General features: G+C 36.8%; 2 protein-coding genes and 1 non-coding gene across 3 annotated transcripts; 2 read left to right on the plus strand and 1 right to left on the minus strand.

Moving 5' to 3' along the window:
- The first annotated feature begins 32,185 nt into the window (after window positions 1-32,185).
- On the plus strand, window positions 32,186-40,247 carry LOC143584694 (putative acyl-activating enzyme 19). Its single transcript, XM_077066691.1, has 14 exons — window positions 32,186-32,353; window positions 33,376-33,804; window positions 33,997-34,193; window positions 35,008-35,211; window positions 35,657-36,373; window positions 36,924-37,486; window positions 37,570-37,645; window positions 37,987-38,117; window positions 38,216-38,324; window positions 38,624-38,683; window positions 38,766-38,850; window positions 38,940-39,004; window positions 39,689-39,748; window positions 39,945-40,247. The coding sequence occupies exons 1-14, from the start codon at window positions 32,197-32,199 to the stop codon at window positions 40,245-40,247; spliced, it is 3,156 nt and encodes a 1,051-aa protein (XP_076922806.1). The 5' UTR covers window positions 32,186-32,196.
- Window positions 40,248-41,195: 948 nt separating this feature from the next.
- LOC143584699 (DNA-directed RNA polymerases II and V subunit 8A-like) lies at window positions 41,196-43,011 on the minus strand. The gene is made up of 5 exons (XM_077066694.1): window positions 42,907-43,011; window positions 41,997-42,074; window positions 41,763-41,917; window positions 41,537-41,634; window positions 41,196-41,451 (listed from the first exon to the last, which is right to left on the minus strand). Exons 2-5 carry the CDS (start codon window positions 42,067-42,069, stop codon window positions 41,340-41,342), a joined length of 438 nt encoding a protein of 145 aa, XP_076922809.1. The 5' UTR covers window positions 42,070-42,074; window positions 42,907-43,011; the 3' UTR covers window positions 41,196-41,339.
- Window positions 43,012-43,485: 474 nt separating this feature from the next.
- Window positions 43,486-43,702, plus strand: LOC143584703 (small nucleolar RNA U3). Its single transcript, XR_013144402.1, has one exon. It is a non-coding gene; the product is annotated as a small nucleolar RNA U3 (small nucleolar RNA).
- Window positions 43,703-61,755: the final 18,053 nt, after the last annotated feature.

A 61,755-nucleotide genomic window follows, 5' to 3' on the forward strand; every position in this document is an offset into this window, starting at 1 on the left:
TAAACAATAAAATTCACGAAATAATTTACCCGCGTTCCGATCTTGGGATATTTCAATCCAAGCTTTCGCCAACGCAAGTGACTCTTCTTTAGACCACGAAGTAAACTTCCGCTTCTCCGGTGCCGAAGGACCATCCGCTTCGCCGGTTTTCTTCCCCCTTTTTGTGAGATCGTTTTGCCGGCTTCTCCGGTGCCGGATCCGGTTGTTTTTCCGGGACTGAATAACCGGGTTGTGACATCTCACTGAACTCTTGAAACGATTCGTCGTCCATGTAGTTCAATCCCTCAGGAAATTGAGTGTCGTTGATGTTCATATTACCGTAACCTCAACCCGACATGGTTTGTAACTTGAGAGATTCTTAAATTATTAGAGAGAAATGTAGTGAGAATAGTGTGTTATTGTTATAAAATAGGGTAGTTATTTATAATGGGTTTGTAAAAAAACATATTAAAATAGCCAACGACTATTTTTTTAAAAACCAAAGATTAGCCCCGCGGTCCCAGCCACGAGGGCCAACCGCGCCCCGGCTCACCTGAGGGGTGTAGCGGTGTTCGCGAGCCACATCAGCCCCCCCCCCCCCCCCCCCGCGTTCACCCCCCATTAACCTCAGCCCAATCAAATTTACCAAACAACTTCTCCTACCTCTTTTCTTTTATGACGGTGACTTTCTTGTGTTTAGACCAACGCACTTTCAAATTAAAGAGTCATGTTTTGTTGCAGTGTTGCTTGATTAGACTTACGCTGGATTCAGAGTTTGGCTTGGGCGTTCTGCTGAAAAACCATACTACCTACTGTCACTTGGCACTCATTGTTCCAACACAAAAAGCGAAACTTTCTGACATAATACACGTGGAGACGAAAACACAGGTGGACTCAGGATTTAAACTGACACACACGGTATAGATCAAATCCCTCATTGTTATGATTCACCAAAATAAAACAAGTATGGATCAAACTTATACCACAACTTGGCCTACCTAGCCATCAAATTATTTTAACAACAAATTTTTTCATCAAAATTAATCCCATAACTTAATGTTCTAGTGTTATGGTGTCCTATTTGACAAAAGTGAGTTGATGAGTTTAAATCATTATATAAGATTTGAAGGATTTTAGATGAACAAATTCATTATTCAAAACAAATGTATACATGCAAACAAATATAAATATACACACACATACATATAGAGACATGTTCGAAAGGGATCTCAAAAATAATGAAGAAATGGGAATATCATTCTCATCTCTTAAATGAATGATCAAGATTTAGTTCCCTACTTTTTTAGCTCACTTTTTAACGGCTACACCTACTTTCTTACATAGACCACTTCATAAACTAGGAGTGTTTATCGATTTGGTTTTCAATTTACTTGAGTTGAAAGAAAACGTTAGTTTAATTAGCTAAATTGATTTTATGTCTCTTAGCTTCTCTCTTTATAATTAAGTACATTGTATGGATAAACTGAACTAAATAACCCGATGAACCTTAACCCAGGGTGTCTCAAAAGGTCGTGTTTAATCATACATCATAGTTTTGAAAATTTGAATAGACAATATTTTACAACGAAAAACATACATAAATATCATAGCCAAAAGTGACAAATACATTCAACAAGAGTGTAAATTTCCTTAGCATAACAAAATCATAAAACATTGAAAGTTCAGGATGCCAGTGTCAGCCGGATAATCCTGCTTCAGTGTCAGCCATTCCTTGTCCAACCAATAAACCATACCCATACCTGTTTGTTGGAACTCATGTACGATTTTTAAATAAAATCGCATTTTATAATAATGTCAAATATTAGTGGAATGTGTACACGAACTCGAATCTAATTCGATCCCGAAATTAATCAAGCTATAGCTCGAATAAATAGTTATAAAACATAGGGTGTCAGATTAAGTACCTTTGACGAATAGCCAAAATCCGTGTCACACCCCGTCCAAAGGCGGCGGAACATGTCGGGGCGTAACGTATTGATTGGACAGTAGCTCAAAAGACACTAATTAAAGCGACAATAAATATTTAATTTCATTAACATTAAACACGTACACAAATTCAGTAATCATAATAATTACATCATGTTTATTATTTGAATAAAATATCCTATGGTCAAACTATTGTCTTCAATCTTGAATAATATCAACTACTTGTATCTGTAACATGTATGAAAATAGAGTTTGTCAACACGGATGTTGGTGAGAATACATAAGTTTTAGTTATATATATATATAGAGAGAGAGATATCACAATTCATATGTAAATGATGAGTATTACAATTCTTATGAAAATGTAAACAACTAAATAGATGTGGACCCGTTCTTATTGATACGAAATCAATAGTACTTGGGTAAATGTATGATCATACTAGATGATGATATATGAGGATGGGATACCAACCACCAAACATAAAATAAACAATTAAGCACATAGAGGATTATCATAGAGCATGCAATAATCATACACAAACATATATTGAATTGTGTTTTGTGGAAATAAAACATAAGTAAACTTGAATAAGGTATACATGCTTCTCCCAAAATATAAAAGATAGAAAAAGGGGTATGTAAACTCACATGGAAAGGAAGGTGAAAATGACTTGGGCGGAAAATGAAGTACGGGAGGCGGAGAAACCTCTACTTGGTGTTCAAATCAGTTACGGCCGCTTGGCCGGAGAACGTGACAACGGCGCCGGCAAGGTTCAATAACAAAGACCAAAATTTCAAATGAGGAGGTGGTAATGAGTGTAGTGAGGTGCCTCGTAAACGATTATGAGGTCGGTTTATATAGGAAAAAAAATAACGCGTATTTCATTTGTGGAAACTTTGTGATTTTGGTCGTTGATAAATGCTCTAAATAAACGATTTTCGACAGCTAACTAACGCATACATCTTGGTCAGAGATTGCGAGTCAATTTGGGGGGAAAACATATCAATTTTTTGGCATAAAATTTCGTGATAAATGCTCACCGGAAAAGACGGGGCGGCTAAAAATAAGGAGGAAAGGATTTGCGAGTTGGGTGTGTTTGGGAAGCCAGCGGACTCGGCTAAATATATACAGTTACCAAGGCGGTTTGCAATTTCGGTAAGTCCGTGATTTCAGGACGGATTAATTTGAGGTTTTAAATGCGAATTAAGTTTCAATATTGGCGGCGAAATGTTTGGTGATAGATTCTCGAGTTGCACGGTTAATCAATGGTTGGATCCTATCATTAATTTGGTGTTAAATATTCTCCGGAAAATACAACGGAGCGTCCGATGAGTACGTGAAGGTGAAGAAGAGGAGTTCAAAATAAGTTTTCTAATTTGGCAAAAATGATCCTTCCATTTTAAAGAAATAAATAATCCACCCATTAACTAAAAAATGTTCTTTCTAAACAAATTATAAAACTACAATAGATAAAATAAATTCACCGATGTATTAATAATTACGGTAAAAAATTAACAGGCCGGTTCTTCGGATTTGAAATAACGAATGTTACAAGATTAATGTATTCACTAAAGCAATAACTTCTACCATTACCTAACGAGCTATAATCACTAGTTAATCAATCGGGTTATGACTTAAAAATCAGGCAAAACCTCTACGCTTATCACGACACGAGGATCGGATTTCTTGAAAATGACAAGCACCTAAGAGGAGGTTCTAGTTTATGAGAGTGGAAAGAAATTCAAGTTTGGATGAATCAAAATCAAAATGAGCTCTCAAGTTTGAAATATTAGATAGATTACACTTGAACTTGACATGTATCATCTCACCTCCACCACTAGTTTAATTAAAGTTTAACATGTTAATTCACGTGTTTCTTTTAATTGCTATACATTTTGTACACTATGGGGTTTGAACCATTGGCTTCCTATGTAACATCTCAGATTTTTCGTATATGTATTTGTGTATGTTTAACCTGATTCGGGAATGTAATTCGGATCTTTCGTATTAATAAAAACTTAATTAGTATTTAACTTAATTTATATCTTCATAACTTTCAAACTCCTCAAACAACTCTTAGAAACCGTTAAAATCGCTTAAAATGGCTAAAAACGCATTTATAGAAGTACACAGACTAAAGATGACAATTTTGAAAATATTTTTTTTTGGTCCTTGGAGTAGCGCGAAGGGGAAACCCGTTCCTTCTTAGTGTAGCTCTAAGAAACTGTCATATTAGTAAAACTGGGTTGATTTTGTTTTCAATGCTAAATTATATCTATTATAACCCAAATCCCAAAAATTAAGCCCCAAGTTAAGTCATATGATATTATAAAATGTCCTAGTTCGTTTTCTTGTTATTATAACCGAAATATTTGAGTTGTTAGGCCCGATTTCATCATCATTTCATTATTTTGTTTCCTAATCGAGTTGTTTACCAGATAATCAAGTTTTAGCCCTTAATATTTAATCAAACATTTCATAAACCCTAAAAGCTACCGTAACATCAGTCACCATCTCTTTAAAACAAGAATTCATCTCCATTATTGACGAATTCTTCAAGTTCCTTAACCTTTCGTTTGACTTTGATGTTCAAGACTCTTTGACTCGCATTTTTCTCATTGTTCGGGTAAGTTTTTTTTCTGTGATTTCATGTCTTTTTATTTACTAAACAAAATCCCTCAATTAATTTCACCGATTGAAGGAGTTTTGATGGTCAATTTGATCTCGACCCGTTTAATGGAAATAAAGTCACTTTTTATGATTTTTCAATTATTATATCTTATGGTCAAAACTAGCTTTCGGGCCAGATGAAATTTTCGTTGGGCATGAGATTTTGAATGTACAGGTCAGGACCCAACTCCAGAAAATGTTTGTGTTTCTTGTTCCTATGAATTAGTTTGATAAATTCATTGAGCTCACTTAAAACTTAATTAAATCCTTGAAAGACATAAAAATCACTTCATATATTTATTTATCATATATTTGTATAGTGGAGGGATATTTTGAGAACTTGATGAGTTGTAAGAACTTTAAGAACTCAATTTTGGACCACACATTTATTTAAATGAATTTGAATATGTGGCTGAGATTAAATTTGATTAAAAAATGAATCAGGAGAGAATGAGTATTTTTGATAATTACACAAGTTTAAATGTTAGTTACATATGTGTAAAAAGTCGATTCGGTGTGTAAAAAATTACGGTAATTTTTTGTACATTACTTACACTTACGTGTTACACATGTGTAAAAAAAATTCAAAAAAAAAAATATTGTTACGTTGAGTTCTTTCGAGTTCTTAAAGCTCAAAGCGGTTCTCAAAAGAAATCAATCCTATTTATATATGTGTATGGAGAAGGCAAGTTCAATACAAAATGAAATTTAAATAGAGAATTATATTGAAGAGACGTTTAAGATATGTAGTTATTTAAATTTAGTATCTAAGACGGTTATACAACCTCATACTTTACTCACTCTCATTGTCCCTCTAGCTAAATAACAATACATTATTATATTGTTATTATTATTATTATTAACCAAAAAGTTTGTAGTGTACACCTTATTTTGTTTGTCCACTTGTTAAGGTCGACTCAACATTTTAGGATGCCTAAATAGATACAAGAATTCATAACTTTTTTCAAACTTTATTGTTAAAAAAGCAAAATAGCTAACACGAATATGTTTATCTTTTCAAATAATTTAAGAGTTATTTTTATCATTTAGTATGTTTTTTTGTTTAACTTTGATCTAAACTAGAGGCTCTAGTTAAGTAAGGGGTTAAAGTTATAGTCAGAGTTTACTCATAAAGTCGTCAGCCCTTCACTCCTTTTTTTCACCATCCAAATACTTTTAACTTGTTTTAAATAAATATAATAATGAATGAATGCTTAATTTAATACTCCCTGTCCTATTAAAAGTGTTCACATTTCTTTTTTTATTTGTCTCATTACAAATGTCCACTTTCAAAATTTATTAGCCAATTTTCAAGTTTACCCTTAAACACACACAACTAACATTAATATACAATATTTATGGACCCAATTTCCAAGGTCTTTATTGTCATTTAGTAAAAAATAATAATAATTTAATCTACCTTAAATCTTGTGTTGGGACTTATATTTTAGACCGACGCATTGAATTAATCGTTGGGTGAAAAATGTATTATTTGGTCTCAACCAAGGGTGGATGGCTTGAAGACCAAGTCATGCTAGGCTAGTATAAATAGATTTTTTTATTCATTTTCTAGTATGAGTGACTGTATTGTGTATGCGTGAGATTTAGGGTTTTATCCCTTTGAGAGAGTCTCTGCCGCCAGGATGAGCTCTCCTGGTGGCGGCTGAGATATTTCTTAATTGATTGTATGTATGAATGTATGTATGAGTGTTTCATCTTAATGAGAATCATTCGGCTAATATTTCATACTACCTTTTCTATCTTGTTTGTGTTTTGATTACAATTGGTCATCCTACTTTATTGTTGATTGTTAATCAAATCAGGCTCTCTCCCAATACACCTCATCCGTCCAACTGATATCATCATTCAAGAGTGAATACGAGTAAGATTCGATCCTAACCCTAGACCCGAGCTCCACACCGTTGATTGGTATTGACAATATTTTTCATGCTTCCGCACCGGGGCTCGGTTCTCACAATTGCTTAATTTAATACTCCCTGTCCTATTAAAAGTGTTCACATTTCTTTTTTTATTTGTCTCATTACAAATGTCCACTTTCAAAATTTATTAGCCAATTTTCAAGTTTACCCTTAAACACACACAACTAACATTAATATACAATATTTATGGACCCAATTTCCAAGGTCTTTATTGTCATTTAGTAAAAAATAATAATAATTTAATCTACCTTAAATCTTGTGTTGGGACTTATATTTTAGACCGACGCATTGAATTAATCGTTGGGTGAAAAATGTATTATTTGGTCTCAACCAAGGGTGGATGGCTTGAAGACCAAGTCATGCTAGGCTAGTATAAATAGATTTTTTTATTCATTTTCTAGTATGAGTGACTGTATTGTGTATGTGTGAGATTTAGGGTTTTATCCCTTTGAGAGAGTCTCTGCCGCCAGGATGAGCTCTCCTGGTGGCGGCTGAGATATTTCTTAATTGATTGTATGTATGAATGTATGTATGAGTGTTTCATCTTAATGAGAATCATTCGGCTAATATTTCATACTACCTTTTCTATCTTGTTTGTGTTTTGATTACAATTGTTCATCCTACTTTATTGTTGATTGTTACTCAAATCAGGCTCTCTCCCAATACACCTCATCCGTCCAACTGATATCATCATTCAAGAGTGAATACGAGTAAGATTCGATCCTAACCCTAGACTCGAGCTCCACACCGTTGATTGGTATTGACAATATTTTTCATGCTTCCGCACCGGGGCTCGGTTCTCACAATTGGTATCAGAGCCTGGGTTACCGAATCGTTCAGACTAACCGCTGAACAGATTCATTTCGCTCTTGAATCCACCATGGACGTTAAATGATGAAGTTCGTTGAAATTATTTTTGGGGGTTTTGAAATTATTTGATGATTCGGAGAAAAGTATATGGATTGATGTTTGGGTTGATGACTCGTTTGGAGATCCAACATCAATTTCATGTTTATTGGGTCAAAACGGTCCAGATCTGATGTAACAGTGTTATTTGGCTCGTTTTGGGGCAACACTATTCATCTGATTATTTCTAGATCTGAAAAGGTTGATTATGATATGAAGATAGGTTTCTTTGATTTCGAGATGACTTGGATAGGGCTATAGTGATTAATTTCAGATTACGAAATTTGATTTTTGGATTTGAAAAATTAGGGTTTTGTGTGCTCGTGCTGCACAAACAGTAGATGTTTGTTGAAAAATATTGCTGATGGTACAAACTGATAAGGAGAATGTACAAGTCAAGAATGAACAAGTACTGAAGGCAATTTCATCATTGTTTGTTGCAGCAGATGCAAAGTGAATATTCGAGCAGGTTCTGCAAGGGCAAATTAGTGACTGATGACGCAGAAATGAAGTTTTGATGTCTCGAGCACACTATGAAAAAAATAAGATTGGACTCGAGTATGGAAAATGACTAAGTGCTGCTTCGAGCACAGGAGGTGTTTTGCCCAAGCACATCTTTATTTGGCTCGAGCACAGGTTATTTCGAGCACATCTTATATCGAGCACATCAAATTCGAGCACACTTTGTGAAACCCAGAGCATGTCCTTTGTCTTCTCAAGAAAACTATCTTTAAGTCTCGAGCACACTTTGTTATTTATTCGAGCAGACTCTTTCTCGAGCATACTTTGTTTGGCCATGAACAATTATGCTTGTGAAGAGAAAACTCAAGTTTGTGTCGAGCACACCCTTGCTCCCGAGCACACTTTTGTTCCCGAGCATGCTTGGTGTTAAGTGAGAAAATGAAAAATCACAAGTACTCCCGAGCACACCCTTGCTCCCGAGCACACTTTTGCTCCCGAGCATGCTTGGTGGAAAATGAAAAAGCACTAAGTATTCCCGAGCACACTTGTACTTCCGAGCACACTTTTGCTCCCGAGCACACTTTGTGCTCGGTGAAAAATTGAAAAATACAAGTGTTTTGCTTTCCGAGTACACTTTGCTTTCCGAGTACACTTTGCTTCCGGGTACACTTTGTGCTAAAAAAAAAATCACAAGTGTTTTTGCTTTTCGGTACACTTTGTACTGGGAAAGTTCTTCCGAGTACGCTTTGTGTTAGGAATGTACTAGGAGTATACTTTGTGCTAGGAAAAGTGCTCCCAAGCACATTTTGTGCTAGGAAACAGAGTTTGTGAAATATTTCAAAGTTTTGAAGAAACTTTTGAGATTTTTGGTACCGTTGACCGTTTGACCAAGTTGTTCTCTACGGAAGATATATACCAGGGGTATTTTGGTAATTTTTCTCCAATCATCAACAAGCTTATGGAATTCAAACCTCATCCAATTTCACGACTTCATCAAAAGGCTTTACAAGAACAAGTGTTGACTAAGCTTAAGGATTTAATCATTTTTAGTGTCAACCAACTTTTGAATATGTTTATCTGAGATTTTTACAATCTTGATGAGGATGATCAAGATTGTTTCACCCACACTTGATTTGAAGACACATTTATTAAAGACAATTGCAACGAAATTGGGGGAGTAAAAATCTTTGAATTTCATTGCAAATGGCTAGCTTCAAATCAAGTAAAAGACTCGAGTTAAGGAAAAGTTGATCAAGATTAATAATCCAAGGCTTTTCAAAGATGTTTCATCGTTTGTAAGTTTTCAGATTTCCTAGTACGGATGAGAAGATAGAGTCATCACGAGTAACAATGTTGAAAGGATGATCAGTAGAGTTCAACCTCCTATGAAATAGTCACTTGAACAGTCAAGAACGGGTTATGGTTGACTTGAATTCTATCTTAATTCAGGGAATGGTTTGAAGATGATTTACAGGGGAAGACACAAATTTGAAGAATTAAAGATTATTTGATGATCACATTGAGTTTATTTCTTTTTGTGATGGCCTTGTTACTTGAAGTTGATCTTTGAAGTTCAAAGCCTCGTTCATATGCCCATACAACTATATCCAGAAGTGGTATAAGAGTGATGATTTGAAATGGACATTGGGAGAAGCTTAACGTGAGGGGGAGAATTTCAATGAAAGACAACGAGTTATGAGGTGATCATGAAAGAAATTCGATGGCATCGGTCTAAGGGGGAGATTGTTGGGACTTATATTTTAGACCGACGCATCGAATTAATCGTTGGGTGAAAAATGTATTATTTGGTCTCAACCAAGGGTGGATGGCTTGAAGACCAAGTCATGCTAGGCTAGTATAAATAGATGTTTTTATTCATTTGTCTAGTATGAGTGACTGTATTGTGTATGTGTGAGATTTAGGGTTTTATCCATTTAAGAGAGTCTCTGCCGCCAGGATGAGCTCTCCTGGTGGCGGCTGAGATATTTCTTAATTGATTGTATGTATGAATGTATGTATGAGTGTTTCATCTTAATGAGAATCATTCGGCTAATATTTCATACTACCTTTTCTATCTTGTTTGTGTTTTGATTACAATTGTTCATCCTACTTTATTGTTGATTGTTAATCAAATCAGGCTCTCTCCCAATACACCTCATCCGTCCAACTGATATCATCATTAAAGAGTGAATACGAGTAAGATTCGATCCTAACCCTAGACACGAGCTCCACACCGTTGATTGGTATTGACAATATTTTTCACGCTTTCGCACCGGGACCCGGTTCTCACATCTTGTGTTTTTCAAACTAAGACACTTTTATCAGGACAGATGGACTAAATAACAGTAGAAAATAGAAGTCTTTATCTATGACCGCAATTAACTTAATAAATAATTGCAATTGGTTGTATCATCAATCAACGCATCAAACTTTCTACGGGCACAAGATTAACATTTAATTGTCCATTAAATTATCCTCAAATCCGGTGGTCCCATTTAATAGGTACCTACCAGATAATTTATATTAAATATTGTAAAAAAGTATTACTGGTGTGTTGAAGCAAGGAATTATTCTTCTTGGGGCTACAAACTGTGACGTTTTACGCCGTACGGCGCCCAGTCTGCAAGGGGTGAAAATTTGTTTTTGGGATGTAATGGTATAGAGGCTACAATAGTAATATAATAATATATACATATATGTATATAACACACACATATTAATATAATAATAATATTTTTTTCTTCTTCTTGGGCGACATCTTCTCCTCTCCCCCGCCCAATTTTGTCCAAATATCGCCCAGGGGGGCGGTGTGCTCTCCCTTTGTCGCCCTTTCTCGCCCAAACTCGCGCCCCATTACGCATAGCCTAACAGATAATTTGATAACTGGTGAGCCAATAACTTATTTATTCATCTCTATTTCTCGAGTATCGTAGGCAACTTGTAAGAGAGGATGAGACACTAGTGTGTGTATGGTGCATGACTTTCAAACCATATGACAACACTGTCGCCACCCTATTAGGATATGATGCATGGCTTCATTTCATGGCAAAGGGTTGTCATATAAAATTGATTTATTTGTGACATTTATTGTAATTTTTTTTTAAACAATCGAAGTTTTATATAATTTACTATAAAACGATTACAATAAAGTGGTAGGCAAACGGGCAACAAGCTGCGCCGCAACCCCCTTTTGAACAGCAAAGCCAATCCTGCTAAAAATGAAGCTTTGGGACCTAGAAGCTGAAGAGGTTCCGTGTACGACGCGCTGAACCCTACTCAAAAATTTCACAGCCTCTGGAGCCAGAAAACCAAATGTATCAAAGGCAAATGGTAGAAAGACATGTTGATTATCTAAACAAGCTTTCTCGTGTTTAACAACTTTGCCCGATTCAGCCTTCAACGCAGCCTGACCCACAACAAACCCACGGTCCCTGAGCCCAACAAGAGGAGACACTCCTGTAAGATCCACACAGGCGTGTTTCCCCCCCTGCCCACCCGAACACAAGAATATCAGCTGGTCGTAAAGTAGACCTCCCTTCAATAGGATCCGTGAGAAAGTTAACAGGGGCCTCCTTTTTAGCAGAAATCCCTGCCTGTTTAAGAACATCACACAGAACATCCCTAACTAGATCATGTCTGTATTTAAAGCCAGGCAATTCTTTGCAATGCACCGCATGGTCACCAAAAGAATCCAAACAGAACTTGCGACAAATTGGGCAAGGTTCATCCGTCGGGAACATAGGGATCATTAACCGGTACTTAAGGATAGCCCGATACTCCAAACCCGACATACGTTGGCCTAATCCTTCAATGGGGATAGCCGTTAGAAAATCCTGAGCCCGAGGAGCCCGAAGGCATTCAAACACCGCCTTTTGGCGAGGGGATAGATCAAACTTCACTTCTAAACTCTTGACGATTCCACTAAATAAGGCACTCGCCACAACATGTTGGGCTTTAGGGGGGGCGGTGTCCTTATTAGAGAACCCGCTAAGATCAAAATCTGGAAGTGAAGTATGTAAACGATTCATCGCACACCCATAATCAGAGTCCAACCCATAAATATCACAACCCCGAAGAATATGGTCTTGCAAACACCACGACTGTGCTCTCGAAGCCACAAAAGCATATGTAGATACATCCTCGGCCGAACAGAGACCCAACCCCCCATAACGGATCGGAAGTGACGCCAACCTCCATTGGAGATCCCCAAAGAACGGACCTCCACAAACCACGATGTCCTCAATCGCCCTTCGAAGACCATTGTCAAATATAGAAACAGCTTCCCCCACATACATAGGTTAGCATGTTCTCAAACCGAACAAAAGCTTGGCGACTCCCATACATGAGCGAAGCAAAAGAAGCTCGCATTGAGGATCCCGAAGTCTTGGGAGACAGCTCATCAGTTCCACAGCGCTAGATGCCCTTTTCAAAGCCAAACTGCTGATAAACCCCGCATCCTGGCTTACAGCACCACCAAGGAGTTTCACGCCAAGCACCGGCCTTCCAATCCCGCAAGGGAACAACCCCTTGCGGGATGTTAGTGATTTTGTGGTTTGTGAGTACTTGGGGATAGAAATGAGGTGCAAATACAGGATTGGGTGATACACGGATAGTACCCATGAGTGTCCTTCCCCCTAAGAGGAAACTAATCATAGGTGAGAAAACTTAGTAGCCCAACTAAATCCCCTTAATTTTTTTATCACATGTGATACTTAAACCCAAAACCTTTCATTTTTAAATTGAAGTCTTTGGATGACTCATTTCAATCACTTTGACATATAGATCATTGACGAAACAATGATTATCGGTCATCTCTTTATTTATTGTTTATTTATTTATCTTAAACGATTAAATGCTGCCATTTATAAGAATTAAATAGTTGATCTCTTATTTTACATCCCACAAAAGTAGGAATAACATGGGCCATCTATGAAAAAAAAAGACTAAATTCTATACCATCAAACTTTATGCCATAAAGAAAACATTTTTATCAACTGTAATTATATCAAAACAAATGGTATTGGCCCCTATTATATAAAAGAATGGCTTTTTAATTATTTTATTAAAAGTAAGTTAGAAACTCGACCCTATCCACTAACTTTTATGAAACTACATTAAATAGAATCCAATTCAACAAGTTCCAATACCTAATATAAGGTTAAATGATGAGACTGCTCTAGGGATTTTTTAAATAAATATACTCTAGGATTACATAAAAAAGCATATGAGCATTCAATGTTAAGTAATTTATATTTATGTGAATGGTTTTTCAGAGAGGACGGGGCACCCATATGAGTAGGGTGTATGGTTTTTAAATCACATGGCAACACCACCTTATCTCATGTGGGTAAGACTAAGGGGTATACACCAATAGGCAACCCCTACTGATCCAACGTGATATCCACTTGACAACCCATTCCTTACCGGCCTCATGCAAACACCGTCATCCCTATATATGGTCACGCGTGACCTGACCTTACTGAGCATGGTCACTCGCGTAAGTGAAAAATTAAGGCAGGGCCTATATGACCGTTGCCAACGGTTAAATATAAGAAATGATTTTATTATATTTTAAATACCATTTAAACCATTTCAAACCATTCCAACCAATCTCAAACCATTTCAACCATTCTCCAACCATTTCTACATATTATAGTCAAAACCACATCAAAATGAATTATTCTTCTTCGTCCGACGATATAGATTTTATTCTACATGCAATGGAATTTACGATCGAAAATGTTTTATTTGGTGACAACCAAACATCGCCTCATCTCACAAGAAAAGCTCGGTTGAATCGAGATTGTAAAGGTGCACACGACCATTTGTGTAACACCGTGAAAATATCGGATTAAAAATACCAAGTTTCCAAAGTCAACGGACCAAAAATGTCAAAATCTAAACCTTAGGGTTAAAAATAAAAAATTCTGGTTTCCTGACCCATCACGATACGCGATGGATCAGAAGAGAAACCCATCGCGTATCGCGATGGGTTGTCTGACACGCAAACACGTGGCGTGCCACGTGTCCACGTGTGGCATAATGTTCACCACGTGCCAAAACTTGGCACAACGCATGCCACGTGGCAGGTCTAGATGGTGATGATGCTCAGTTACGTCGCTGACGTGAGGTCGAAGACTCAGTCAATAATAAACCGATTACAACTATTAGATAGCGGTAAGCGGGTATCTAACACAGAGAGTTTGTGGAAAATGTGTTACCAAGTAGTTATGTAATTTATCTAAATTAAACTAAGTGCAAAAAGTAAATTCAGTGATTCGGTTGTTTGATTCGAATAACAAAAAGAACTAAAGCAATTAAACGAGTTTTAATCAATATGAGACAATATGTCTTCCCTCGGTTTCAGGTTTCCATGAATGTTACAGTTAATGTTTAACTGAGATGAACAATAGATAAAGTTCGTGTTTATGTAAACGATTGTGATAATTGAAGATCAAGTACTTGGATTATACAACGCAAGGTAATCACTCAAAACCAATTAGTTTATCCAACCCTGAATCCCTCCCGATTAATCTCGATTACTTAAAGCACCAAGAATTGACAGTTTAGAACACAAAATCAATAAACTAACAATCTATCAACCAATACATAAACACCATAATAATGAAATCAATAAGATCAAATATTATCTCAGGAATTGTCTAAACTTTCAACCAAACAAACATAATAAACCTTACAATCCGAGGGAAAACACAAAGGGATTTAGCCGAGCATGATTCGGTTCGTTATCCCTTCGATTATAGTTTGCATATGAATCAAAATAGAGTTTCTAATGATTACCACACTCAAAATGAAGCTATGGCACCTCCAAATCGCCCTTAGGTCGTCCTTAGATGAAAGATAATGATCCAAATGTGAAAAGCCGACACAATTATAAACAATATGGCAGTTACAAAAGTGAAGCGTAGCCTCCACCGTAAGCTACGGTGGCCACCGTAGCTTACGGTGGCTTCCAAAAACCGACGGTAGCTTGAATCTGCCTTACGGCAGCTAAATTCCTTCAACGCCCACCGTAAGCTACGGTGGTCTTCACACCAACTTATTATTTTCTTCGTTCCAAGTCCATTTTCGCCACCATTTTCGCCTACGTTCTCGTAGTTCCATCATCTAGCTTCTCATACCTGCCATTACACGAGTAAACGTAGTTATCTTATTCAACAAAATAAACCAACTAAGCGCATGATTATTAACGAACTTAAACCACTTAAGGGTTGTCCCATGGACCACCCGTCACATTCCCACACTTAAACGTTGCTTGCCCTCAAGCAACATCTCAAAACAAAATATTTATTATTTTCAACTTGTATCCACCAATCTTACCACAAAACCGGTTCAGTTAAGGTCCTAAGTCATACCCTATTCCCTTGTTTTTATCGGGTGCACTAGTTCAAAGTTGATAACCCACCAAAAAATTTGATGTTACAATTTAAAATTATGGAACCGCCCAAACGAGTGTACTTTGTTTCCAGTTAGGACACACATGATCACACCCCTCATAATATAACATCTCTCCTCTCGGTTTAATATCTGGACCAGCATAAAATGTGCTAGTATCTCTCTGCCCTCAATACCAAGTATGAACACAATGTAATAAGCTTGGAAGCAAGTCATATCTCCACCCATTACCCACTGGTTGCATAGAGAATAGAACTAAGGGTTTTTTTGTGGCTTAGATTAGGGTGTGGAAGCGGATTTATTTAGTGACTTATGGTGGATGAAACCCAATTTATTCAACAACAAACCACTCACTCACAATTATTTACAAACGATACTAACTCAAACATTGACTCTTTTTGAGCTTTTCTTTGATTTTCCAACTTTTTTTTATTGATACTAACATTAATATATATAAACAACTGACCCGAGACATACGTACATTGTGTACTATGCTCGACAAACAACTTATATACAACTCTTAACATACCGGGTTTCATCCAAAGGGTTAAAACAAAAGGCCAAGGCTAACACGGCTTGTAATGTGGTTAAACAAACGAAAGGGAAAATGCAGCAACTTGGCTCCTAAGGAATAATGTAGGATAGAGAGTATTTTTTTTTTTATTTTTTTGTAAGGCCAATATAAAATGGGTTTTCTAAAGTCCTATTTCTCCATACAGGTGGTGGTATTAAGATCTCTAAATGCATGAGACAACCAAGTTCTAGATATCATGAGCATACCGGTTACTCTCTATAATGGCACTCATATGACATGTGTATATACTATATATTATATGTGTATTATATATAAAGAAAATCTCACACACGTACCGGAGGAATTAGGCTGCCGATATGAAACATGTGTACTCGTCCCCATGACTCATTATCCCATCTAAACGGTCCATTTTAATTTTCCCTTTTTTTAAGAAAAAAACAACTAGGCACATGTTATTTAAGGAATTGTGACCATGAAAAGGGACCCAAAACTTCACCCCGCCGTCTTACCGCTTTCTGGTTTCATTAAAACATTTTTAAAATTTTTGTTTAGTTTTCTGCTTTTTTAATTTTTTTTCTGATTTTTTTTTCAATTTTTCAAAACAAACAAAAACAAACGAAAATTTTTCCTCATCCCCACACTTGGGATACATTGTCCCCAATGTACGGTTTTGAGAAAAATAAAACAAACTACTTAAAATAACACACAACCCTCTTTTCAACACAACCCATAATACTTAATCAAAAGTATTTTGTCCACCACCCATCCACCCAAACAGATAAAAACACAAAAGATAACTTATACAAAACTATACAAAATTGTGTTCACCTGATAACACGAGATTCCATCAGAAGAAGGGCGGTCGGGCCGGCCCGAAAATGGACGTCATCACATCGTTGAACTCACCAAATCCAAATGCATCTTGACCATCACCACCTTGCTCACCTCCTTGTTGTTGCGAGGTGCTTTGACTTGAACCTTGATTGTGATCCACCCACATGGAATGATGCAATGGTGGTGTAGGGTATGACACACTACCATCATACGGTGGCAAAGTGGTGTAATCCACATATGGCGGGTCGGCCACAACCGGCTGTCCCGCATGCCACGCGTCATGCATCCGTCGCTGACGATCATCACGGTATCGGCTGTTGATGTCATTCTCAAAGGAATAAGCATGGGTGCGGTTCCACTGCTCTTGTCGATCAGAATTCGGCTTTAACGCTCTTTCCATACTCGCACCCATGAAGGTTTGTTGATCAAAAATAGTTTGGGAATATTCGGGCCAATTCCCAAACATAGGCGGTCTTTGGCTTTCGACCACCTCTTGCATCGTTCCTTGGTGAGCCCAGTTTGAATCATACGGCCTTCGTGCATAGTCAAATGAACTTCCTACATAACCGGATTGCATCCCCGGTTGCCTTCCATCCAAACTCGGTCCCGCTTGATCCACATTCATATGAGCTACATTTGGATCATCTTGATACGCCTCATCACCACTCACCTCGTCTTCACTTTCCGGGTCATTCGCTTCACCCGCACTCAATGGTCTTGCATCCTCCTTCAAAACTCTCCATCTTCTTCCATCATTCTTCAATTTATGGTACCGTTCGGATTGGGAATATACCCAACCGGACCCCAAATGTGAAATGTCAAATGGCTTGAATTTCTTATAAGAACCCCTATCACCCACTCGAATAGCACCATATGTCTTTAACAATGCCATTATTAATCGACATTGCGGTATGATCTTCCGGTCTACGCTATTTCAGATTATCCATACGTTACTCATTACCAAGAATCGATATGAAATAAGCAGCGAGCCATGTAGCAACGTGTATAATATTGGAACTTCGGGATATCTTACCTCGATCCTATCACCCCGACGCGGGATGACGTTATTTATGCTTATCATTAACATCAATTTTGCTTCCATCTTCAAATTTTTTCGGTACAATTTCCCGGTGTATGTCCCGGGCAAAAACAGATCATCCAACATTATGTTCCACATCGGGTGCTTCTCGGGTGCCAAATACAAATCATCCAAATTCGGGTACTTATACTGATTTTGCGGTTTACTATCAAACTTTGCTAACCGTCTCAAACTATCAAACGACATTTCCACTTTAACCCCATTCACAGTACCAATCAACCTGTCCTTTGATGGATGGTTACCTGCAACCTTTCGTAGAGTGGCCATCCATTCTTGAATTTCCGAATCGAACAGGTTAGTTAAATCCTTGTCATGACATTTCAGAGCTGCTTCCCAACCTAATGCTCTGAATTTATTGGTAACCCCAAATGGCCCGAAATCCTCTTGTCAAACTTCTTTTTCGCAAATAAACGCATCAGTTCGCTGCCTCAACGCGTTCATTTGATCATGGAAGAGCTCTGCTTGCCATTCTTGAGGTTGATCTGCTAAATACCCTGACCTCCAAATTGGCTTTTCCCTTATTTGATCCTCTTCCTCCTCACTTTCCGGGTCATCTCTTTGAAGTACCAGTCTTCTTCTCTTTGGTTGTTTAGCCGGATTGCTTGACGAGCCAACCGGTTCTTTCCCTTTTCTACCCATTCTGAACACATAAACAACAAAAAAAGAGCAAGTTATTCACTTTTCAACCTTACACATCCCCACACTTGCTTAACATTATGATTGAAGATGTTACTTAGACATATTATTCAACTTTTCAAACAATTTCACAAAATTTTGACATTATGTCCACTAAATGACCAATAATATGCCCATAATTATGTTTCAAATCATACTAATCATCTTCAACCATAACCCATTCAAACTCATTATTCAACAATTCAAGCAAATGTGGCAGTAGCAACAATTATGAACAACTTACAATTTCCTTGCAATATGCCATCAAGAATGATAATAAATTACATACCTTGTTGTAGAAGATGAAGATGAACAAAGCTTCAAAATACACAAAAACCCAACAAAATTTCGGACTTTGTTGTCCAAAATCGACCACCAAGACGAGAGTTTCTCACAAATACATTGGTATAATTGAAACCCTTGTGAGATTCTAGCCAATTTGGACCCAAAAATCACTTGATTTGGTTGAGAGATGAGAAAGTTATGAATGTATGAAGTGGGAGTTAGGGTTTGAAGGTTTTGAGATGATGAATATGAGTTTGGTGAAATATGTGGTGAATGAGGTAGAAATCTCGTGTGTGGTGAAGGTTAATTGTGAAATTAATTTTTTTTTTTATAACAAAACAAATCCCGTCGCCCAGCTCCCAAGGTCCACCGTAAGCTACGGTGGCCTTGGGTCACAAATTCTACCGTACAATAGACTCGGGCCAGCGTAGCATTTTTTCTCCCCACCGTAGCCTACGATAGGTACCGTAGGTTACGGTAGACCTGTATTTTTTTTTAACGATATCTTACAAAAACCAACAAAAATAAAAACAATAATAAAAACTTAATTACCAAATTCAGATATAAATAAAAATTACCCTACCCACCATGAAAAACCCGAGTTGTCCTCAACACGGTATAAAAATCACAAGGACTTCCCCACACTTGATTTGGAGAACTCCAAAACGAAGAAGGTAATTTTTAAAACCAATTTTAAATAAAAACTAAATTAACCTATACTAAAATATACAACATACCTTGGCCTCTTAATTTGTTTCCTCATCCGGTGAGCGTAACAAGTAACTCACCCGGTCCACATCGAGCATATTGATGTCATTTCCTTCCAAGTAAGGTTTAAGCCTTTGACCGTTCACCACTTGTTTCGTTTGTTCTTGGACATCTTCAATCTCCACATCACCAAACTGACCCACTTTTGTGATGACATATGGGCCCTTCCACTTACTCTTTAACTTACACGGAAATAACTTTAGTCTTGAAATATACAACCACACCTTTCGACCCACTTCAAAAGTCCATTTTCTCAACTTTGCATCATGGACTTTCTTTAGTTTGTCTTTGTACGCGAAAGCACATTCATACGCTTCATCCCAGATTTCCTCGAACTCATTCAATTTCAATTTTCTCAACTCACCCGCTTCCTTATAATCCGCGTTAACATTCTTGATCGCCCAAAACGCCTTATGTGCCAACTCCATTGGTAAATGACACCCTTTCCCATAAACTAACCGATAAGGAGTTGTGCCAATAGGAGTTTTGTAGGCAGTCCGATACGCCCACAATGCATCATTCAACTTAGAAGACCAATCCTTCCTATCGACCCGCACCGTCTTCATCAAGATTTCTTTGATTTGGCGATTGGACACTTCAACTTGTCCACTTGTTTGTAGATGATAAGGAGTGGCAATTCGGTGATTCACATTGTACCTTTTTAGAAGCTTCCCATAGTTGAAATTCTTGAAATGTGACCCACCATCACTAATAATAACCCGCGGGATACCAAACCGAGCAAAAATGTTTGATTGGACAAATTTGCAAACTACCGAATGATCATTAGTTCTTGTTACTACAGCTTCTACCCACTTGGACACATAATCAACCGCAACCAACATATATAAAAATCCATTCGAGTTTGGAAACGGGCCCATAAAGTCAATTCCCCATACATTGAAAATCTCTAACACCAAAATCGGTTGTAATGGCATTTCATCCCGTTTCGAGATACTACCTAACTTTTGGCAATTTAAACAATGTCGGGCATACTCACTTGCATCTTTGAAAATCGTGGGCCAATAAAAATCACATTGAAGCACCCGGTAACCCGTCTTTTGACCGCTAAAATGACCTCCACACGCCGATGCATGTGCATGAGTCAAAATTTCCCACACCTCGGAATCGGAAATACACCTCCTTATCATTTGATCCGAACCAATCTTGAACAAATCCGGTTCATCCCAAATATATTGTTTCACTTGGGCCATGAACCGTTGTCTTCTTTTCTTCACCCAATGACTTGGAATTGACCCCGTTGCTAGATAATTCACAAAGTGGGCATACCACGGTGTGGTCGACACAGCTAACAATTGTTCGTCGGGAAACCGTTCGTTTATCTCCGTCGGGTCATCAACACCCTCTAACGGAATTCGGGATAGGTGATCCGCCATGACATTTTCACACCCCTTTTTATCCCGAACTTCTAAATCGAACTCTTGCAAAAGCAACACCCATCGAATTAAACGTGCTTTTGTATCCTTCTTCTCCATCAAATATCGAACCGCGCTATGGTCTGAATAAACAATCACCTTACTCCCCCAAATATACGAGCGAAACTTATCCAAAGCATACACCATCGCAAGCAATTATTTTTCGGTGGTTGTATAATTAAGTTGCGCTTCGGATAAAGTTTTAGTCGCATAATAAATTACCACCGGCTTTTTATCAATTCGTTGACCCAAAACCGCTCCGATAGTAGTATCACTAGCATCACACATAATCTCAAACGGCTTTGACCAATCCGGTGGTTGTAGAATGGGAGCTTCCACCAATTTTTCCTTCAAAACATTAAACGCTTGCAAACACTCATTAGTAAAATCAAAAAGAACATCTTTTAATAATAAATTACATAAAGGTTTTGTGATAACACTAAAGCCTTTAATAAATCTTCTATAAAAACCCGCATGCCCCAAAAATGACCTTACCCTTTTAATGTGTTTAGATGGTGGTAAAGATGATATTACCCGAACTTTTGCCTTATCCACTTCCATTCCCCTTTCCGAAATCACGTGACCCAACACGATACCCTCTTGCACCATGAAGTGACTTTTCTCCTAACTTAAAACTAAATTTGTCTCAACACACCTTTTTAAAACTTTTTCTAATTCATTGAGACAATTTTCATAAGTTGGACCAAAAATTGAAAAGTCATCCATAAATACCTCAAGTGACTCCCCGACCTATCCGAAAAAATACTCATCATACAACATTGGAATGTGGCCGGGGCATTACACAATCGGACATGTGAAAGTGGTCTTGTGTTGGTCATCCGGGTGAATGGCAATTTGGTTATAACCAGAGTATCTATCCAAAAAACAGTAATACTTTTGACCCGATAATTTTTCAATAATTTGGTTAATAAAAGGTAATGGAAAATGGTCTTTAGATATAGCGGCGTTTAATTTACGATAATCAATGCACACTCGCCACCCGGTGACCGGCCGGGTGGCTATTTGTTCACCGCTTTCATCTTTAATTACCTGTATACCTGGTTTTTTCGGTACCACCTGTGTAGGACTTACCCATGCGCTATCCGAGATGGGATAGATTATTCCCGCATCCAACCACTTGATTACCTCTTTCTTCACAACTTCTCTCAAATTGGGATTCAACCTTCTTTGAGTCTCTCGGGTTGGTTTTGCCTCCTCGTCGGTGATGATTTTGTGCATAACTATAGATGGACTAATGCCTTTTAAATCGGCAATTGTCCAACCTATGGCCGCTTTATTCGTCTTCAACACCTTCAACAATTGTTGTTCTTGGGCCTCTTCCAAATTAGATTCAATAATAATCGGTAATGTGTCATTATCCCCCAAAAATGCATACTTCAAATGGCTTGGTAAATCCTTCAATTCCAACTTTGGTGGACTTTCCAATGACGGTTTAGTACCCGAATCTATCACAGCCGGTAGACTTTCAATTTGATGAGTCCATGGTGGTCGTCCTTCTTTAACCGCCACCACGTCTTGATTTTTCTCTTCCATCCTCAATGCACAAAGATGTACCTGTTTAGAAAAATCTCAAACACATGCTTCCAAAGCATCGTCCTCATAATCGTGCGATTCACACGTGTTAACAATATCTGCCATGAAACACTCATCACCACATAAAGCATTAGATCCATTAGTGAACACATTTAATCTCATTTTTCTATTTCCAAAAGCCATATCAACTGTGCCCGATCGACAGTCAATAATAGCATGAGCGGTGTTTAAAAACGGTCGACCAATATAACATTTTGTTTTTGGGTCGAATCAACCGATGAGTAGTCCAAGACCAAAAAGTTAACCGGATAGTAAAATTCTTCAACTTTTACTATCACATCCCGCACAATTTTGTCTCAACTCGTTTTAAAGGAGCAAAATCATATTAGTCGTATAAACCCCCCGGAAGAATGCTTACTCCGGCCCCAAGATCTAGTAACGCCTTAGACATTTGAAAATCGCCTACTTGAATGTTAATTAAAGGTGTTCCCGGATCTTGAAGCTTAGGAGGAAGATCTTCTTTTAGAACAGCACTCACCCGCTCAGTTAAATCCACTCGTAGAGGCACTTTTTGTTGCCTCTTTTGAGTGCACAATTCTTTCAAAAATTTTGCATATGCGGGTACTTGCTTAATTGCCTCAAGTAGAGGTAAATTTACCTTTACTTGTTTAAAAACTTCCCACATCTCTTCTTTTTAAGGACCCCTTCTAGAAATGATGTTTTTCTTACCCGGGTCAAGTAAAGCCGAAGGTAATGGAACCACTTTTGGTTCTACTTCCTTATTTTTATCATTTAAATTTGAAGTTTGACCCCGATTTTGTAACGGTTTTTCAAAAAAGTGACATGTTTAGGGGGTTTATTTGTTACAATTTCATCATCACTTTCATTACCCGTAATATCCTCAACTTCCCCATCAACCACACCCGGTGATAAATCTTTTTTATATTCTTTACCACTCCTTAAAAAACACTAACGTGGTTAATAGGAACATTACGAGAAGAGTTATGAGAAGGATTTACCTTTGTGTCGCTTGGAAATTGACCCTTATTCTTCTTCAAGTCCGACACTTCAGTTGCGAGTTGACCCATTTGTGTGGTCAACGATTGGATGGCTTTATCTCTTACTTCATCCTTTTGTATGCGAATTTCATCGAGTTGATTTCTTCGTTGCATGTCTTGTTGCATCACTTTGAGCATCTCCATCACTTCATTTCCACTCGATGAAGTTTGACCCGTTGACCCACTTTGACCGCCAACACCTTGACCTTGAAATCCTTGATTATTCTCGCCATGATAATTACCTTGGTTATTGTATTTTTGGCGAGGGACATAATTGCCTTGATTTCCTTGAAAATTCGGGTTAGATTGAGTGGCCGGATTTCCATAACGAAAATTCGGGTGATTTCTTAACCCGGGGTGGTAGGTGTTGGAGTTCATGTTGTAATTTCTACCACCCCCCCCCCCTTGAAGTGCATTCACCTCTTCCACCGGTGCTTGACCTACCGTACACACCTCCGAAGCATGACCCAACTCGTTACAATTTGTACACACATCCATTACTTGATTAGTGGTTTGTACATTTCCTTCTTCCACGACTTGCACTTGCGGTCTACCAATCGCCAGTATTGCTCTTCTTCCGGTTTGGGCCTTTCTCTTTGAAGTGACCGCCATTTGTTCCAAATATGCCCAATCGTCTTGTTCATAATTGGTACCAAATGTACCATTAGTGATCGACCGCAAATCCTGTTCATCCTCCATGCTCAAACCCTCATGAAATGCATTCAACAACTCCCATAAAGCAATACCATGATGAGGACAATTTTTTTATCATCATGTTAAACCTCTCAAATGTTTCATGAAACATTTCCCCCGATTGTTGTTGGAAGGTTCTCAAACTTCTTCTCGCATCATTGTTCTTTTGGGCCGTGTAAAATTCTTCTAAAAATCTTTGTTGCATTTCGGCCCAAGTATAAACAGACGTGGAAGGCAAAGTATAAAACCATCTCTTTGCCTTGTCTTCCAATGAGAACTGAAATAGAACCAACTTCACATCATCCGATGTAAAACCTTGACCCCCAATTGTGTTGCAAATGGAGTCATATGCCTCCAAGTGAAAGTAAGGTTCCTCCATTGCTAGACCTTTATCCTTCGGAAGACTATGAAGGGAATTGGTTCTTACTTCAAATGTCCTCCCTTGATTATTGAGAGGGATAACCACCGGAGACGGATTATTAGTAATTATGGGTCTGAAATGGGCTTCAATCCCCCTAGCCATCTCTCTTGCGTGCCTTCTTGGTACCCCCATTGGTACTCTTGGTTGACCCATTGGTCTATAAACGGGCCTTGGCTGCACAAACTGTTGTTGAAGCTGTGGTTGGGGCATTGGTTGTTGAAATTGTGGATCTTGAGGTTGCCCTTGCGGTTGTTGGATAATTGGTGGCGGTTGAACCTGTTGATGAACAACAACCGGTGGTTGTTGTTGAACTTGTTGTTGAATCGGTAGTTGCACGTTTTGTTGGACAACCGCCAGTTGTTGTTGAACAACCGGTGGTGGTTGTCTATTAAACCCTTGCACCGATTCCGGATGTTGCCATTGACTATAGGCCAAATTTCCCGAATTTACCCTTTGGCTCCCATCACCTCCCGTGTAGTAACCATCCACTTCATACCCCTCGAATTCACTGTCAAACCCATATCCATATCCATATCCATCACCTTGTGATCTTGAATGTTGCATAAATGGTTGAGGTTGGTATTGGTAGTTTGATTGTGATTGTTGAAAGGGTGGTGGTGGTTGATATTGTTGAGATGATGATGACGCACCAAAGGTACGAAAAAGGTTGGTAATAGGTGTCAATGTGGATGATGTTGCATAGGTGAATTGAGCATTGATGGGTTCAGTTGTGGGTGGTGGTTGGAGTTCACTTGATGTTGTTTGTATATTAGTAGTGATTGGTGGAGGTGGATTTGGTTGAGGTGTAGTCGGGACAGGTTGACCCGAAGTGGGAATTGGTGAATCCATGTTGCTGTTTGATGCGGTTGGAGAATACAGGAGCTTGTTCTCTCTAAGTAGAACTCGGTTTCTTCGAAGCGTTCTGTCAATTTCGGGATCGATTACTAGTGGTGATGACTTGTTAGATCTTCTAGTATGCATACACCTGTAGGTACCTGCACACTAACACAACTAGTGTAAACCCGAAAATAACAGACTATAACTACTAAAGCTAACACACGTTGCGCACTACTCCCCGGCAACGGCGCCAAAATTTGACGTGAGGTCGAAGACTCAGTAAAAAATAAACCGATTACAACTACTAGATAGCGGTAAGCGGGTATCGAACACAGGGAGTTTGTGGAAAATCTGTTACCAAGTAGTTATGTAATTTATCTAAATTAAACTAAATGCAAAAAGAAAATTCAGTGATTCGGTTGTTTGATTAGAATAACAAAAAGAACTAAAGCAATTAAACGAGTTTTAATCAATATGAGACAATATGTCTTCCCTCGGTTTCAGGTTTCCATGAATGTTACAGTTAATGTTTAACTGAGATGAACAATAGATAAAGTTCGTGTTTATGTAAACGATTGCGATAATTGAAGATCAAGTACTTGGATTATACAACGCATGGTAATCACTCAAAAACCAATTAGTTTATCCAACCCTGAATCCCTCCCGATTAATCTCGATTACTTAAAGCACTAAGAATTGACGGCTTAGAACACAAAATCGATAAACTAACAATCTATCAACCAATACATAAACACCATAATAATGAAATCAATAAGATCAAATATTATCTCAGAAATTGTCTAAACATTCAACCAAACAAACATAATAAACCTTACAATCCGAGGGAAAACACAAAGGGATTTAGCCGAGCATGGTTCGGTTCGTTATCCCTTCGATTATAGTTTGCATATAAATCAAAATAGAGTTTCTAATGATTTCCACACTTAAAATTAAGCTATGGCACCTCCAAATCTCCCTTAGGTCGTTCTTAGATGAAAGATAATGTTCCAAATGTGAAAAGCCGACACAATTATAAGTAAAACGGCAGTTACAAAAGTGCAGCGTAGCCTCCACCGTAAGCTACGGTGGCCACCGTAGCTTACGGTGTCTTCCAAAAACCGACGGTAGCTTGAATCTGCCTTACGGCAGCTATATTCCTTCAACCCCACCATAGCTTAGGTGGGCACCGTAAGCTACAGTGGTCTTCACACCAACTTCTTATTTTCTTGATATTTTCTTCGTTCCAAGTCCGTTTTCGCCACCGTTTTCGCCTACGTTCTCGTTGTTCCATCATCTAGCTTCTCATACCTGCCATTACACGAGTAAACGTAGTTATCTAATTCAACAAAATAAACCAACTAAGCGCATGATTATTAACGAACTTAAACCACTTAAGGGTTGTCCCATGGACCACCCGTCAGTCGCGATACGCGACGGGTGACCAAGAAGGCCATCGCGTATCGCGATGCCTCCTCTGGTTTGCCTATAAATAGCAAGTTATGGGTTCATTCATTTTACACCTCAAATTCACACACATATCTCTCTCTAGAACCCGAGAATCATATCCTTGAATCACCTCGAAAAGGGTGCACATATTCCTCGATTTCCGTGCTCGTTTCCTCAAAATTCGTGCCACAATCCCGACGACGTTCCAACAAAGAAGGTGTCGCCATCCCGATGAATCGTCTCGTGAAGCGTACCAAAGTTGGAGAAGTTCTGATACCTCGTGTTGCGTGCCAAGGAAAGAGTGTCGAAGGAAAGGTGTTTGATCAAGAAGAAAAAGAAGGCGAAGCGGCGTTGAAGTGCTGCTCGATTGTGTAGGGTTTTTCATAAGCCGACAAAGGTAGGCATAATGGCGAATAAAATAATAATAAAATATTGTAAAGGCTTAAAACCTAAGTCAAGGATATACTCGATACCTCGATAAAATAAAAAGAACATATAACAAAGAAAAGAAAAGGAAAAAAAAAGAAAAGAAATAGATATGAATATTTATATAAATAAATATATATGTGTGATTATATATATTATTCTTTGTCATAGAATATTATTTAAGTAATAATAACTATTCTTAAATAATAAAGAAAAGAAAAGTATACGTTTCTTAGAGAAGAAGAAACGTAGGGTGTTATAGAAAATAAGATTTAACTAAAGGTTGTCTTATAAAAGAAAATAAGCGAAAAAAAAGACTTTTAATTTATAAAAGAAAGAAAAGAATACTTTTTAACTGAGGTTTTAAAGTAAAGAAAATAATCGAGGTAAAGATTATAAAAAGATTAAAGGTCTTAAGCCGGACTGGATATCCGACTAACAAGATGATATACTCGTACTATAGGTGCGAGATAGCAATGGGAAAGACCATCAGACAATGTATTGAAACTGATCTAAATCAAAAACGTGAATACGCCCCAACTTTAAAAACTTGTTTAAATCGAGTCAAAATAATTAAATGAAAAAGAATTACATGGGACTCTGTGTCTCTAAAACGTTATAAACAAGAGTAAGCGCTAGCCCTCAGGCTGTCGTGTACATCTGTTTGGATCCTTACATATGTGAAAAAAAAGACTTTTAATTTATAAAAGAAAGAAAAGAATACTTTTTAACTGAGGTTTTAAAGTAAAGAAAATAATCGAGGTAAAGATTATAAAAAGATTAAAGGTCTTAAGCCGGACTGGATATCCGACTAACAAGATGATATACGCGTACTATATGTGCGAGATAGCAACGGGAAAGACCATCAGACAATGTATTGAAGCCGATCCAAATCAAAAACGTGAATACGCCCCAACTTTAAAAACTTGTTTAAATCGAGTCAAAATAATTAAATGAAAAAGAATTACATGGAACTCTGTGTCTCTAAAACGTTATAAACAAGAGTAAGCGCTAGCCCTCAGGCTGTCGTGTACGTCTGTTTGGATCCTTACATATGTGGTAATAAAGTCGGTAGGCACACCGCGCCACACTTGGTCATGACCTCCGCCACGATGGTCCGGACCTAAGTTACGTCCAAGCGAGACTGGCCATGTGTATACGTATGATACCTAAGTAATGTCGAACGCTGCGGTGTTTGCTGGGGTGCTTTGTGTAGAGACTTGAGTTTATAATTGTGTTTGTTTTAAAGCTTGATTATTCCTAAACCACGATGGGCCGGACCCAATTTATGTTTCGAGGGGTAATCAAGTAAAAGAAACTATTTTAGCGTCAACATATTCACTAGCATGTGTTGCTGACGTATTTTCTAAACATTTTGCAGGTGGCCAAAGTTAGAGCTTGGGATGACGAAGTGCTCAAGATATCCGATGGATCGGATCTTTTTGTTAAACTTATTATAATATTAATGGTGGTTTTGTAATTAAACAAGTAACTTTGAATATATTAAACGTGAACTTTTTAATCCCGTCTTTTGTTAATGTAAATATAATATATTTTAAATCCACATGTTTCTAAGACTTCCGCTTTTAATACGTAACTCTGATATATTTACAAATTTGGTACCAACTGATGGTCATACGCCCAGGCCTAAGATGGGGGTGTGACAATTTGGTAGCCGACTACTTTCCCGAAATGCAACTTACACATGCGAAGGTTTTAGGAGGCGCTTCCGAATGAGTAAACTGTCAATTTCAAAAAATAGTTGACGATATAGTGAGAACAGATCCATGGTTTGAGTTACCTTCGGATGTGAGAGGGAGAAGAGGTTTTACTCCACTACAAAAGTGCACTGCAGCGATACGGCATATGGCATACGACACAGTTCATGATGCTTTGGACGAGTATCTTCAAATGTCTGAAAGAACGGTACGCGATGGTGTTTATAAGTTTACCAAAAATATTATTAAGTGATATAGAAAAAAATATTTACGTAGCCCTACTTGGAGTGATATTCAAAAATTATATGAATGCCATGAAACAAAATATGAATTTCCCGGTATGCTTGGTCATATTGATTGTATGCACTGGGAGTGGGCAAACTGCACAAATGCTTGGCATGTTCATACATGCGAGGTGATCACGCACACCCGACTATATCCTTGCAGGCAGTTGCTTCACAAGATTTATGGATTGGGCATGCTTTCTTTGGTGTTTGCAGTACAAATAATGATTTAACGTTCCTCCATCAGTCAGAGTTTTACAAAAACATACTAGAATGTACGATGCCGATTCATGTTTTTTATGTTTCAGGAATCGATTACAAGCACGGGTATTATCTTGGTGACGAGATATATTCGTCGTGGTCCATGTTTGTGAAGTCCTTCACGTGCCCATAATATGAAAAATGAAAGAAATTTAAGGGAGCTTAAGAGGCAGCAAGAAAAGATATTGAAAGATATTTCGGTGTCATAAAAAGAAAGTGGCACGTAGTGGCCAACCCGACACGAGCATGGACGCCAAAAAAATTTAGACGGATGATGCATGCAATATGTATTTTTCATAACATGATTATTGAAGACGAGGGATGTGCGATTTGTGAGTACAATGAGGATGAAGACAATGTCCAATATCAACACGTTGACGAAACACAAAGAGAATATAATCGATTGGCTTTGGAAAATCAAGATACACATGATGCGTTACGTTCAGACTTGGTCGAACATATATGGTCTCTTCCGAACGATGAAAACTATAAATTTTTTTAGTTATATTTTTTTTTAGTTTTAAGTTTATTTGATAATATTATTTGTAATGTTTTAAGTGTAAATTTAATTATTAATGTTTGAATGAATATTATATAAACTAAAAAAATGAAGAATGGTCTAGAATGATGGAAAGTGAGGTATTTTCTTGGTTGAAGGGTGTTGAAGGATGATGTTAAATAATAAGGGAAAGCTGACGTGACGAATGAGAGAAATGGTGTTGAGGGGTGTAACTCCATTAATCCCTAATTTCACTCCATTTCTTATGCGTAGGTGCGTTGTGTAGGTGCATATGTATGTGTGTAGGTACGTATGTTTGTATATGTGTATGCATGTTTGTATGTGTGTAGGTACATATGTTTGAATATGGCTCGGTACATTTATATGTTTGTAGGTTGGTTTGAATGTGTAATTAAGATATATATACAACCAATATACATATATGTATGTAACATCATATGAAAGGGAGTAAAATTAGGGATTAATTGAGTTATACATTCACTTCTCGCACTTCTCGCTGTAATATCACTTCTCGCAAGATCCATCCCCATATATATATATATATAAAGGATCTAATCAATATTATTCCTTTATCATACATTACATACATGACTCCTAAATCCTAAAAGCTTCGTTTTTAGTAGAATTGATTTTGTTGTTCAAAAGTGGGTTGCGGCACAACTTATTACCTGTTTGTCTGCCACTTTATTGTAATCGGTTTGAGTTTAATGAGAATTTCATTTTAAATTAAAAAAATCTCTAAGTCCCAATTTGTCATAGTATCTAGCATACGTATTTACTTGTTTAGGATAATCCACCATGATCCTCCGCCTCGTTTGCTCGAATCGTTTAAACTATCGTCCTCGTTTTCGAGGTGAGTTTTTCATAACCTATTTTTTAACGCTCTACAATATTTTTGAGGTATAGCACGTCTCAAGTTTTATTTAGTTGATTACGCATTTGTTCACAAACCGATTCACATTACGATTCACATTATATCGTTCGTGTTGTTATTATATTGTATATGATGTATACGTGTATTATATGCAACATGTTTATTGTTTTTATGTTGAGACGCAATCGCAAACGCAAAGTGGGAGGGTTCGACGTGACGTACCAACCCCGCCTAACGCTTCAACTTCGATTGTTATGCTTGGTGGTTATCATTTCCCATAGTACTACGGCCTCGACCAAAGGAACGGGAGGATGACATTATTTGGTTTCATTTACTTTATGTTTGAATTTGTAGCACATGAAGATTGTTGAATCACACTTATACACACACACACATACGCAAAATTTATGAAAGCTCACCAACATGTGTCGTTGACAAATGTTATTATTTTAAACATGCTACAGGTTGATATGATGAAGTGCAATTACAAGAAAACTAGATCGGCCATTGGTTTTATTCAAATGAATAATAATTGTTTAATTTGATGTAATGCTATTTGTCTTATTATTAAATTATTTGTGTACTTGCGAAATTATGAAATGAAATAAATATGTTGTCACTAATAATAGTGTTACGAGCTTATAAGTAATATGTATGTTGCACCCGGACGTATTCCGCTTAATGCCGGAATGTTACACATTTTTAGCCCTTACTCTTTAAAATTTGATTGTTTTGATTTTGTTCCTGTGATATATGTACAATGGAGGAGGTGCAATGTGCCAATGTACGATCAATGGGGGTGCACGATCAACACAGGATGTGTGACGACAATGACAACAGAGGAAGCGGAGATGGAGGATGGAGGGTAACACAATGACGCAAACGATATGAATGGTTAGGGTTTTTAACGAAGGCGTGAAATGACGTAAATGCCCCTATTCCGTTACTAATTTAACGGAATAAAATTTGTCTTTAGCAGATTTAGGGATGGTGTTTAGGATTTGCTTATTTTATTTCCTAATAATTTACAACTTTTTCTAACTTATGACTTATGATATGACCGGTGTAAGTGATAAAGAGGAGGTTAAATAATTAAAATCCCAAGCACCTCCATAAATTAAAATCCTCTCCAATTTCTTTGTTAAAAATAAAAAATGTGGTGTTGCGTATCACACGAATTCAGCAAATCTGCTTCCAAAAGCCCTGACAAAATCGCAGTGATTCAGGCAGAAGATGACACACGCTTCACATATTCAGAGATTCTACAAGCCGTTGACTCCCTCAGTCTTCGTCTACGCTTCATTCTTGAGGGTATGAGGAAGTTTTATTAATGATTTAGGCTTGATAGGTTGATGCTTACGTTTACTTTTAATTTTAATAAAAAATTAATATTAACCCGGTTATGTTTATTCATCTATGTTCATGAACCACCGTCTGTTTATACTTTTTAACAAACGGGCCTACACGAATAAGAACACGCTTATTTTCTTAACGAACAAACACCAAAAAGAAAAACATAAACATAGTTTGTTTAATTGCTCGTGTTCGATCGTTTGTGATGTTAAATGCAAACGAATGAGCACAAACATGTCCTGTTCTCGTTCGTTCGGTTCAGTCACAAGATTGCCAAAGTTACGATTTTTTTTTCAGGATCTATGTTCGGTTATGCTTGTGAACCGTTCGCTTGTACTTTTTAACAGACGAGCCTAAACGAATAAGAGCACGGGACATTTTCTTAACGAATTAGAAAACCCCCTTCGTTTAATTGCTCGTGTTTGATTGTTTGTTCTGTTAAAGGTAAACAAACGAACATGAGCATGACCAACTCCCGCTCGCTCGGTTCATTTACAAGAAAGATTGCATCTTTTTCAGGATCTACGTAGAGTTATGTTCGTGGACCGTTCACTTATACTTTTTTAACAAATGTGCCTAAACGAATGCGAGCACGGGCATTTTCTTAACGAACTAGAAAACCCCCTTTGTTTAATTGTTCGTGTTCGTTTGTTTGTTCTGTTAAAGTTAAACGAATGAACACGGACATGCCCTATTCGCATTCGTTCGATGAACCGTTTGCTTATACTTTATAACAAATGTGGACCGTTCGTTTGTTTGCTTGTTCTGTTAAAGTTACGTTTGTGAACCATTCGCTTATACTTTAAAACAGATGTGCCTAAATGAATGCGAACACGCTCATTTTCATTACGAACTAGAAAACCCCCGTTCGTGTTCAATCGTTTGTTCTGTTAAAGCTAAACAAACGAACACGAACATGTCCTATACAAGCTCGTTCGTTCGGTTCAGTTACAAGATTATCAAAGTTTCGCTTGTTTCAGGACTTCGCTCTACTGACAAGTCGGCAAATGCTCCAAAAATTGTGGGGATATATATGATTCCTTCTGTGGAGTATATAATATCTGTTCTTTCGGTTATGAGATGCGGGGAGGCGTTTATGCCACTCGACCCTTCATGGCCCAAAGAAAGAATATTATCCGTTGTTTCTTCTTCAACTGCCAATCTTATTATTTGTGATTCTATATTGTCTGATGGAAATAACAATGGCCACATCAGCAAAAATCATTGGCTCATTGATAGAGGCGGTTGTTCTGTTTTCGTATATTCCATGGAAGACAACGATAACAAACATTTTGGTCACTCTTCTTTACTTTGGCCATGTGGAAATAAGAACCCGAGATCATTTTGTTACTTAATGTACACGTCTGGATCGACTGGTAAACCAAAAGGTGTTTGTGGTACCGAACAAGGTAAGCAATAAGTTCACTCGTTTCATTAAAAGCAATTTACATTATAACAGTATATGTTTGGATGGGATGTATATGCATGATATTTTTATAGGTTTGTACTTTGTAGCTAAGTTTATTATCTAAACATGAAACCGCTATTACAGAAGGGTATAATTTATCATATGTTATTTTTTTTCTTAAAAATCTTTTTAGGTCTCGTGAACCGGTTTTTATGGATGCAAGACATGTATCCTTTATGTGGTGAGGAAACTTTGCTGTTCAAAACATCCATAGGTTTTATTGATCATCTGCAAGAAATTCTTGGAGCTTTACTTACAAGTTGCACTTTAGTTATTCCTTCTTTCAATGTGCTAAAACAAAATGTACTTTCAATAGCCGATTATTTACAGGTACGCTTATTTTCTTAATCAATTTCTATATGTGTAGGATCTAGTAAATAAGTAAATCCTGAAAAGAAAATCTCAGCAAATAGTTACATGAAGGTTTTGCAATATAAATTCTCCTGTTTAGAAATGTGCATCTACTCATACTTATAAATATTTTTTATCTATAAACACTAAACAAAAAATAATAACCCAGGGGTGTTAATCGTGTCGTGTTTGCGGGTCCAACCCGATACAAACCCTAAAATCATGTCAGACACGTGAACCCATACACGACCCTTTTGACCAAAAGTTTTTATTGTTTTTACATATTAATATTAAAATTTACATTTTTACAAAATAATAATAATAATAATAATAATAAAGAAATTTGTATGAAACAATTACATTTTAAGTATAAAATCTTATGTCAATTTTCTTGTTATTTTTAACTTTGGTGTAAGATAACCAATCAATTTAATTTATAATGTTATAAATATTTACACAAAATAATAAATGGTTTGATTGGGTCAACTAGTGAACCCGCCCGGTTGAACCATACACGACCCGCTTATTTAACGGGTTTGCGGGTTTAAACTGAAACTGGCATGAACCTATTTTTACCAGAACTAAGCCCGCGAATTTCGTGTTGGGTTTGTGTCATGATTTTAGTTGGTGTCAGAATTTGACATCCCTGATTTCTTTTATTAGAAACCATCTTTATGAAGAAAACAAAGTTTGAATATTGTACTGATAGTTGGAGCTCTATTTGTTAGCATGTTTTGTGCTTGAAGAAGCTGGTTTAATATATTAAGTTTCATAATTTTTAAATTATTGGCAGGATTACTCTATTAATAGGCTTGTTGCTGTACCCTCACTAATGAGGATACTTCTTCCAACTCTTCAAAGTTCACATATTATTTCGATTCAGAGTTCCTTAAAGCTGTTAATACTGAGTGGAGAAATCTTGCATTTATCTTTATGGAAGTCTCTTACAAAACTATTGCCTCATACTGATATCTTGAATCTCTATGGTAGTACAGAGGTGAGTAGAAGATTCAGGATTTTATATAGGGGGTGCAAACGAGCCGAGCCGAGTTCGACTAGGCTCGTTTAACTTACACAGAGCTCGAGCTCGGTCCGTTTAACTTACACAGAGTTCGAGCTCGGTCCGTTTAACTTACACAGAGTTCGAGCTCAGCTCGTTTAGATCTCTATTTTTAAAGCTCGAGCTCGGCACGTGAGTAGTTTCTCAAGCTGAAGCTTGGTTCAGGCTTGGCTCGTTTGCTAGTAGTTTTTGCTCGTTTAAGCTTGGCCCGATCTAGCTTTTTCTTGACTAAAAAACCCTTTAGTTTAATAAATTTGAAAACTATATTTCACTATAAATGAAATATATTTTACTATTAGATAGCTTAATTAATGTTATTAAATTTATTTTTTCACTATAAATGATTTATTTAATTTCTAATATTTTTAAATTTCAATGTAAGGTTTCAGGTGACTGTACATATTTTGACTGCAAAAAACTATCATCAATTTTGAAAACTGAGTCACTCAGTAGTGTTCCAATAGGAATACCTATTCCTAACTGTGAGGTTATGCTTGTTGGAGAAAACACACCTAGTATTGGAGAAATATATGTTGCTGGACTTTGTATCGCAGCCGGATACTTAAATCATGACATCATGCCTCTCAACACTGTAAAGAAGCTTCCAGAATCTTCCTTTTGCCATTCTATTAACGACAATGAAAGTCGTCATTACTTTAAAACAGGTGACTTTGCTAAACAACTTCCCGGTGGCGACTTAGTTTTTATCGGGAGAAACGATCGTACTGTTAAAGTAAATGGTAGCCGAATCGCGTTAGAGGAGGTTGAAAATACAATAAGAACACATGAAGAGGTGGATGATGCTGCTTTAATATTTGGTGAAGGTGAAGGTGAAGTTGAACGTCTTGAAGCGTTTATAGTTATGAAATCGGCTCATGGTTTTGATGATAACTGGAGTTCATGTTTTCGTGGTTGGCTGGTTGATAGGCTTCCACTGCCAATGATTCCTAATCGGCTCGTTTTCGTTGATTCTTTACCGATGACTTCGTCTCAGAAGGTGGATTACAAATTATTGGCCAGTTCAACGTGTTCCATGTTGGATAACGTTACGGAAAGTGAGCAAACTCCTAATGGAAATCTACTGCAAACAATAAAAGAGGTTTTAGTCTGTATACTTTCAGCAACTTAAATCGAACCGAGCGAAGATGAACAAAGCATGTTCGTGTTTGTTCGTTTAACTTTAACCGACTAACGATCGAACACGAACAACTAAACGAATGGGGTTCGTTTAACGTTAAGAAAATGAACCTATTCGTGTTCATCATTAAAAGTATAAACAGAAGATTTACGAACAGACACAACTGAACATAGATGAACGAACATAGCTGAGCTAAAACCAATTGTTATATGTGAACAATTAAAAGTAAATATGAACAACAGTGTGTCAGGCCTAAAATTGTATTAAAACTAGATTAAATAGTAATGAGCCTAAAAAATTAATTGAATATACTAACAAACTTAATCAAAGGTAGCCTGACGAACACAAATGAACGGGCATAAATGAACAAACATACACAAACAAACATCGAATGAGGCAAGGTGTATAAATTATGCATTCCTTTTTCATCAAGTGTATCACAAGATTCACAACACTTGTACAAATTTGATATCTGGTTGAAGAATTAACACATACGGCACTGCATATGCAGGCCTTTTGTGATGCTTTGGCTGTTGAAAATATCAGCAACAATGATGATTTTTTCACAATGGGCGGTGATTCAATTTCTGCAGCTCACACTTGTCATAAATTAGGCATCAATATGAAATTGCTGTATACTTTTCCCACTCCTTTAAAGCTAGTTACCGCTCTTATGGATCCTAAAACTAAGGTTCCAACTAGATTACATACGGAAGTGTCTGTAGGGGGCCCACAAGGTACTCATCTGAAAACAAATAAGCCACATGGCAGGTTACTTGGTGAGCCTGATGCTGAGAATCATTATCCTCACAAGGTTATTAAACGCGATGGAGATTTGAATGTCTCGTTTGCAATTAGTCGCGGAAACAAAATAATGTCCGGGGAGAATTATGACATCAGCAAATTTTATCAAGAAACAAGGGTTGGTGAACCAAAAGGTTCTATAACAAAACTATGGAAGGTTCATATGGAGTCTTGTGTTGATGCATCACCGCTCATTGTAGTGAGAGATGATGAAATGTTTGTGTACATTGGATCTCATTCACGCAAATTTGTTTGCATTAAAGCTTCAAGGCAAGTATCTCTAATTTTTTTTAATTTGTTGCATTATATAACAATTTATATCTTTTAACTAATGTTAATGACGCTAATTGCAGTGGTTTTGTCCAGTGGGAAGTACAATTAGAAGGAAGAATAGAGTGCTCGGCTGCAATACTCGGAGACTTTTCTATGGTTGACTTTTACTTCATCAAGCATCACATATATATGCGCATACACAAACATATATGTATATATGTGTACATAAAAGGAGGTTTTGCCTAGAAAGTGTAAAAAGGAAACTAACACATGGTGTGATAATTTTTAGGCATGGTGTTAAACGCACACCGTGTGAAGATAAAATCTGACACCATATTCACAAAAAAATAATAATGCTGACCTAAAAATTTAAGACACCATGTGATAATAATAACCTTTTTACACTTTTTTTAGGCAATGTTTTCTTTTTAGCATAACTCAACATGCATATTCATTTAGTATGCATATATTTATTTTGGGTACCAGTTACTTTTTAGGTTGTAGTTGGATGTTACAAGGGTAAAATATATTTTCTGAATTCTTTGGATGGAAGTATTGGGTGGACTTTTCAGACAGGCGGTGAGGTGAAGTCACAGCCAGTGGTCGATAAGCAAAGGAATTTAGTCTGGTAACTTTCACTTTCTGTACACACACACACACACATATATATATATATGTTTATATGTATATATTTCATTTGATAATGTTGTACATAACAATACACAGGTGTGGATCTTATGATCATACTCTGTACGCCCTTGATTATCGAAACTACTGCTGTGTTTATAAGCTAGATTGTGGTGGAAGTATATACGGGTCACCTGCAATCAATGAAGTGAGTTTGTATTTCACCTCACATTCTTAATTGCTTGATTGTGAGTATGTATGGGTGACCTGCTTGAACATAGATTAACAAACATAACCGACATAACAGAACGAACACGGATGGGACTTGTTCAGTTGTTCGTGCTCGTTTGTTTAATTTTAACCAAACAGACGATAAACATAAACACTTAAACGAACGAGACATGTGTTCATGTCCGTTCGTTTGTTAATTAAACAAGCTTCTTTCCGATCAGTTAACAAGAGGCCTAATTCTATACATTGACCGTTGTTTCTTTGTTTATTATATAGGTTGATGAAAGGCTCTATTTTGCATCCACCAATGGTTGTTTGACAGCACTATCCTTAAAAGTATAAACAACTTTTGAATTTAATTGTCTTTTTAAACGTTTATTATGTTACTTATTACAGTTTATTTATCTTAATCATGCAGGCTGTGCCATTTAGTGTCTTATGGATGCAAGACCTAGGAGCACCCGTCTTCGGTTCTCTCTCCGTTAATTATAATAACGGCAACGGTATCTACTTTTTTTAACCATCAACTATAATAGATACTGTTAACTTTGTAATTAATTTAAAAATCCACAAATTTTAATTACTTTTGCAGTCATTTGTTGCTTGGTGAATGGACATATTGTAGCTGTTGATGTGAATGGATCCATCCTTTGGAGGGTAAGTTTCTTCCTCTAATAAAATGACAATAATTTTATAACTAAAATATCATATTTAGTATTTACTCAAAAGAAAATTTCTGACGTCAGATACGTTTTTTTTCCAATTTTATATCTTTTATACCCTTGCTTTAAAACTTGCATTAGGATGTGAGATTTTGCAGTGTGAGCGTAGAGAGAAGGGTATAATGATCATATTATGTTTTGTACGCAACGGAAAGCGTTAGATTGAAAATCTGTATTTTGAATGGTTTATTAATTTCATATTTTTGGTTAGGTAGTAAAAACTATGTTTTCATAAAATTTAAACTTTTGGTTCGGTTTTGGTCTTGCCTGTAATCAAATCTGAACCGAATTTGGGGATTTTCATTTTTATTTTTGAATTTTAAGTAATTTGTAAGAATTTATAAAATTGTGATACTCAAATATTTTAGCCTAAATGAATAATTATTTAGTTATAGATTAACAAAGGGGTCCAAATTCATTTTCTGGGTCAACTTTTTTTAACCTAAAAATTTAAATACCATATGGTAAAGACGAAAAAGCTGAACGTTTTTTAGAAACTCAAAAGATGTATTGTCGGTTTTTGGTTCGGTAAAATAGGTTGTAATATCTTTCCCGTCGGTAAACTATATAGTAAACTATATATTTTCATATGCGCTTACTTTTAAGGTAAAAATTTCAGGGAATAACTGAAGGCCCCATCTTTGCGGGACCATGCTTATCTCGTGTTCTATATAACCAGGTTAACGTTCATCTCTATTATATATATATATATATATACAGGGTAGCGTCCAAGAGAAACCCACAAATTTACGAGAAAAACAAGAAAACTACTACAAATCAATTTTTATTTCTCATTTATGTTAATTGTAAGTTTGAAAATGTAAAAGAGAGAAAAAAAATGGACAGGAGAATATTTATATTATTTTCTGTGATAGGTGGTCATATGTTCCCGAGATGGAGGAGTGTATTCATTTGGTTTGGATACGGGAAATTTAGTGTGGAAACATGATTTGGGGGATCCGATTAGCTCATCTGCTTATATAGACGAAAACTTGCGGTTGATTTGTGTTTGCACGGCTTCTGGTAGTGTAGTTGTTTCGACAATCCAAGGGGAAGAGTTTGGTAGGGCAGACATGAAAGGCGATATATTCTCTTCCCCAGTGATGCTTAGTGGCAGGATTTTTGTTGGCTGTAGGGATGATTATTTGCATTGTCTTGGTGTACAAATAGACCCATGACATGATGGTTAAGAATTTATTTTATTATTTTTTTTTTGTATTTTTGTGTTATTATTTTTTTTTAAGACAGTTACACTAATATAATCATTTGTAGTTTTCATTCTTTATGTTCAAAAGGGAAAATTCTTAAAATAAGCGTTTATGAGAACGTTTTTCAGGTTTTATGTGTCATTTGCAAGAAATTCTCAAAATAGGTATTATAGTCTAGTCGTGACGAGTAGTTTGTGTTTGGTTTCATTTGATTATATTGTTGTCTATTTACGGTTCTTAACTTTTTACTCACCCAAACACCCCCTAACATTCTTCTTCAAACAATTCTTAACTTTTCACTTTTATGATTTTTTTGGTATCATTGTTAAAGTGGTGGCTGTGTTTGGTTTCATTTGATTATATTGTTGTCTATTTACAGTAGATTGCTCACAACTCCTGCTTGTGATTGGTGTTTTGGTTTTAGCAGTAAGTACATACTCTGTTGTTCTTTTAGCTTGTGCTGTTTGGTAACTAGTTGGGTTTTGTATGACAGATAACTAGGTTCTAAACATAGGTACAAATTGGTTAATAGAATGTTGACGTCACTGTGAATAATTATTAAAAGTCAAAACAAAGTTTCGATTCAAGTACACAATAACATGATGATAATCACTTTCTGAAATTGAGATTTAGTAAATTTTTGTTTATGCTTATGATAATATATGATGATCGCTAATCTCATAAATAGATTTTGATCCAGTCTTCTATTTGTGAAGCAGATGATGTGTGTAACCCGCCTCATTTTTTAGGTTCCTTGATTTTGTATGTTTGTCTTGTTTAGATTGCTCCTTTTTATTTCATGCCAAAAATAGAAATTTAAATAACAGGTAACCTTCGTCAATACCGAGCACGAATTTCATTTGTATTTGAGTGTAAAAGCGAAGGTTGGAAACCATTCTAATTTTGTTTTAAATTTATAACTACCAACATCAACCGTCACAAATTTAAAAGCGACACAAAAGAGCCAAACCAGTTTTAACTAATTAACAACCAACCGTTTCAAAGTACCACGATAAAACATTCCATCCAATACACGAGTGCACCCTAACCGAGTTTTAACATTTATTCCTTGAGCAGAAGAAGAAACAACCTTTGATCGACCTTAAACTTACCCATCTTCGCGGGTGCACCCTTCATTAGCAGTTGAAGTCCTCCAAAAGATATGTATACAGCCCTTTAGATACACAAAAGTTACTTATATCACAAATTATGAAATCGAAAATAAACATATATGCAAATGAAAGTAAACAGATACATACACTTCAACATCGCCACTCTGGTTCTTATCGTCTGAGATCTTGTATAATAGCCCGTGCATCACGTACTCAAATCTATCGGCGAGTGAGTTCTTGCTTCCCTGTAAGCAGACGTGTTATCACATATTCCCTTTATTCTCTAACTGTAATCATCGAACTCCAACGAACCAAACACCCCCCGATAAATGAAAACCGTAAATAAAATACCATGTTGTAAATATTAACTTACCTCCGAACCGGCTACAACAGCCGATCCATCCTCGTTCAAAGTTTGAGACAAAACCATCCGATATTTCTCTCCCGCGCGCATAGGGTACAACTGTGAGTTCACATCCAGCACAATGTGCATATCAGATTCCTCCCCTTTTGCTTGAACACGCGAAACTGATGGCATTTTATGTCATTATTATTATTTTTTTTCACAATAATAATATAATTAACAAAAAATCAAACTTTTTTTTACCTTTGTCATACTTTTTACCATCAGCATCTACCCCAATAACCTTAATGGTATCATCAAAGTGAGGATTCACCATCCTTGCTGCAATTTGGCCCAAATAAAAAAAAACTAATCAACCCACTCGTGATGCGATAGATAAAAAGCTCGAAACGAGCCTGGCCTTAAATAAACTCATTTAGTTATCGCGCACGAGCTCGAGCCTTAATGAGCCTTGTGTATAAAATGGCCTAAGCCATGGCAAACTATTATTAAAAAAACATATGAAAAATAAAATACAACGCACTTACCCTTACCCGGGACATTTACGGATTTACCCAAGGTAGTATAAGGCCTTGTGTATCTTTAAGTTTTAGCTCTTTTGGACAAACGGGCTCGAGCTAAGCTTAGGCTCGTTTAAGGGTTTTCTCGAAATATATCAAGGTAATTAAAATGTGTATAAATTTAACTTAATAATTAATAAACAATAAACAAGAGCCAAGTTCAAACTTTAGAAAAAGAGCCTGAAACGAGCCAAGCCTCAAACAAAGCTCGAGCCTTGTGTTTGGACAAACGGGTTTCTCGAAATATATAAAGATAATTAAAACGTGTATAAATTAATAAATAATAAACGAGAGGCAATCTCTATCTTTAGGGGAAACACTCGAAACGAACCGAGCTCGAACTCTGTTTACATATTAGATATAAAAAGTGGAAAATGCAAAACCTAAAACCCTAAATCAGCAAAGAAAGAAGCAATTAAATCATAATAACAAATATAAAGCAAAAATCGAATCAAACTGCTGATAAATTTAAAGGGTTTCCGTGCAATTTAACAAATAACAAAACAAAACCCCTAAATTAGAAAACAAAGAAACAATCGATTCAGAATTAGATTGAAATCAAGAATTTGTGAAAGAGAGTTGAAGATGCAAACCTTTTGAGATGACTTGAACTCGCGTGCTGCAACCCTAAATTAGGAGGAGCTCATTTAAATAAAAACATGTGAACGAATCAACCCCTCATGTTTAAACTTGATTGCGGTTTTGGTTTTTTAAAAACGGACTGTGTTCGTTATCTTCTCTTATGATAATCGATGTTGTTTGTCTAAAGGCTCAATTTACAAACAAATACAAATTTAAACGTCAGAGGAAAAAAAAAATTAATTTATATTTACATAAATCTGTTATACCTACGATTTATAGAGTTTAAACCCTCGAGTGAATGTTATGTCAATACACATACGTACACTATTATAACAATGAAACTAATCGGTTTTCATATATGTGTAAGGGCCGCCTCAATAGGTTTTTTCTCTATCTACATGGTTGGATTCAAACGGCTATTGGAGAGCGTAGAGGTCATTTTTATAGCTTACCACTATCACTCTTTATTGCCTCACTAGGCTTGATAATGATCATAAAACTCATTCTATCTAATTGTGGCTCGGTAACATATATAAATTATTTGTAACTCTTGACATGGTTAAGCAACCACAACATACATTGAAGTATTTACGACCTTACTTGAACATGATCGGTTTTATAGGCTCGTATTACTGTATTTTTGATTCCTAAGAAGACAGAAATCCATGTCTGATTGACAAGTCATGACCATGGAACCAAGGCGTGACTGACATAGCTTGTGGTCTAGCCATGGCTCACTAGAGGATCGTTTCCGGCCTAATTGATGGGATCTGAGCTTCTAGCACAATTTCATGGTTAAAATAGATTTAAGTGTGAGAAATAATATTACATTTTGAATATCTAAACACCTATCTCTTACTAATATATTGAAGAAAATTTTATTTTAAGACAATCAAAAATCGACTTTTAGTACTAGGTAAAATTTCCATAAATTTCAATAAACTCGAAGTTATCAATTTTATATTCTCATAGTTAATAATAATATTCAACTATTATTAGATTAGAAATTTTAAATTATATTGCTCGTACTTCTTTAGTTGCCGTAGCCTTCTATTGGATGTTAGTAAACAGTCAAGTGGAGTTGTTGCAATTGTTTTGTCCATTATTATCCATAATTACTTTTGGGAAATTTATCTTCTATAAATATATCCAACCTTAATATTCTCACTTTGATGGAATGGCCCCTGGTTATAGTGTATAATAGAAAGTAACTAGTGTTTTACTTAAAACGTTGCGCGAGACAGGTTGTTAAAACACGAACAGTTGTAAAATCCAAGCGTCGAGTTAAAGCGAATTCGGTTGGTTTCGGTTACATGAGTTATTGCACCAAAACTAATACCAAACTTAGTGACACCAAACGTTTAAGTATTTGTATATAAATATTATTAAGGAATGTAGTTCCATGCAGTGGCAGATCCAGAAAAATTTTTCACAGGGGTCGGAAATTCTAAGGGTCGATTATCTATCGTTGTAGTATTAAATTTTTTCGGTATCTTCGGGCCGAGTCGGGACAGGTCACATAAAACAAAATTAAATTTTAAGTACAAAACAAAATTATATAAATCAGGAGGCGCATAGAGACATCAAGGCCCCAAGCGATGTGCGAAAGCGCACCGAATATGAATAACTTATACGTTTGTTATATAAACACAACGGCAACACCTAAACTTTTAAGTATGTGTGTGTATTTTATACATATAAAATAAAGAGAAAAAATAATAAATAACAAAATATAGTAAAAAGATATAGTTAACATGGAAAAAGAAAAATAAAGAAAGGTATACGGTAAGTTGAGTGAAACTAAAAACAATACTTCAAATTTATAGAAGTCATTTATCATTATGACTTCATGTACTATTATTTGAAAAAGAATAAATAAGTTAGAAAATGATAACGACAAGTACCTTAATAAAATATTAATTTTATGCTACTTCTTCCCCCACAATATCCACTTCACTGTTACGACCCGCCGCTGCAACTCTAGACTTGCCGGAATTTTTCCGGCAATGTTTCTTCTTATTCGTTCTATCTTTTTTCCATCTTGTTTTATCAGTATTTCACAAGGGTCGGTGTCAAAAATTTAAAGGGGTCGGTCAGGATTTTTTCGTATCTATAACACTAATTATTTTTTTCACACAAGGGACGGCCGACCCCGTAGTCAAGCTGTAGATCCGCCACTGGTTCCATGCAGGAATTTTAATAAAATGAGAACTGAACAACAAAAATAAGATTGTAAATAGTCAAAATTTTAGGAGCACGGATAAAAGAACGGAAAATTCTCAAATTAGGCCAAGAGAGGAGAGAGATTCCCGCCAAAAAGTTTGAAATTCCCATAATGATCCATTGACCCATGAGATTTTAAGCCAATCCATCTTCGCCATGACATTTGGGTTCGTGCCAAATCTGTGAGATTTCAAGTCAAATCCGTCTGACCCGTGAGATTTTCAAGCCAAATCCATCTAACCCGTAAAATTTCAAGCAAAATCCGCCTGACCCGTGAGATTTGGAAAAGGTTTGAATTCACCTCCATCCACCATTGATTCACCACCACCACCACCAGTCCACCGCCTCATTTCTTTGATTCACCGCCATCACAATCTTCTTTGAAATATTTACACTATCTCCAACCACCGTCACATTCACCATCTCCTGCCACCGTCGTATTCACCATCCAACATCACCATCTCTAGCCACTATCGCCTTCACCATCCAAGATTACATATCCGACCATCGTTGCCTTCGTGTTAGCCTTCATTTCGTGGTGAATCAACTACGTCATCTTCCAACATCAACATATCTGCATATGTCGTCTTCTCCGGTTTCCGACATGTGGCAGATGGTGAATCAATAGTTTGTTCGTCTTCCCCATTTTCGGCCAAGTGGCGGTGGCGGCGACGGTGATGAATCAATGGTTCCGTCGTCTTCTCCGTTTTCGGGCAAGTGGCGGTGGTGGTGAATCAATGGTGGAATGGCGTGGATTTATTTTTTTCCCAAAAACTTACGGGTGAGACTGTTTTGGTTTGAAATCTCATGGGTCGGACGGATTTTCTTTGAAATCTCACGGGTCAGACGGATTTTCTGTCACACCCCCCATCTTAGGCCTAGGGGCGTGACCCAACAGTTGGTACCACATTTATAAATAAATCAGAGTTACGGGTTTAAGCGAAAGACTTTATAAAACATGTAGATTTAAGATTAAATATTTACATTACAAAAGATGAAACAAAAGTTCAATATAAATTTACTTGTTTACTTGTTTTAACAAAATCATCATATTTTAATATTTAAACAAAATTATCCGAGCCATCGGATTCTTGAGCCCTTCGTCCTTCAAGCTCTATTCTTGGTTACCTGCAAAATGTTATAAAAGTACGTCAGCAATGATTACTAGTGAATATGCTGACGCTAAAATATTTTCTTTTACTTTGTTACCCCTCGAGGGTTACGCAAGCCTCGGCCCATCTTGGCTTAGGAATAACAAAGTTAAAACAATATCATTATAAACTCGAGTCTCTACCCTAGATCACCCCAGCAAAACACCGCAGCGTTTCGACGTACTTAGGTACCATAAATATACACAAAGTCATTCTCACTCGAACATACTTTGGTTCGGCCCATCGTGGATGGAGGTCGTGACCAGGCGTGGTGCGATGTGCCCACCGCATTTAACCACATATGTAAGGATCCAGACAAACGTATACTACAGCCTGAGGGCTACGCTTTTACTCTTATTCATAATGTTTTTAGAGACACTTGGTCTCATGTAAAGTTTTACACATAACACGTTTATTTGTTTGAAAATAAGTTTGTAAAAGTGGGGCGTATTCACCTTTTGATATGGATCGGTTTCCAACGCCGTCCGTGAGTCTTTCTCTTGCTATCTCGCACCTATAGTACGAGTATAACTTTTATTAGTCGGATATACAATCCGGCTTAAGACCTTTAGTCTTATTTATCTCGATGAACCTTTAGTTCAATACTCTTTTACTTTAAAACCTTTAGTTAAAAAGTAATGTTTATAAACTTTTAGTTTATTATAAAAACCCTACGTTTCTTTAAGAAACGTATTCTTTTCTTTATTACTTAAGAATACTCATTATTAATTAAATAATATTTATAACAAAGAATTATATATATAATCTCACACATATATATACTTTTATATTTCTTTCTTTTCTTTGTTATTTATTCTCTTTTTATAAGCATCGAGTATAATTCCGACTTAGGGTATTAAGCCTTTATAATATTTTATTATTATTTCAGTCATGCATTATGCCTACCTTTTACTCGGCTTAAAATCCTTAGACACTCGGGCAGCACTTCGACGCTGCTCGATCTTTTCAACACTTCACTCGAACACACCAAACGAGACACACTTCTACGTCGGCACGCTTAACGAGGTAACTTGTCGGGACGTCACTCCAACACCATCTTCTTGCATAACATCATCGGGAGGTGGCACGGGAATCGAGGAATCGGACACGGTTTTCGAGGTGGATTGATGGCACGAACTTCGAGGTGTAGAGAGATGTTTAAAGAGAGAGTAGTATGCTAATTTTGGTGTGAAAATATGAATGCCCGAATGTAAGGCCCCGTTACCGGTACCTTACATTTGGTGTTGGATTTACTCATAAACGCAGTTCTAAATATCATAGTTAGTTAAAAACTTTAAGCGGAAAATAAAACCTCAACCATAAAACATTACACAGCTTTCAAATCTTGTCTTATCAAACATTCATAGTCGTTTAAAAACAAAACATAGTCTTTAAAACATCATAACATTTTCTTGAGACGCCAGTGTCTTCAATTCGATGCCATGTGTCCTCATCAAGCGAACTGCCTCATTCTACTCACCTGCGTGCATACTAAAAGTCAGCTATGCTGACTGAGTTCTAGTTAATCACACATAACAATACATACGCTTACCTTCAATTATGCATCCGAAGATACATAATGATTACTTTGCTAATTTACTTTCATTACATAAGTTCATACATACGTTCGTACTTTATTACTTTCATACTATATAAATTACTGTCCTTTTCTATCTCAGATATGATTAGGGTCTGGTCCCTCTTTCCTTTGTCTATCTCAGATATTATTAGGGTCTGATCCCTTTCTTGTCTATCTTAGATATTATTAGGGTCTGGTCCCTTTTTACTTCTCTATCTCAGATATTATTAGGGTATGGTCCCTTTCTTCTCTATCTCAGATATTATTAGGGTCTGCTCCCTTGTCACACCCCAACCAAAGGCGGCGGAACATGCCGGGATGCAACGATTGCTCATAAGCGCATGACACTATTTAAAACGACAATATTTAACAAACTCTTTTCATTTCACAACATCGAAAATGTCACATAACCAAATATTCATAACTCAAATACAACAAAATGTAACAAAATATAGCAAATCAAATATTGTTCATTTTTGCTAATATCCTAACGGTATTTGTGATGTTTTCTTCACCGAACTCCATAATCAATCTAGATGCAAACCTGTAACATTTCATAAAATAAAGTTTATCAACACAAAGGTTGGTGAGCAATTCATAAGTTTGAACAATAGATATATAGTATGAAAAGCCACAAAACTAGTATACAAAACCATAAATAATAGCTATAAACTTGGATAAATAGTTATCGCTAACAAGTTAGCGACACCCAACTATAAGGGGTTGCCAAATAGTTTAGGATTTTATAGTTATCGTTAATTACATTACGTTAACGACACCTTGCCATGAGGGGTTGCCAAATGGTCTAGGATTTATAGTTCCACCATCCAAAAGCGATAAACACATAGTCAAATAAGCATAGAACACCAAATCGAGCAATTATTCAAGTAAGGTATACAACAACGTTTGTGGTTTAAGACCCAAGTATAAAACATTTAGTTTAGATAAGATGAAATGTCACCCCCAAAATAAAAGATAGAAAACGGGGTATGAAGTTACTCACGTTCAAGTAATAAACTTGAAAGATTGATTATTTGGAGATTTGCCGGAACGACGAGTTTAACGTATGAAGCCTAAATAAATGAAAGTCTTGGATTTAGAAAGGTTGTCTTGAAGATCTTTAAATAAAATAATTATTGCAAAAACTAATCAATTAAAGTTCAAGGTTTAAAATGTAACTATTTAAGAATTTATAATAATAACCCTTTTAAAAAATGTAAGTTTGCTCAAAACCGGGTTAAAGTATCTAACCTTAATATTTACTTAACCAATATTAAGTAATAAGGTGGGGAAAATGCTAAAATGCAAGTTCCATTAGGCTAAAGATACTAAAACGGGTTTTTAATGAGTGTTCGGGTTGTCGGTTCGGGTCTTGACAAATGGTCGAACCCAAAGTCAACTTTCCAAAATATTAATTGTTATGAGATAACTCATTAAAACATACTAACACTTAACCAAGTACGTAGATCTATTGTTTAGAACTAACAACGCACGTTAAGCGAGTGTTCGGTTTTGTCGGTCCAAACTATGTTATGAGATCAAGTTGGATCCAACTATTCAAGTACTTAAGAAAATAATTAAAATCAGTTTGTAAACTATTATTTTAAAGAAATATACAAGTCTTGATAACTAAAAACACACTTGTGTGTCTTAAGCGAGTAAAAGTCGGTATAGTTCGGTCTCCATCTCACAAATAGTTCATAGATGGTTTCTACATGCCCAAATATCATAGAACCTGTATATTGGTTTATAAATGAAGAAAACTTAAATTTTACAACAAAAAAAAGTTAACTACAAGTCTTTTAAGCAAAAGTTTCGGTTTAGTTCGGTTTCCATCTCCCAACGAGTTCATAGATGGATTCCATATGCTTAATATCAAAGAACTTGTAAAAATGATTTTTGAAACTCAAATCTAGCAATAAACATGTTTAAACAACTATTTTAACAAAACTAGTAAACAAAAGTTCGGTTTCCGGTTTGGACTAGTTTCGGTTAAACCGAGGTTAGTCTTATACAAACCCACACCATGGAACTTGTAAATAAGATGAACAAACTAAAGGGTTAGAAGTTAGTCATAAGTGATATGTATAATAAGTTATGTGTGTGTAAATATATATCAAGAACACGAAGTCCTCCATAAAGTCTTGCCTTATGACATTCGAAACTTAACCAACCAAAGTCGGTGAAGTAATAAATAAAGAAAACAAGGGGTGTGTATTATATATATGTTGTACCACCATATTCAAGAGTTAGTAATGTTAGATGAACAAGTTAGAATGAAAGGCTATAGTTAGTTTGACTTGAGAAGTCAAAACTTCAAGAATACATAAGAAATAACAACCTTGAAACTATGGAGTTTGAGAGAGTTTTTGGAGATGTAGCAAGAGTAAAATGAAAAAGATGGGTGTGTATATATAGGGAAGGAGTGAAGGGTTGGGTATAAAGATTCTTTTATGGTTTGTATAAAAAATGGGTATGTTTAAATGGTCAAACAATGCATAATATAAAAAAACAATATTTTATATATTTTATATATTTTAAATAACAAGATCCAATATTTTATATATTTGAAATGTTCGGGTTACAAACGGGTCGGGTTTACATAACAAAAGTGACCCGAAATTGACGAATGTCACAGTATTCCCTACTTTTGGAAATTTCGACCCGAAATTAAGATGAAGACGACGATGCAAACAAATGTGGATACTTCTCTTTCATTGCGTCTTCTCGCTCCCAAGTAAACTCCGCGCCACGCCATGATTCCCAACGAACTTTTACTAACCGAATACGACTATGCTTGGTTTTCTTCTCGTTGCGAACCATAATCTCAACGGGTCGTTCAACCATAATCATAGACTCATCAACATGAACTTCATCGAGGGGTATATGAAGATTACCCTCGGCTAGGCACTTTTTGAGATTCGAAACATGAAATGTCGGATGAACACCGGCAAGTTCTTGCGGTAGTTCAAGTCGATACGCTACTTTCCCAACACGCTCAAGAATTTTAAACGGACCAACGAAACGAGGAGCTAGTTTACCCTTCTTTCCAAAACGGACTACCCCCTTCCAAGGAGATACTTTTAGAAGGACAAGATCGTCAACATTAAATTCGATCGGTTTTCGCCGTTTGTCGGCGTAACTCTTTTGACGATTTCTAGCGGTTAGGAGATTTTTACGGATTTGATCAATGACGTCGGTGGCTTCTTGGACCATTTCGGGTCCCGTGATTTGAGCTTCACCGATTTCGTTCCAACAAATCGGGGAACGACATTTACGACCGTAAAGAGCTTGAAAATGAGCCACATCAATGCTAGAGTGGTAGCTATTGTTGTAGGAGAACTCGATGAACGGAAGATGAGAATCCCAATTCCCACCGAAATCAAGAACACATGCTCGTAGCATATCCTCGAGTGTTTGGATTGTACGTTCGGATTGACCGTCCGTTTGAGGATGATAAGCGGTGCTAAGATCGAGACGTGTTCCCAAAGCTTCTTGAAGTGAACGCCAAAAATGAGAGGTAAAACGGGCATCGCGGTCGGAGATGATAGACAATGGCAAACCGTGTCGGCACACGATTTCCCGAACATATATTTGAGCAAGCTGCTCGACAGAATACTTCTCGCGGATCGAAATGAAATGAGCAGATTTGGTTAATCGATCGATGATCACCCAAATGCTATCGTTGCCTTTTTGGGTTTTGGGTAATTTGGTGATAAAGTCCATAGCAATGTCTTCCCATTTCCAAATGGGAATCGGTGGTTGCTCGAGTATACCAAAAGGTCTTTGATGTTCGGCTTTGACTTTCGAGCAAGTAAGACATTTAGATACAAACAACGCTACGTCCTTTTTCATACCCGGCCACCAAAAGGTAGCACGAAGATCGAAGTACATCTTATCCGCACCGAGATGAACAGAATAGTGCGAATTATGAGCTTAGTCGAGAATACAAGTACGAAGGTCATCGCGATCGGGAACCCACAAACGATTGAGAAAATACAAAATACCATCGGGTTTGGTTTCGAGTTGAAGTTCGGCTCCACATGACATTTCGTCATACATGTTACCTTCTTCAACGGAGGTGCGTTGAGCTTGAAAGATACGGATTTGAAGATCGGTTTGAACAATGACGCTTAGAAGCAGAACGGATTTAACATTAACCTTTCGACTTAGGGCGTCGGCGTCAACATTCGCTTTACCGGGGTGGTAGCGAATCTCGCAGTCGTAATCACTAAGTAATTCGGGCCATCGTCGTTGTCTCATGTTGAGATCTTTTTGGTCAAAAATGTGTTGAAGGCTTTTATGATCGGTAAAAACCACACATTTTGTTCCATAAAGGTAATGTCTCCATATTTTGAGAGCGAAAACGACGGCACCAAGTTCGATATCGTGAGTCGTATAGTTCTTCTCGTTGACCTTAAGTTGCCTTGATGCGTATGCGATGACTTGACCTCGTTGCATGAGAACACAACCAAGTCCTTGATGGGATGCATCACAAAATACAACAAAATCGTCGTTTCCATCGGGAAGAGTTAGAATAGGAGCATTGAAAAGCATGTCCTTGAGAGTACAAAAGGCTTCCTCTTGCTTCGAACCCCAATCGAAGGGTTGTCCCTTATGGGTGAGAGATGTAAGAGGCAAAGAGATATTGGAAAAATTCCGAATGAAACGCCGATAATATCCGGCCAAACCGAGGAAGGATCAAATTTCTGTGGGAGTCGTTGGAGTTTTCCAATCCTTAACAGCCTCAATTTTAGCGGGATCAACATGAATACCTTTGTCGTTTACGATATGTCCCAAAAATTGAACTTCCTCGAGCCAAAATTCACATTTGGAGAATTTGGCATAGAGTTGTTCGTTTCTAAGGAGCTCGAGAATGGAACGCAAATGATGTTCATGTTCGACTTTGGATTTAGAGAAGATAAGGATGTCATCAATAAAGACAATAACGAATTTATCAAGGAATGGTTTACAAACGCGGTTCATGAGGTCCATAAACACCGCGGGTGCATTTGTTAACCCGAAGGGCATAACCAAAAATTCGAAATGTCCATATCGAGTACGGAAAGTGGTTTTGGAATGTCTTCTTCGCGAACACGCAATTGATGATAACCCGATCGAAGATCAATTTTGGAGAAACAAGTTGCGCCTTGAAGTTGGTCGAATAAGTCGTCAATACGTGGCAATGGATAACGATTTTTAACAGTAAGTTTGTTGAGTTCTTGATAATCGATGCACATACGAAACGAACCATCCTTCTTTTTCACGAAGAGAACAGGAGCACCCCAAGGAGAAGAGCTTGGACGAATGAAGCCTTTATCGGAAAGTTCTTCGAGTTGGTTTGATAGTTCTTGCATTTCCGACGGGGCTAGACGATAAGGAGCCGTGGCCACGGGCATCGCGTCGGGCACAAGATCGATTTGGAATTCAATCGGATGAACGGGAGGAATACCGGTAACATCATCGGGAAAGACATCAAGGAAATCACGAACAATAGGAATATCTTGGATCTTCCTTTCCTTTTTGTCTTTTGTCACCGAGAGAGCTAAAAACGGAACGTACTTTTGGCGTAAGTACTTTTGCGATTGAGCACACGACATGAGATTTAGCCTTCGAGACGTTGTGTTTCCAAAGACCTTAAGAACCTTGCCGTTGACAAGCGGAATGCGAATGAATTTATCAAAACAAACGACTTCGGCACGGTGCAAAGACAACCAATCCATGCCTACTATGACATCGAAGCTACCCATTTGCATCGGGATGAGATCGATGGAGAATTTATGCTTAGAAAGAATAAGAGAGCAATTGCGGACGACGGAATTGATGGTAATAGAATTGCCATTGGCGACTTCAACAGAGAACGGTAGGGAAAGCTTAGTTCGAGGCATCGCAAGTTTCGACTCAAATTTCAAAGAAATAAAACTTCTATCGGCACCGGTATCAAATAAAATAGAAGCCAAATGATAGTTCACCAAAAACATACCGTTCACAACATCGTTTGACACTTGAGCTTGATTTGCATTCATCATAAACGCCCGCCCTTGATTACCATGGTTGACTTGATGTGCTTGTTGTGGAGGTGGAGGTGGTGCTTGGACTGTTTGGATGGGTTGGATGAGTGGTGCATTGAGTTGGGGAATTTGGGGTTGCTAAGTTTGAACTTGGTAAGCTTGTGTTTGGTAGTATGGTATGGTTACGGTTTGAGCTTGGTTAGCAGAAGCTAACCGTGGGCAATTTTGGCGGAAATGGTTGGGATCACCACAATTAAAGCAAGCTCGGGGTTGTTGGGGTTGGTTTGATGGGTATGGTGCATAGCGGTTTTGGGCATTTTGGGGAAAGTTTCTCGGTTGGGTTGGTGGGTTAGGTTGGTTGGGTTGGTTTCGTTGGGTGGATCGGCATGTGTTAGGGAAGTGACCAAATCGATTACAAATTGTACAATGGCGACACGGCGTGTTCGTTGGGTGGTGAAGTTGGCAAGTGTTACATAGTGGGGAGTTACCAATATAAGATTTTCGGTTTTGGGGAAAAGTTTGGGCTTGTTGTGGTGGTTGAGGTTGGGTGACGGAAAAGTTTCGGTAATTAGTCTTGGGTTTCTTCTTGTTGTTGTTGTTGTGTCGGGAGGAGTTGGAGTAGTTTATAGCTTGTGGTGCGGGTTCAATCTTGGCTTGGGGAGCGGGCTTGGTTTTGGCTTTCTCGATTGTTTTCTTGAGGGTTAGGGTACCCTCCTTCACGTGATTTTCCTATAGCCAACCGGCTAACGTGATGGCTTCCTCAAGGTTTGCGGGTTTGCTACTCATGACTGAGTCCCGGATTTTCATCGGTAAACCCCCAATATATTTGTCAATTTCACGTTCGGTTGGGGTGACCAAGTGAGGTACAAGAACGCTTAGCTCGTGGAAATGGAGCGAGTAAGCGGCGTTATCACCACCTTCTTGTTTTAGGTCCCAAAATTCTACCTCAAGCTTTTGGAGCTCGTGTTTAGGACAGAATTTCTTCTTCATCAGCGCCTTGAGCTCGGCCCATGGAAGAGCCATGGACATATCCGTACCTTGGAGGTGCATGACACTACCCCACCAAGTTAGGGCAGTTCCCTTAAACATGCTTGAAGCGAAGTTTGTCTTTTTCGCTTCGGGGCATTCGCTGTGTAAAAACACATTCTCCACAGATTCGAACCACTGCAACAACGTAGTCGCACAGTTGGTTCCATAGAATTCGGACGGGTTGGCACTAGTAAATTGTTTAAGTAGGTAGGATGCGGGTTTGGGCTCAATAGGTGCAACAACGGGTGCGGGTTGGTTTGCTTGTATTTGGGTTATTAGTTCGGGAATCACAGCAGCCATTTTCTTGGCGATGATGGCGGCCATACGTCGAGTGGAGTTCTTGCGCGGTTTGCGTCTTAGCGGAGGCATGCTAAAAAATTATAAAGAAAATGGGATAAGTTTTTGGTAAAAAGGAAATGAATATAAAGGTGTATAAAATAAAATAAGATTTCGATTTTTGATTTGTAAATCCTAGAGTTAGTATGGAGAAGATGTTAGTGTTAGATAAAATATAAAACTTTGTTTATAAATAACAAAACCGAAAACAATAGTAAATGGTTTTTTTTTTTTTGAGAATTTAAAGCTTAAAAATTTGAGATTTTGAGATTTATAGAGTTGGAAGAATCGTGCATGAACCGCCATGACTTGATATTCCAACACTAAAAAGTTTTATAAAACAACATATTGGAATCTAAACATGTGTACGAACCACCGAAACTTTTTCATGTTTTCTACTCAAATAACGATATAACACAATAAATCGAGATACAACGTCATGTCAAAACACTAGTCCACGAAATCACCGTAGTTCTATTGTTTTAACACCAAAAATTAGGATGGCGACCGGAACGCTCGCATTCGACTACTTAAAGTATTGACATTTATAACACGATTTATGGCCTAGAAAACGAGCATTATAACTCAACCATCCCAGGTAAGTAAATCACCTTCGATTCTTGGAATCTTTTTGTCAAATGGTCATTTTATAATTTCTCGTTTCCTATGATGGCTACAAACCCGAAATAAATGCAACCTTTAAGGGATTTGAAACAACGGGATCCAAGTTAATCTTGTAATCCATAAAACACAATGAAAATCTACTTTTTGCGTTTTAAGGTAAGGATACCTTGGAAATACTATGAAAGTGTGTGTATGTGATCATTTAGGATATTGGTGAATTTTAAACAAGTTAATAAATAAACATGCGATATGAACAATTAGATAGAGTAAACACGCATGAACACACGTATAGGACCCTAAGCATAACAATTCTAGGTCATTACGTCTAACCACCTATCTTAATTGTCATGGCTCTGATACCAATCTGTCACACCCCGACCAAAGGCGGCGGAACATGCCGGGGTGCAACGATTGCTCATAAGCGCATGACACTATTTAAAGCGACAATATTTAACAAACTCATTTCATTTCACAACATCGAAAATGTCACATAACCAAATATTCATAACTCAAATACAACAAAATGTAACAAAATATAGCAAATCAAATATTGTTCATTTTTGCTAATATCCTAACGGTATTTGTGATATTTTCTTCACCGAACTCCATAATCAACCTAGATGCAAGCCTGTAACATTTCATAAAATAAAGTTTATCAACACAAAGGTTGGTGAGCAATTCATAAGTTTGAACAATAGATATATAGTATGAAAAACCACAAAACTAGTATACAAAACCATAAATAATAGCTATAAACTTGGATAAATAGTTATCGCTAACAAGTTAGCGACACCCAACTATAAGGGGTTGCCAAATAGTTTAGGATTTTATAGTTATCGTTAATTGCATTACATTAACGACACCTTGCCATGAGGGGTTGCCAAATGGTCTAGGATTTATAGTTCCACCATCCAAAAGCGATAAACACATAGTCAAATAAGCATAAAACACCAAATCGAGCAATTATTCAAGTAAGGTATACAACAACGTTTGTGGTTTAAGACACAAGTATAAAACATTTAGTTTAGATAAGTTGAAATGTCACCCCCAAAATAAAAGATAGAAAACGGGGTATGAAGTTACTCACGTTCAAGTAATAAACTTGAAAGATTGATTATTTGGAGATTTACCGGAACGACGAGTTTAACGTATGCAGCCTAAATAAAAGAAAGTCTTGTATTTAGAAAGGTTGTCTTGAAGATCTTTAAAAAAAATAATTGTTGCAAAAAATAATCAATTAAATTTCAAGGTTTAAAATGTAACTATTTAAGAATTTATAATAATAACCCTTTTAAAAAATGTAAGTTTGCTCAAAACCGAGTTAAAGTATCTAACCTTAATATTTACTTAACCAATGTTAAGTAATAAGGTGGGGAAAATGCTAAAATGCAAGTTCCATTAGGCTAAAGATACTAAAACGGGTTTTTAACGAGTGTTCGGGTTGTCGGTTCGGGTCTTGACAAATGGTCGAACCCAAAGTCAACTTTCCAAAATATTAATTGTTATGAGATAACTCATTAAAACATACTAACACTTAACCAAGTACGTAGATCTATTGTTTAGAACTAACAACGCACGTTAAGCGAGTGTTCGGTTTTGTCGGTCCAAACTATGTTATGAGATCAAGTTGGATCCAACTATTCAAGTACTTAAGAAAATAATTAAAATCAGTTTGTAAACTATTATTTTAAAGAAATATACAAGTCTTGATAACTAAAAACACACTTGTGTGTCTTAAGCGAGTAAAAGTCGGTATAGTTCGGTCTCCATCTCACAAATAGTTCATAGATGGTTTCTACATGCCCAAATATCATAGAACCTGTATATTGGTTTATAAATGAAGAAAACTTAAATTTTACAACAAAAAAAGTTAACTACAAGTCTTTTAAGCAAAAGTTTCGGTTTAGTTCGGTTTCCATTTCCCAACGAGTTCATAGATGGATTCCATATGCTTAATATCAAAGAACTTGTAAAAATGATTTTTGAAACTCAAATCTAGCAATAAACATGTTTAAACAACTATTTTAACAAAACTAGTAAACAAAAGTTCGGTTTCCGGTTTGGACTAGTTTCGGTTAAACCGAGGTTAGTCTTATACAAACCCACACCATGGAACTTGTAAATAAGATGAACAAACTAAAGGGTTAGAAGTTAGTCATAAGTGATATGTATAATAAGTTATGTGTGTGTAAATATATATCAAGAACACGAAGTCCTCCATAAAGTCTTGCCTTATGACATTCGAAACTTAACCAACCAAAGTCGGTGAAGTAATAAATAAAGGAAACAAGGGGTGTGTATTATATATATGTTGTACCACCATATTCAAGAGTTAGTAATGTCAGATGAACAAGTTAGAATGAAAGGCTATAGTTAGTTTGACTTGAGAAGTCAAAACTTCAAGAATACATAAGAAATAACAACCTTGAAACTATGGAGTTTGAGAGAGTTTTTGGAGATGTAGCAAGAGTAAAATGAAGAAGATGGGTGTGTATATATAGGGAAGGAGTGAAGGGTTGGGTATAAAGATTCTTTTATGGTTTGCATAAAAAATGGGTATGTTTAAATGGTCAAACAATGCATAATATAAAAAAACAATATTTTATATATTTTATATATTTTAAATGACAAGATCCAATATTTTATATATTTGAAATGTTCGGGTTACAAACGGGTCGGGTTTACATAACAAAAGTGACCCGAAATTGACGAATGTCACATCCCTATTTCTTCTTTATCTCAGATATTATTAGGGCTTGGTCCATCTTTCTTCATCTTCGTACATACTGTCTTTACATACCCATAACATACATACATGTTCATATATTGTACATATATCTATCATACACATTCGTCTATCATATAACTACCTCCCTTGACAGCACGTGCAATATCCGAAGATCATTCACGTACCGACAAGCTTTCATTCACATATAAGATATACATACATAACATATAAACCATACAAGGCATACACTTACCAGTTAAGGTAAATGTATTAACTATCACATCGAGTATGCACACAGCCCCGAAAACATAACAAGAAAATGGGGCTAGAAACTCACCTGAATGCGGTTACGTTAACCGTTTATGGTTATTCCTTTCTTGAGCTGTGCACGACTAACTGTATAACAATTACACGTATCAATTAACTATTACTACTCGTATCGTATTTCTATCTTTATATGACCCACAACGAACGGGGGTCCGGGGGCAGCGCCCCTGGCAACAGGGTTCTAGGGGCGGCAGCCCCTACTGGGGTCCAAGGGGCAGAGCCCCTGGCTGGGGTTAAGCTGCCAGGTCAGCTTGGAAAAATTTTATTTTCATTAACTGTCTCAACACATTTTCTATTAGGATTTTAATTTACTTTCTAATTCGTTAACTCATTCTTCATAACGTATTAAGTCTGATTCGCTATCTGATTCGTTACCGAACTTAACTTAAGCGAACTTAGCTACTGGCGAAGTTAACATCAGCGAACTTAGCTACTGTCGAAGTTAACATCAGCGAACTTAGCTACTGGCGAACTTAACCAGTGGCGAACTTAACTATCAGGCGAAGTTCACAGTTGGCGAACTTGCTTGCAAGCGAACTTGCTTGCTGGCGAAGTTGTTCAGTGCCGGCCACGGGTTTGGTTTTAAACCATAAACACCTCCGTTTTAACATGAAATCTCTAGATATGACGTTAATGTTTATCGGAAATCGTTCCCATGGCTAATTTTGGATAAAACTCGGTCCGGGAAAGCATAAAGTTTGGACCTTTAAGCTAAAACGTTCAAAACTAGATCTTAGGGGTTCATTTAATCGATTCGCATAGGTTTATGGGTTCATTAGCTTCGTTTTAGCATCAAGTTTACAACTTTACGTTTCGTTTATACCCGATCTATTCTCGTTCTAAGTTTCAAGGTTAAACGTTAATAAAAACGTAAACTTTAAGGTAAAAGACATACCTTTACGTGCTCGTTTGATCTAGGTTAGCTTGCTTACGAGCTATCAATCTTGTATATATCTCGTGTAGTAATGATCTATCAAGAATCACGTTGCTTGGCCTTGGATCTCACTCTCTCTCTCTCGTCGTGTATATGTGTAGGTGTATGTGTGTGTTTTTGAGTGTGTAGGCAATATGGAAAGATGGAATGAGGATTAGGGTTTTAGGGTGGTTTAAGGGGATATTTATATCCCTTAAAGCCCATGGACCTAAGGCTCATTCCCTTTAATCCATCTTAATTAGTCCAAGTCCATGATTTTTTCCTTATTGGACGCTAGTTAATATTATGTAACAGAAGTTTTGACCAAGTCCCATCGCGATACGCGATGGGCTTATCCTTTGTCCGGTCGCGTAGCGCGATAGGACAAGAAAACAGATTTTTCATTTTCAACCTTTGAGTTTAGAACTTGACAGTTTTGATCCCTAGACTTTGGAAAGTTGACATTTTTGGGCTCGAAATTCCCGTGATGTTACATTTTCTTTGAAATCTCATAGGTGAGGGTCAACATCTTTACACGTGTCACTATTCCATTGGGAGACGAAAATCGTCGGTGGGAAACCAAATGTCACGACGGAGATGGATTTCGATAGCCTATTTTGGAAAGTTTAAAACTTTTGGCCTATTTTGAGACTTTCTCTCCTCAAATGACCTTTTTTTGTGACTCTCTCTCTCTCTCTCCTTAAATGACCTATTTTGAGAATTGTCCCATAAAAGAAAGGTATATAGGATACCTATGTATGTGACAGAATTCAAATACATAACAAACTAATACTTCAGATACGTGACAGAATTAAAGTGCATAACAAACTAATACTTCATGCAATAAAATATGTGCATCTTATTAATGGTATGAATATGTGATTATGACACACTTTACCAATTAGTATATACATAATTGGTTTAATATATGTAAATCCATGTAAGTATAACATATTATCTATTAAAAAGAAGGGAAGAAAGAAAATTGGTTTAAAATATGTTAGATCCATTTAAGAAAGGTATTTATCAAAGAAAGAACCTTAATCTGTAGTTGGACTTTTAATTGTAACCTTTTCAGAAAGGTTTTAATATACGATTTATATATTTATTTTACCTATTTAAAGCAAAGTCCCATCATTCGATCATTCTTTTAATAACAGAAAAACAGGTTCAAATGAAATGACTAAATGTCCAACCATTATAAAACTAGTAGTTTATCCGTTCGGTGAACGGGAGCATCAACACGGGAATCAATAGACATACTTCTGACATGAACAACACAAATAACAACCAAATATTAAGTGCCTTTGTAATGTCTTTGCAATGCTAGTTGTATCTCTTAACTGTTGCACTTCAAATTGTGATGAAAAAGAGAAGATGAAGTAGAATCATATAATTCTTTTTAAGCTAAAACAAATTCAGTTTTTTCAAACATTAATCTTCAATAGCAAGCATTTCAGTTTTGAGTTTGGTAGAAAGAATATTTAAGTGAGGCAGATGGTGTGACATTTCCACATATGTTAGTATCGTGAAAATATGCATATTCATCATATTATTCATTAAATTTTGTATTCCAATGTAACTTTGGATTAAAGGGTTAAACAGCTACTACCAGAGAATCGAAGATAGTTTCAAGCGCAGTCATTTGTGCGTCACAATCCTCATCCGAAGAGACCTTATGCAGAAATCACATTGCATATATGTCATTTTGCAATAATTTTAAAAATGTGTACAGAATGTTAAGATTCAAATACATATAGAGAAAGACTCTCAATCCTCCCACATCCATTCTTACTAATTGATTGATTCGAGATTTGTTTGTTAAAATAGCTCAAGCCATCCATTCTAGGTAGAACCATAAATATCTCAAATAGCTTAAGCCACACCACAAATTCATCAGCTAAATCATAATGGAATTTAATTAACTGTTTAATGTGGT

Source organism: Bidens hawaiensis, unplaced genomic scaffold (genome assembly GCF_021521415.1).
Source record: "Bidens hawaiensis isolate Kalapana, Puna unplaced genomic scaffold, B.hawaiensis_p1.1 tig00033241_1, whole genome shotgun sequence".
Classification (NCBI taxonomy): Eukaryota; Viridiplantae; Streptophyta; class Magnoliopsida; order Asterales; family Asteraceae; genus Bidens; species Bidens hawaiensis.

Coding starts and splice junctions, on each gene's coding strand:
- LOC143584694 (XM_077066691.1), top strand. CDS start 32,197: ATGTGGTGTTGCGTATCACACGAATTCAGCAAATCTGCTTCCAAAAGC. Junction 32,354..33,375: donor TCTACGCTTCATTCTTGAGG/GTATGAGGAAGT, acceptor CGCTTGTTTCAG/GACTTCGCTCTACTGACAAG. Junction 33,805..33,996: donor TGTTTGTGGTACCGAACAAG/GTAAGCAATAAG, acceptor AAATCTTTTTAG/GTCTCGTGAACCGGTTTTTA.
- LOC143584699 (XM_077066694.1), bottom strand. CDS start 42,069: ATGGTGAATCCTCACTTTGATGATACCATTAAGGTTATTGGGGTAGAT. Junction 41,918..41,996: donor TGGTAAAAAGTATGACAAAG/GTAAAAAAAAGT, acceptor AAATGCCATCAG/TTTCGCGTGTTCAAGCAAAA. Junction 41,452..41,536: donor CAGAGTGGCGATGTTGAAGT/GTATGTATCTGT, acceptor GTGTATCTAAAG/GGCTGTATACATATCTTTTG.